A 72,089-nucleotide genomic window follows, 5' to 3' on the forward strand; every position below is an offset into this window, starting at 1 on the left:
CACTCTTCACATGAATATAGAGTATTCTGTGAATTAAACCCAACATGTTCACATTGTTCAGTTTGTTTTTCTCTTTTATTTTAGATTTCTGTTATCTGACTCTGGATCCCAACACGACACATCCTAACATCATTCTGTCTGAGAAGAACAGAGTGGTGAGATTCAGTGAGGGAAAGCAGCAGTACTCTGATCATCCAGAGAGATTTGACTCCTGGCCTCAGGTGTTGTGTAAGGAGAGTGTGTGTGGACGCTGTTACTGGGAGGTGGAGAGGAGCGGTGATGTTGTGTCCATATCAGTCTCATATAAAGACATCAGCAGGAAAGGACCAGGCTTTGATTGTGGGTTTGGACGCAACAATCAGTCCTGGAGTCTGTGGTGTTCTTCTTCTTTTCTCTCTTTCTATCACAACAACATTAAGACTGTTCTCAGAGTTCCATCATCCTCCAGAATAGGAGTTTATGTGGATCACAGTGCAGGAACTCTGTCCTTCTACAGCGTCTCTGACACCATGAAGCTCCTCCACAGAGTCCACACCACATTCACTCAGCCTCTATATGCTGGGTTCGGGTTTTGGCTTGGTTTACTGTCAGAAGTGAGGTTGTGTGATCCAGAATAAGATGTATCTGGTGTTTTGTGGTCAGTAACAAGTAGAAATTGTATCACAAATGATCTTATAGAAAAGTGTTTAATTTCAACAAGATTCCACATTATAGAGAGATTGTTCCTGAGCACCAAAGCACTAAAATGTAAATCTAAAACACACACACAGAATATTCATTCTTTGTAATGTGGTAATCATTTTATTATCCACAGACACAGAAGTCAGTTTTATAGGTTTTTCATGAAACATTTATAAAATTTACAATAGCCTGGTTGTGTATAATTGGGGGTGTGTCTGTGTTCAGAATAAACCAATCACATTCAATCTCATGTACAAAAGTAATTATCATCAGCTCCATCAATGAAATGATTCTGGTTAACTCCAAATAAAGAAAATTCTGTGGGATCTTCTTGTTTTTATCTGACCGACTAAAATAACAGAAGCAGATTTGATTTACTGATATATTTAACTTTATAAACTCCTGACACAAATATGATATGAAACAGAGAGCAAGAGAGAGAGAGAGAGAGAGGAAACAGCACACGTTTCAGACTCTGAAAGGATTTCAGTCAAAAGTTTTGGCGATCTGCAGGATGAACAGAATTATTCCTGAAAAGATGATAAACCAGAAGCTGACCACTGAAGATTATCATCACTAATCCTGAACCTGGAAATGAACAGGGTTGGAGCGCAGATTAGCCGCTAAATTCAGAGTGAATATGATGAACGTATCAATCAAATGAAACTTGTGGGGTGAGGGAAGTGAAATCTGTGCTGTGTACTCGGCTGGAACAGGAACCAGGGGTCAGTATAGGAGTCAGAACTCACCCTGAGCGATCCACCAGTGTAGGGGAAATCGGGCATGACTGAAACACACCAGGAAACAACACCCCACTTATTCCCATCCCTACATGTGAGATGAGTCAGAGCACTTTTTCCATTTATAGTTACAGTGTGATGTTGTGTGATTCTTCCTGACACAAGCCTCTCTTTTTTTTATATCTGTTGAATATAATAAGATTTCCTTACACTAGAGTCTCACTTATAGAAAACTAATCAACAGCTTCTGACCAATCAGAATCCAGAACTCATCAGTGCTGTGTGGTAAATGATACAGATAATGATTGACATTAAAACTTTTTTTGGTTATTGATCTTTCATGTTTAAAGTAATTTAAATAAAATGTTTAGAGGTTGTAGCATCTTTCAGAGGAACTGTGATAAAAACTTTACTCCTGATTGTAAAACAGAAATGTTTTCAGGTTTAGAAAATGCCAGGATGATAATGTGGGAAGGGATTTTGGCAGAGTAAAGCTTGGAGGGAGTGAGTGAGTGTGTGTGTGTGTTTGTGTGTGTGTGTGTGTGTGTGTATGTGCGTTATTTGACTTTATTACATTACACTCTGTATCAGTGACCGTGAGACTGATGTGTCACAGCATGACGGTGATGGCATAGTCCCGCACCCACTCCTCCACGATCCAGGTGAAAACCAGTCCTCCCACCATGTACATCACTTCCATCCAGATCACACTCACTGCACAGGAAACAGACACACAGTCACTGAAGTTTGATATTTTCTCATCAAGTTGTATTTATTAGCATTAAATAGCAGGATATGATCCTTTATCAGCACTCTCTGTGAGGGCACTGTCGCCCAATTATTCAAAAACGTCTTCTCTGTTTGCTCAATTTCCTGCTTTGATTGTGTTCACCTGTTTGTATTTCCCCAATTCTCCTGCTGTGTGTTTCCTCCTGAGTGGTAGTGCAGTATGTGTGTTTAGTTGTTATGGTTTCTGGTGTGTTGTGTTATATTATATTTTCACGGTGAGCAGGTATTTTTGTTTTAATATTGTGTTTGCTGAGCTTTGCCTGGCTTCAGTGACATGACAATCACAGGATGACCTTCAAGACTTGTGACAAGGTATTATTATTATTATTATTATTATTATTATTATTATTATTATTATTATTATTATTATTATTATTATTATTATTATTTAATGCCAAAGGTGACATGAAGAAAAAATAAATATTCACAATTCTGTGTAAATTAGGAACAGGTTATTCATTCAGTATTTATCATTTTGAGAGTTTTGAGTCTTTCCTAAATATTTTAGGTTGTTCCATGAAGGATGCATTTTGGTGCTGAAAGTTACTAATAAGCTATCCACCTCCTCTACCCTGATACAAATACACACTTACTGTACACTGATAATTTAACACTGTGATAAAACATCCTTCTAGATAAAATATGAATGCAGATGTGTTGAAGAAAGATCTTAAAGAAAAACTTTTTATAATAATGCACACACACACACTCGCATAGACACAGTGTATCTTATTTAGTAAGACTTACTTCAGCATGCCGATGCACAAACTGAGGGTGATGTAGTAAAGTGAGTAGAAACACACTATACACATTAACAGGTTCTGAAGAACCACCTGGAAAATGAATCTTCACAGATTAATACAGCATCATGCAAAAAACTGTTGACTTTTATACAAAGATCTGCATAATTAATGCCCCGTGAATGAGTACATCAGATCTGGGGTAAATTTCCTTCACATTTTATTCAGAAAAAGATTTTAAACTTAAAATCTGCTCATACTCCGTTCTGAAACATTGTGACCATGTAAACCGTTTTATCTTTAGTTATGGATTTCCAGAACCCAAGATAAAGAGCTCTACTCATGTGTCATTGAGCTTGCTGTTGATTGACAGCTTGCATTGTTTTTTGATCTGAGACATCCAACAACAAAGGCAGCAGTTATTCCACAACATGAAGAGCAGATGCTTTCCATTTTATCATCCAACCTTTCAACACACCAACCAATGCAAGCGGTGCAGTGGTGTGCTAACTGTTGTCACGTCACACCAGGAGGTCGAACACCAGAGGGAGCCCTCTCCCGAATTTTGAAACCTGCGCTTCCCGGTTTCTCCATGGACATAAAAAAGGCACGCACGAAGTATCGTTTCCATGTGAGCATACCGAGCCTTTATCTATTGTTATTCTTGATTATCCGTGTATGACCATTGCTTACTGCTTCTTCATTTTTTTAATCTAGTCTAGTGTAGAGTCTAGACTTGTCTGCTGTTTTTTGGTTTTCTGGTTTGGACTTTTTGCTACGTTTTCTGATTACGATTTTGCCTGTTGTGTTTGTTTCAATAAAATCTGCATATGGATTCTACTCCTTCTGCCTCCGGCGAGTCAATACAATCGTGTATCTATGAGGACAGGTCTTAACAGTATTAGCAACATGAATGAAGCTGAAATGTTTGCTTCAACCTAAGCCACAGTAAACCCACTCTGAAGGCCTGAGATGGCTGGAAATTCATCTTTTTCATGTATTGTTAGCTCTGTAGAAGCTGTACAATGTGCTAGCATGACTGAAACTTGTGTTTATTTAAATAAATATTATATTGTTCTCCCTTCACCTTTAACCTTTCTGAAGTTTGACAGCAAGTTAAACTCCATCTAGATGTAAGTTTCAAGCCCAACATTTATTGCAACTTGGATCAACTCTACAATGGACTAGAGTAAAACTAAAGGAAAACAAAAATACAATCTCTAATTAGTCACATGACTAAAATGTTTAAAAAAGACAAATGATAATATGCAGGTTACAAGAATGCTGTTAATTTTACACACTTTAGCCTTTTAAATAGATTTTAATACATTCAAAAGCCTTAAGATAACATAATATGTATATAAATGAAAACATCTTATCTACTTCAGGCAAATAGAAAAAGAAATGTGGAGCTATTGCCCTTCAAACTCTTCATAAACAAGGATTGATGAAGATTACCCAAAAAAAGCATCCCATCTAAACGACATACATCAGCCATTTGCTCAGCTGCTCACTTTCTGGTTTATACATTATCTGCAGTTCCTCAAAGAGTCCACTAGATGGCAGTTCCACAACAAAATGAACTTAAATAACAGGGAATGTTAAACAGGGAACAGAACATGCCCTGCCTGATGTCAGACATCACTAAAAATAATTACGTCAGTCCTTTTTTGAAAGAAGCAAAATGACCTGTGAGATTGGTCTACAGAACTTTTGTGGCTTGAGAAGTCGTCTTAACCTCTACTTTCCTTACACATCCATCGTTGCTTGCAATAATCAATAATGCTTGTGAAGGTGTACATGATTATGGCCATAGGCTAATCATTGCGAGAAAGGGTGTTGTCTTGCAAAACAACAAAAGAACAGTAATGCAATGCATAGATACAGCTGGATGTATCCATGAACTTCCATCCATTACTTCCATATGTACTGCTCTAGTGCTCATGCATGTAAAAAGGATTGCCCAGCGTTTTCTGTTTGTTGTGTCTCCTCTGGTGTGTCGATTTATATCAGTCCATGGGCCGAAAATGTCCAAACCTACATACAAAAAGGTGCTCTAGTGCTAGATCTGTCATCCTCTGCTGTGCAAATCTACCTCTTAGTTTTTGACAGGTAATACAGTGATACAAGATGGAGCTGATGAGCCTTTTGCCATTTACAATCCACAAGCCTCTAGTCCTTATCGCTCCTTCCATGAATTCATGACCTTGGTGTTTCAGTTCTTGATGGTAGTGTTTTACCAACAGAGCTGAGACATGGTTGTTCTTAGGAATGATAATTGGATTCTTATCATGCTGATCTAGAGGAGCATTTTTCACATGTCTACCTAGTACCTCTTAGGTCATCGTGAATCTGAGGATTCAGTTTCTTAAGTGCACTGCTTCTTGGGATTCCTTGGGGTTCCTGTGTTCCGCTAAGGCACTGAATTAATCTCTGTATGTTTCTTTCTGTACAGATTTGAGAATAACAGACTTGGCAGAGAAAAGCTCTTCAGCGGTTCTGGCCCTTTTATGTAGGTGCAAGCCTTTGCATTCAATTGGGTGAGTATTTGAGTTCAACTTGAATGAACAAATTATGTGCATAAGCAGTGCGATAGCTCTCAGAAGTGCTTATCATGAAGAGAAACATTTAAAGTGTTCTGCAGTATGGTGTCTTTCTGACATGAGGCCGGATTTCTTCATCTATTTCTGGCATTACTAACTCAAATGTCTTTTGAGTCTCTTGACAAGTTGAGAGAGGTTTGTGCAGAAAGTCTGGACCAGTAAACCATTGTGTGTTAGCAAGCAGTGATGGAGAAACTGACCTGGTGGCAATCGTTTCTTTGTTGGAAAAAAGTGCCACTGTTCTGGGATTGTACTTTGCCGGATTCGCTGCACTCTCTTGTGTACATACACAAAGACATGTCTAGTCTCATTTAATATGTAGTGCAAAACTACTTTACTGTCACCTTAAAACTGCATCAGGTTTGAAATCAATTACCTCAAGTATTTCCACAAGTCAAAGAATTCTGAATGAGCTAAGAAGCGATTACTTTGGTCATTAAGGATTGCATACATGCTGACTGCATGTTCTGGTTGTCCTTTCTTATATACTCTCACTAAGCAAATTTTTGAACAAGACTGAGCAGACTGGTTTGTGCCACATACCTCTGTGCACTGGGAATTTATAGCAGGTGAGTCACAAAGTTTCTCTTCCTTTTCACATTTTTGTTCTGTTTCTCTTGTCCTACAGGTTTTGAGGCCTGGAGGCCATAGCTGTGGAGTGGTGCTCACTTTCGCATTCTCTGCATTTCAGTCACATTCTGCAGTCTCTGCCTAAGTCAGACATTGATTCACAACATCTAAAATATACATTATTTTCTATGAGATTCTTGGGGTTTGGTATAGATAGAATAGATTTTGAACAGATCTCTGTTCTCTTATTTCTCAGTTTGAGATTCCACTGAAGTGGTTATGTCTGTCTTGTGTGCAGATATGAAACCTTTTAATGCTGTGTTCCTGGATGAGAGCTTTCATACCAGGGAGTGCTGGTGGTATTGTAAACAGTTTGAAGCTGTGGTCATTTTGTATCCTAGCTTTACAGCATACAAACTGTGCAAAGAAGGAAAATGAAGGAAATGATATGTTGTATTTGTTTTTGTACTGTTGTGAATTGACTGAAGCAGACCGGGGGACACGAAAGTAGTGTTCAGCAAGAATGTTTTATTGTAGATCAGAACACACTGCGGTGGTACTGTCCAATGAAAAGAAGCTTGCATTACAGTTTTAAAGGCCTTGAGTGGGCAGGCCTTGAAGATATGACAATGCAAAAGCCTTGTGGTGATACTCTTAAAGAAAACATTGAAATCCTTTCAGTCGACCACCAACTGTGAGCTGGTTCAAAGTTGATACCTGATACCAATTTGCTTTGATCCCCATTTGGTAGTGAAAGCTGGGATATGTAAATGATTATTCAAAGAGAAATGTGTGTTACAATAGATTCTAGAGTGACCTCAAAATATGTTTTTCTACAGTACCTTTATCCAATGTTAACCCACTTTGCCTGCAGATTATGTGGCAATTTATCTAAAATTGTGTTGAAATAATGGGAACTGTCTAGGTAGTTTAACCTTGGTAAGTAACCATCTTCTTTGGCAGACTGGAGCTCCAGAAGAAGATCTCCAAGCTCTCTTAACTTGTCTTTATTAGACATGCAAGGAAAGTTTGTTAAAAAAAAAAAAGTGCACTCTACAATCTCAGGGTCTGCATAGCACTGGAATATCCCAGACCATTTGCAGGGCTAATTTTGGCTTGGTGATGTGCACAGATCTGATTCTCTTCACATATTCTGACGACTTTTTACCAAGCCACTTTGCTAAGAGGTCCAGTTCCTCACCTGCTGTCAGATCCAGTCCATTGATGAAGGAAGCTTGTCATGCTCTATAATTTTTGGGATGGTCATTGAACTTTGTGAGCCCAGTGGTAACAAGTTATCTTCATGCTAATCTTCACTGACACCCTTGAGTAATTCCATATTTCTAACATGATGTGCCAAAGAAGACTTTAGCGTCCTGCCTCAGTGACTATCATCCTGTAGCAATTACCCATCTGGACAAAAAGGATACATATGTACAAATGCTGTTCATAGACTTAATCACAATCATTCCTTAGCATCTGATGTAAACATCACTAAGCCTGCTGGGCCTGACCAATTCCCTTTGCAACTTGATCCCAGACTTCCTTATTGGAGACCTCAATCAGTCTTGAGTGGGTGCAGCATCACCAACACCACACTGATCACTGGGGCCCCTCAGGGCTGTTTGCTTAGTCTACTGCTTTTCACTCTGTTAGTCACAACTGTGCATCAATGCACAGCTCAAACTACATCATCAAGTTTGCCAAAGATATGACTGTCAGGGTGTGCATGTGTGAGGACCCAAATGCAGTACGCAGGAGCAAGTTCAAAATAAGAGTCTTTAATAAGAGTCAACACATATACAGGAAATGGCAGAGTTCTCAGACAACAACCATCGAACAGCAAGGCAGGCAGAATCAGCAACAGAGGCAAGTCAGACAGGCAGGATCAGAGCAGAAGACAGCATCAGGAACAGGCAGAGTCAAAACCATGCAGACAGGAACTGACGAAATGGGGTGATGAAAAATCAGGAGTACAAGGCAGGCTGAACTAGCGAACAGGCTTGGACAAGCTTGAGTCTGGAGATATGGAAAGTCAGATGGATGCAAAGGGTCCAGTGAAACTTGAGTCAGATGGCTGCTGGGTTGAGAAATTCTGCTGCTGGGTTGAGAACTTCTGCTGCTGGGTTGAGAGATCGAGAATGGACCAACAAAGCGAGGAGTGAGCTCCCAACAGGTGATTTTCAGGGGCAGATCTCGAATGGACAACCAAACTCGTTGGCCATGTTGAAATTTTTTCTGAAAAATGTACTCATTTTCATGAACCTAATTCTAATCTACTTTAATTATTAAATCAAAAGATAATTTTTAATTCTTAAATTTACCCACTTAAGCTAAATCTAATCTATTCCAAAACCCAGAGTTAATTTTAGTTTTAATCTTTGCTTATTTTGATTTACATATTAATCTCACTTATCATAAACTGTGCTCAAGCAATATAATTCAGTTATCAGCTATGGCAAAAGTTAACCATATCCTTTGAGAAAGGAAAGCAGGTCAGAAAGGTCGGTCAGCACAACCTGCGTATATGTCCTCATTAACTAGATAGGGATCTAGGAACAGTGTGTGCCTTGAGCATAAGAGTGAAGAAGGCCATAACAGGCCACAGATATGACAACAATAACATATGAGACTCAAATGACAGTATGAGCGTGGATGTAAACTGGATGTAAATTAAATGTAAATTAAAACTAAAATGCATATACACTATACAAACATTATGCAGAAGCACAGTATAGGCAGACATCACAGAGTGATAAGAAGCAGAAGAGATATAATGCTTATGTAGGCCTGTAAGCTGTGTATAAAATAACCATTCTAGTGGCTGGTATTTACTAAAACAAGTGAGGAAAACACCAAAATACCATATTTAATGTATACAGATGTGGTGAAACTAGGGCCTGATACGTGCATTAAGTACAAACTTAATTTTAAGTTAAAGTTAATCAGGTTAAGGTAAACTGACAGAAAAGTACAGGCTAGTGTGAATGAGAGAGCCATATCTTAGTAATAAGGAGAGCAAATAAGTTCAAGCAACTTAGTCACAAGTAAGTATGATAAAGATAGCATCCTCCCTTGAGTCAAAGAAAATAACTAAAATGTCAGATACCACAAAGATCCCCACAACACAATTATACAAGTGTATGGGATATAAAAATAATAAATATATTCTTGGTACCATTAGTAGTAACTAATATTAATAAATTATACTAACTTAATTGTTATAATAAAGCAGAGCTCACTTGAACAAATATGATAAACAGCATTGAGTCCAACTTGAAGGTCAGTAATTGGTGTCCACAGGGTCATCAGTTAAAAATAAAAAGATAGACAGATGCCAGGAGGGACACTGGTTGCCAGGTGGCACTTATGGTTGGCCCATCAAGCATAGCTTTGGGATAAGTGGAGAAGCACTAAGTGGGTCCTCCTCCAGACCTGTCGACACAATTTAACCAGAGCGAGAGCAGAAGGAACTGAGGCTTCCACTTCTTGGTGGGAGATCAGAGGCAGTTGATAGCCATAAGCAGCCTGGAAAGGGGAGAGGCCTGTGGCAGCAGAGGGAAGAGAGTTGTGGGCATATTCCACCCCTAGGTTGGATGACCAGGATGCAGGGATTTCAGAGCAAAGGATTCTGAGCCCAGTCTTCAACTACTGGTTTAATCACTCTGTCTGGCTATTAGTTTGCATGTGGAAGACAGATGAGAGGCTAATAGAGGTACCCAGGAGTTGGCAGAACTACTTCCAGAACTTCAAGGTGAACTGTGGAGAGGGCATGAAATCAACCATTTTGGAGAACTGGTCAACCACAGTAAGGATGGTGATGTGGCCAGAGGACCGGTGACAAAATCCAGGGAGATATGAAACCAGGGTCATCTAGGAGATGGAATGGGGTGCAGAAGACTGGCTGGTGGGGTTCTGGATGATTTTTGCTGAGCCAGGTGGGACAAGCTGATACAAACCTCTGGAGGTGCTTGAGTGAAGGCCACCAGAAATGCTGCTGGAGGTTGGGCAAGGTGCAGTAAATCCCATGATGACAGAAGAAGTGACTGCTGTGGCACCACTGGAAAACCTGGGATAAAAGTTGGTTGGGGAAGAAGAGTCTGTTCTCTGGACAACCATCTGGAACTGTTACCCCAGAGGTTGCCTACCGTATTCTTCTCTCAATCCCCAGGTGGAGGGCATGGATGGTCACAGATGAAGGGAAGATGTGTTCAGAAGACATGCCATCTTCATCAGGGGCAAAGTGCCATGAAAGGTAGTTGAACTTCCCATTTTTCAAGCCAGGGTGGAATGAGAGGGTGAAGTTGAAATGCCCAAAGAACAGTCCCCAACGAGCCTGTCGAGGATTGAGTTACATGGCTGTCTGAATGTATTCTAGGATTCTGTGGTCTGTCCAAATCATAAAAGGCTGCTCTGCACCCTCCAACCAGTGGCAGCCACTCTTCCAGGGATAGTTTCACCGCCAGGAGATCCCATTCACTGATGGAAGACTTCTGTTTGGCTGGGGAGAGGCAAAGAGAAGAAGAAGGCACAGGGATGAAGGAGATTGTCCTCAGGGGCCCACTGGGATAGGACGGCCCCAACCCCAAGGTCTGATGTATCCACCTCCACCACAAACCTGCAGGGCAGGTCCAAAAGGGTCAGGAGTCGTCTTGAAGAGCATCTTAAGTTGGGCAAAAGGGGTGAAGCCAGGAAGTGAGTCAGTGCAGGAGCACCTCTGATGAACTTCCGGTAGAAGTTGGCAAACCCCAGGAAATATTGGAGGTGCTTCTGATTTTCAGGGCATGTCCAGTCCCTCACCACCTCGACCAGACTAGGAACCATCTGTATGCTACCGGCCGAGAGCATGAACCCCAAAAAGGTGATGCTGGAAGTGTGGAATTCACACTTCTCTGCTTTCACATGAAGACAGTTCAGGAGCAATCACCTTAGCACTGGCCAAACATGGTGGACATGCTCCTCCAGAGAGTGGGAGAAGATGAGGATGTCATCCAAGTAAATGAAGACAACCTGGTTGAGATAGTCTTGAAGGAGTTGTTAACCAGGGTTTGGAAAACTGCTGGGGCATAAGTAAGCCCAAATATTATGACCAAATACTCATAATGGCCTGTTGGGGTGTTAAAGGCAATCTTCTATTCATCTCCCTCCCGAATGCACACCACATGATAGGCATTGCGGAGATCATGCTTGGTGAAGACAGTGGGCCATGAGAGGTAAGGGGTATCGGTTCTTAATGGTAATGGCATTGAGCCCACGGTAGACGATGCACAGATGAAGGGACCCATCCTTCTTCCCTAAAAAGAAGAACCCAGCCCTGGTAGGTGAGGAGGATAGATTATTGATTATTGATACAATGGACTCTTGGATGTCCTGTCAGCTGTTAGAGATGACCACGAGGAGGGGTAGTGCCAAGCAGGAGTTATATGGCACAGTCATATTGGCAATGAGTAGGTAAGGAGGAGGCTCTGGCTTTGCTGAAAGCCATTGCAAGGTCATGATAGGTGGAGTGTACAGAGCTAAGGTAAGGGGGTGGTTCATCCACGTCGGCCAGCCAGGTCAGAGGTGCAGGGCCTAGGCAATGGGCTAGGCAGAAGGTGCCCCATTCCAGAATGCGGTGTCTAGTTCAGTCCAGGTGGGGATTGTGCTTCTGGAGCCATGGAAAACACAGCATGAGTGGGGCAAATGGTGACAGGATGAGAAGAAAAGACATCCATTCTTGGTGATTTTCAGTGATGGTGACAAGTAAGGGCTTGGTGCGATGGGAGGCATGATGTAGGACATGGCCATCCAGAGCCTGAACCTGGTGGGCAGGGGCACTGTTTTGTGGCCTAGTTGTTTGGCTAGTTCCTGGTCCACAAATTCACAATTGGCCCCAGAGTCCATAAAGGTGGACAGGTCATGGCCCTGCTGGGTGACAGAAATGCAGATCTTGAGAAGTGGCTTGGAAGGGACCATGGATCATAGACTCTCTGCTGGCCCTTCCTTCTTTGATGAGCCCAGCCTTTTGCTGGGCAGGAAGAAGCAAAGTGTCCAGCCTCTCCACAATACAGGCATAGTCCAGAGGCCTGGCACCTGTCCTTCTCAGTATACGATAAGTGATGGTGGCCAATCTCCCTGGCTTGGGCGAAATGAGAGCTCCTGGTTGTGGAGACATAAGGGGTAGGAGAAGGCGGGTAGCAAGAGGCAGTGGGACAGTAGTTGGGTCTCCCTTGGGTCTCGCCCTTTCTGTTTGGCGTTCCTGGTTGCGTCGATCAATGCAGGTAGCCAGGGTGACCAGGTTGTCAAGGTCAACTGGTAACCTTCAGGCAGGGACCTCATCCTTAATCTTGGAGGCCAGCCCACAATAAAAGGCATTGTAGAAGGCATCCTAGAGGGCATCGCACAGCATAGTCCTGGCTCCCCGAAAAAACGTTTGGGGTGAGGCAGGTGTGGCTCCCAAAGAGGAATTGCTGAGGACATAGGTGTCACTGTTGTCAAGGAATCTGAGGAGGGTGGAGCGGAAGAGGGTTGATTATGCACAGAGGCCTGAGACAAGGTCCCGAGAAGGTTCTGCACATTCTGTGGCTCTGCTGGGTTCATGGCTGGCTAGATGGTACTGTCAGGGTAAGCAGGTGTGAGGACCCAAATTCAGTACGCAGGAGCAAGTTCAAAATAAAAGTCTTTAATAAGAGTCAACACATATACAGGAAATGGCAGAGTTCTCAAATAACAACCATCGAACAGATGAAAATCAGGGTAAGCAGGGTTGGCAGAATCAGCAACAGAATACAGTCCAATAATCCAAAATCCAGTGAACAGGGAAAAAACAGGGCAGGCAGAATCAGCAACAGAACACAGTCCAATAATCCAAAATCCAGTGACCAAGGTAAATACAGGGCAGGCAGAATCAGTAAGAAATGCAAGGCAGAGACAAACCAGACAGGCAGGAACAGAGCAGAAGTCAGCGTCAGGAACAGGCAGAGTCAAAACCTGGCATACAGGAACCAAAGAAAAGGCGGGATGACTAATCTGGAGTGCAAGGAAGGCTGAAGAGACCATCTGGCAAGGAGCATGTGCCGCCCACTGGCTTATATAGGGCCGATAAGCATAAAATGGTGTAAACCGGAAGTTGTGTTGCTGACCTGGGAATGCACATCACGTAACCTGACAATGACAACTGTGGTCAAATAGAAAGGTCAATCCACTATTCTCTGGCTGCTAGCCATGGAATTTGACTTTTGAGAGCACTTCTGATGATTTAAACTACTAGAATGCTTGGTAATGTCAAGAACAGAGATTGACACTGAGCTTGTTCATCACAATGAATTAAGTGATTAAGAGAGTGCTTTTGTGTTGCAGCTGAAATTGCTGTTAGACTATGAACAGGTGTGCAATCAGTAAGAAAGTGACTGAGAGTATTACAGTGCAGGTGTGCAGTTAACGGAGGATTTAATACCACTCTGACTTTACCTCTTAGTCTGTCTGTCTCACAGAACCATGAAGTAACACCTCATTTTAGAGAAAACAAATCTGTTCTCTTTCGTTCTGTATGAGTTCAGGAAAATGAGGCCAGTATTTCAGTAGATCAGCTTTCAGTGGATCACTTCAGCTGTCCAGTGTGTCTGGATCTCCTGAAGAATCCGGTGGCTATTCCCCTGTGGTCACAGTTTCTGTAAGGAGTGTATTAATGGCTACTGGGATCAGGAGGATCAGAAGGGCATCTACAGCTGTCCTCAGTGCAGAGACACTTTCACTCCAATGCCTGTATGCAGAAACATGCTGGCTGAAGTGGTGTCTCCAGACAGAAGACTGGATTCCCTGTTATGCTGGATCTGGAGATGTGAAGTGTGATTTCTGCACCGGAAGAAAACACAAAGCCGTCAAGTCCTGTCTCACGTGTGTGGCAATTTTTGTGAAACTCATCTTAATCAAGTTTTGAACAAACACAAGGTAATTGAAGCCTTGACAAGACTATAAGAGAAGATCTGCTCTGAGCATGACAAGCTGATTGAGATCTACTGTCATACTGATAAAAGCTGCAACTGTTATTTGTGTATGATGGATAATCACAAAAGACACAACAGTTTTACAGCCGCAGAAGGATTTTGTAAAAGCTTATTACATTGTATGTGTTCTGGTTAACAGAGAGTTAAAGTTATCCTCGGGAATCATTGTAATCTGGTCAGAGCAGTTAGTAAACATTCCAGTGACGAGGCAAAGCAGGTGCACACACACACACACACACACACAGAAACACACACACACACACACACACAACATAACATAACGTGACTTAAAGGAGGAGCAGATGAAATTCCAGCAGAGTTGCAGTAAGAGAGGGAATGATAGATGGTCTTTAAACATCACATGAATGTGAATGTCTCTCTCTCTCTCTCTCTCTCTCTCTCTCTCATGAATATACAGTATTCTGCAAATTAAACCCAACATGTTCATATTGTTCAGTTTGTTTTTCTCTTTTATTTTAGATATCTGTTATCTGACTCTGGATCCCAACACAACACATCATTCACTCTTTCTGTCTGAGAAGAACAGATGAACAGTTGAGTGGTAATAAAGGTGTGTTCCTATCTTTGTAATGTGGTAATTATACTTTGGTAAACATTTTATGAACTCAATACACTCAATATCTCAATACACTCAGGATTCTATTGAATAGCCTGTGAGAGGATGTGTAGGATTGTGACATGTGCCTTCTGTTATCGGCCTCAGACCAAAGGGATATCTGAGTCGACATCTGAGGCCACAGAGGCAGGTAAGCACTTTGTACCTGTGAAACAATAAAGAAACAAACAAAATGAGTGTTGCTCCCTTTGCATGACAATTTATTTTTACTTTTATTAGATCAAAACAGTGAAGTCACCAGTGAAGTCTATCAACTGTGAACATTTCTCATGTTACATGACATCTGTACCTTGAATGACATGGTACATAGATAATATGTACATACAACATGTGTGAATACATATACATCAATTTACCTTGTCCCATTTTACAAAAAGGAGATATCTAAGTTATAAATATCACACAGAGTAGAACATGCACTCCATATTCCATATACAGAATTAAATGATAAACCAAAATACAAAATTCATCTAACAAATGTCCCTATTACTGAAATAAAAGATAAACAAACAAAAATGTGTGACAAACACATGACGAGAAATACATAAGCAACTGTTGCATTTAAAAACTTTAGAATGTAATTTGCATCGTGTCACACCTTAAGCATATTTATATAGAGCATTCAATATGACAACTGAACGATTAATACAACAGGAACACAGTTAGCTGTCCATTAAAACATCAACAAAACACAAACCAAAGTAATGAACACTTGTATAGCAAAAATGTTCAAACATTACCGTCTGCTGTACATTCTCAAATACACATAATACAGCATTAATCATTTGCATTTGCAATCTAAATTAAATATGGCACATCTTTTAGTATTTGGCTAAATTAAATAGTCGCTTAGGTCACTTCACACTCAATTTTAATTTTCCATAGTCATATTAACCAAATAAATTATATATAAAGTATGTATTACTTTACCTGTGAAGCAATAAATAGACATACAAAATGAGTGTTGTTTCCATGGGGTGTCAATGTACTTCTGAGTTTATACCTGGAAGAAAAGTAGTCTTTATTGTGCTTTACAGAAGGGCTCACATGCCGTATGTTGATTTGGTTTTCTGATACACTGATATTCATATGTATATAAATAACTCCATTGGTGATGTTCTTATTTAAAAAATAGGCGGCATCTGTTTTCCATTAAAAATTGAATTAGCCATTTCTTAACCCTTTACCCTTCATAGTTTCCTAAAAGTCAATTCCAGCATGCCATTATAAAATTTACATTCATACATAAATTTCCAGCTATAAAAGACAGTACATCTGATGTCACTCTATATGGACAGGTTTAAGTTAATCATATTCAGAACAGCCTGTTCTAAATCTTGCTTAATCTTAGAAACAACCACAGATTATCTGATAATCCTATTGGAATAGGCCAGAATTCCCATATATGGTATGAATTAATTTTCTTTCAGAAAGCTCAAAAAATAAAATGTAAAGGTAGCTTGAAAAAATGAACAAAAAAATTCAAATGATGTAGGTTGTGTTTGAATCATTTTTACACAGTCAAAAAAATTTATTCACTAAATGTGCTGTGCTATGCCTTTTTCTTAAGGGGTGGGTATTTAACATTTAAAACGCACATACTGTTTGTTGAATTATGCTAATTTAAATTATTTCGACTAATAAGATGAGCTTTCGAATGCTTCTTCCTACGCCAAAAATTAACTTCTGTATAATTATTCAAAGTTGACCTCAAATATTTCAAAAACCATTCAGTTTAAATAAGTGGCATATATGATTAAAAAATCTGCAAACTTTCCTTTTTTAAATGATAAAATTTTGTGCATTTTGATCGAGAAATGTTGATTGTATATGAATTCAATGGTCATGTGTTTTCCCCCACGTCAAGTGAGATTGGAGATCCTGCCATGTTTATTATTTGATAATAATCCGGTCACATTAAAATTCCCATACTCTAAGTGGAAACCAAGGTAAATATTGGTATTGATTGCAAAATAATAGCCTTTATTAACAAATCTGAATCTCTTATATTGTTAAATGTATTGCATTATGTCTAAAAAAAAAAAACAGTAAAAAATTAGGGGCTGCTGCGAGTACATGACCCAGTGAACTTTGACTTAAAGAAAACCATTTTTATACGAGTAAAACCATCATTTGACAGCTTTAAATGTTATATTTTCATATTATCATATTTAAGAGTCTAAAAAGTAGTTTTGTTTATTGTTCTGAAGTAAACAGCAAATAAGTAAGGTGTTAGCTATTTCTTTTAAATCTTGAAAATGTTCTGTAATGTAAAAGTGATGTGATATTTTTAAATGTTAAAAAATGCAACTTTAATACTGTTGGCTGTGTACATAATTCTTGTTGTTTGTTGTTTTAAAGCTATGCATATTACAAAAGCATCAAAATACCATAGAAAAATAAGTTAAAAACAAATTGTCTCTGGGTATTTTATTCAGCATCAGTTATATAGGCATATCTTAATTACATGCAGTCATACTTTAAAAGTAATAGCAGAAATGGAAGAAACATAAAAAAAATACACATACTATAAAATATAAAAATATACATAAGACTACAAAATTTCAAGTTTATATCTATAAAAATAAGATTTTTTTTAAAAGAAAGTCTATAAAAACCTCTGAAAACAGTTCTGTGATGTGGCAGTTGCTTATAAGCCTTTTATAATAGAAAATGTTCTGAAATTTTTAGCTTCACTAAGTGCATATTATAAACTTGGGTTAAACGTTTTCAGAACTAGACACTGACACTAGAAGCTAAGGAAGGATTTGTTGAAGCATCCTGTTCAGCAAAATGTTTCAGGTTGTTGGTGTAATCCAGTGCACTGAAGACGCTACGTCAAGACGTTATGCGATGGAAAAGCCTATATGAAACCAGTGTCTGATTCTCTGGACTGACAGAGGTCAGGTGACATAGCAGTGTTTCTCAGTAAGTGCATTACAGGGCTTCTACATCACCTAACTCCAGATTCTAATTGTCTGAAGGAAAACATCTGGTATCCCCATTGTGCAATGCACTGACTTGTTCCATTCTGGGGAAATCAGGTTCAATCCAGATCTTCAATAGCTCTCTCTCTCTCTTTCTCTCTCTCTCTCTCTCTCTCTCTCTCACTCTCTCTCTCCCCACCCCATCTTACTCTGCCACACAGAACCAGGAACTTACTCCGACTTATTTCATAGAAAATGAAACTGAGCTCTGAGTGACGCACACGCTCTCACTTTCTCTCTCTCAGACTCCCTCTCTCTCTCTCTCTGTGTGAGTTCAGGAAAATGGCCAATATTTCAGTAGATCAGCTTTCAGTGGATCAGTTCAGCTGTCCAGTGTGCCTGGATCTCCTGAAGGATCCAGTGGCTATCCCCTGTGGTCACAGTTACTGTAAGGTGTGTATTAATGGCTGCTGGGATCAGGAGGATCAGAAGGGTGTCTACAGCTGTCCTCAGTGCAGAGACACTTTCACTCCAAGGCCTGTTCTACGCAGAAACAACATGCTGGCTGAAGTGGTGGAGAAACTGAAGAAGACTGGAGTCCAAGCTGCTTCTCCTGCTCACTGTTACACTGGACCTGGAGATGTGGAGTGTGATTTCTGCACCGGGAGAAAACACAAAGCTGTCAAGTCCTGTCTGATGTGTCTGGCTTCTTACTGTGTCATTCACCTGAAACCTCATCTTGAACGTCCTGCTTTGAAATTACACACATTAACTGTAGCGTCTGGAAATCTACAAGAGAAGATCTGCTCTGAACATGATGAAGTGTTGAAGATCTACTGTCGTACTGATCAAAGATGTATTTGCTCTTTGTGCATGTTGGATAAACATAAAGGCCATGACGCTGTATCAGTTGCAGGAGGAAGAGCTGAGAAACAGGTGAGAACTCATCCCAATGATATTTCTCATTTAGATTTAGCAGCTTTGGTCAGTTACAAGATTGAACTTGTGATTGAAGAGTTAAGTAAAGTAAATGTATTAAGTAAATGTATCTTTACTCAGTCTTTGTCATAATCAGATCAGATGAGTGAACCTTCACTCGGCCAACACCCATTTGATAACTTAAACTAGTCCAAACAAGACAGAAAACAGGAGTGAAATTTAACTCTGTATCTGATATAAAAAAGTCTACACCCCTGTTAAAATGGTAGGTTTCTGTAATGTAAAAAAAAATTAAACTAAGACAAATCTTTAAGAAACGTTTCTACCTTTATTGTGAAATTGCAAGCTGTATATTAAAGTGAAAAACAAAAAAATAATGTAAGGGGGAAAGGATCAATCGAGAAATGTTCAATAAACTGGTGTATAAGTGTGCACATCCCTAAACTAATATTCAGTCCAAGCACCTTTAGATTTTATCACAGCATTAAGTCTTTTATATTTTTGGGTTAAAAATTGATCAGTTTAGCACATATTTACTTTTCAGTTCTTCCCTCCAAAAGCATGGTAACTCTGAACGTTTCCAAAACCTTTATCTTGTTTTAGTGAAGACATTCCTGGGTCATTGTCATGCTGGAAGGTGAAATTCCTCTTCATCTTAAGTGTTTTAGAAGAAGCCTTAAAGTTTTGCACCACAGTTGACTGGTATCTGGAGCTATTCATTATTCCCTCCACCCTGATTAAAGCTCCAGTTATCCTTGTGTTTTCATTAATTTTAGGGGGATGTCCTGTTCTTAGTAATCTCACTGTTGTGCCATATTTTCTCCAGGTGTTGATTATTGTCTTTACAGTGTTCCATGGTATATTCAATGTCCTGTATGTTTTTTGTAACTCTCTCCTAATTGATATTTTTCTACAATGAGATCCTGTACTGCTTTGTAAGATCTTTGTGGCTTTTCCAGTCAGATGTTACCAAGAAGATCTCACAAAAATCCTACAGGAACAGCTGTACTTTATTTGTGTTTAATCAGTGACTTTAATTGATAGAATGTTTATACTAATTAGTATTTAACATGAGTTTGAATGGGATTGGTTGATTCTGAACACTGACACATTTATAATTATAAAATGGAGTGCACAATTATGTAACCAGGTTTTTTATTTTTCATTTTTTTTTTCCATTAAAATGATTCTAATTTGTTTCCACTTTAATATATTGGTTGCAATTTCACACAAAATTTAGTAAAAACATGATATGACAAGATGTATCTTGGTTTAATTTTTTTACACATAAAAACCTGCTATTTTAACAGGGGTGTAGACTTTTTATATCCACTGTATAACCTTATGGATATAACTGATGTGTCCTCAGAGTGAGTTAAAGGAGCAGCAGATGAAATTCCAGCAGAGAATCCAGGAGAAGCAGAAGAAGGTGCAGGAGCTGAAACAGACTGTGAACACTATAAAGGTGAGCAGTGAGCAGAGACAGAGCTGCTCCTAGAAACACACACAACATGGACAACCAGTCATTTAGAGTCCCAGTAAGAGAGGGAATGATAGATGAAATTTAAATCTTCTGTGTGTGTGTGTGTGTGTGTGTGTGTGTGTCCTAACAGCTCAGTGCACAGACAGCTGTGGAGGACAATGAGATAATCTTTACTGAGATGATCAGCTCCATGGAGAAAAAGCGCTCGGAGGTGACGGAGCTGATCAGAGCTCAGGAGAAGGCTGAACTGAGTCGAGCTGAACGACTCCTGGAGCAACTGGAGCAGGAGATTGCTGATCTTCAGAGGAGAGTCACTGAGCTGGAGCAGCTTTCACACACACACGATCACATCCATTTCCTCCAGGTAACACTCACTGTCTGATCTACAGAGCCAGCTGTTCCTCACACACTCTCTAAAACACCTCTCATTAAAGCAGCAATAAATGTCCCTGTCTGACATCACAAGTGTGTCTTTCATTTCATTTCATTTCTTCTCTGTAGGCTTTAGCTTCTGGACGTCAGTCTCCTCCATTACGAAGACCAAATTTTGACACGTCCAGCATCACTGTCCCTCAACATCTGTCATTTGATGGAGTGAGGAATTCTCTCTCAGATCTGAAGAAGAGACTGGAGGAATTCTGTGAGGAGGAACTCAACAAAATCCCTCCACATGGTAAGAGGAGCTGCTCCTGCTGGAGAAACACAATGATGGACGTCTTTACTCGCTCTGTGAAAAGTGTTATTTCTTAGCCATGCTCCTGCTTACTTTTCTGCAGCCAGTTTGTTCACCTGACACTTTGAAGTAAAATACTGATTTCAAATGAATAAACTGACTGTATCACTTTCAACTGTTTCCATCTTTTACACAACCTGATGATGCTTTTTGTCTTCATTTCCATTTTTCTCTCCACAGCTGCAGCAATTCAGATCATTTCACCACTAGAGACACAGAGCAGAGGAGGGTTTCTGAAATGTACGTCTAACACACACACACACACACAATGCGAATTAATCCCAACATGTTCACATTGTTCAGTTTGTTTTTCTCTTTTATTTTAGATTTCTATTATCTGACTCTGGATCCCAACACGACACATCGTAACCTCATTCTGTCTGTGAAGAACAGAGTGGTGAACAGCAGTGAGAGAAAGCAGAAGTACTCTGATCATCCAGAGAGATTTGACACCTGGGAACAGGTGTTGTGTAAGGAGAGTGTGTGTGGACGCTGTTACTGGGAGGTGGAGTGGAGCGGTGAGTTTGGTGTGCTCATATCAGTCTCATATAAAGACATCAGCAGGAAAGGACCGGCTAATGAGAGTTGGTTTGGACGCAACAATCAGTCCTGGAGTTTGTCGTGTTCTTCTTCTTTTTCTCTCTCTTTCTGGCACAACAACATTCAGACTGATCTCAGAGGTCCATCACCCTCCAGAATAGGAGTTTATGTGGATCACAGTGTAGGAACTCTGTCCTTCTACAGCATCTCTGACACCATGAAGCTCCTCCACAGAGTCCACACCACATTCACTCAGCCTCTGTACGCTGGATTTGGGTTTAGGTCTGGCTTCTGGGTTGATTATCGATCAGAAGTGAAGTTGTGTGATCCAGAATAAGATGTATCTGTTGAATCAATGAATCAATGAAATGATTCTGATTAACTCCAAATAAAGAAGCTTCTGGGGGATTTTCTTCAAATCTTCTTGTCTTCATCTGATCGATGAAGTAAAAAAACAGAAGCAGCTTTGATTTACTGATATATTTAACTTTATAAACTCCTGACACAAATATGATATGAGAGAGAGAGAGGAAACAGCACACGGTTCAAACTGTGAAGGGATTTCAGTCAGAAGTTTTGGAGATCTGCAGGATACACAAAATTATTCCTGAAAAGATGATACACCAGAAGCTGACCACATGGTTTAAAATGTTAAAACTTTACTCCTGATTGTGAAACAGAAATGTTTTCAGGTCAGAATGTTAATGTGGGAAGGGATTTTGAGTTTAGTTTGGAGTGTTTATATCAGACAGTCTGTTTATATACAGTCTGTAAATCTTACCTTTCAGACGTCCTTCTCATCTCGGGACAGTTTGATATTTTCTTATCAAGTTGTATTTATTAGCGTTAAACAGCGGAATCTGATCCTTCATCAGCACTCTCTGTAACAGACATCACGGACATTTCCTCCTCACACCACCAGAGGGCACTGTTGCTCAATTATTTTAAAACATCTTTTGTGTTTATTTGTTAAGGTTTTCAATGTGTTGTGTTATATTCTATTTTCACAGAGAGCAGGATTTTGTTTTTAAGGTTCAAGGTTCTTTATTTGTCAACACCACCATATGTGCAGACCTACAGAGGAATGGAAATACTGTTTCTCTTCTCTCTCATCAAGTGTTTACATTATTGTGGCGTGGCAATGTAGCTTACAGCAGGTTATGATCACTGAACTGCTGGATGTCCAGGTGGTGCTCTGAAAACAGTGTGGGCTTCATAGACAATTGGAGCTCTTTTGAGGGCAAGGCTGGCCTGTTAGGACAGGACGGTGTCCATCCCACTCTGGAAGGTGCTGCTCTCATTTCTTGCAGCATAGCACATAGTTTTAGAGCAGATCTAGTTAATCAGTGACAATCCAGGGCCAGGGCCAGGGCCAGGGAGCAGACAAGCAGGTTAATCCGACTGTCTGCTAGCTGCAATAAGTCATCATTCAGGGTTCATAACATTGAGACTGTGTCTATTCCCCGAACCAAACAAAAATGTTTTAACAGAAATCAGAAAAAATTTTTTAGTAACCTGATTAACATAAAACTAGATGATAGTGAATGCACAGCCTGCACCTTTGATCTGAAGCTAGGACTGTTAAATATAAGATCTCTGTCAACTAAAGCACTTATTATTAATGAACTGATTACTGATCAGGAGTTCAGTGTTCTGTGTTTAACAGAGACATGGATTAAACAAAACGAGTATGTAGCATTAAATGAAGCTTGCTGCTATATACACCAACCGTGTCTAACAGGCAGGGGGGGAGGTGTCGCAGTTATTCATGATAATAAGCTAAGCTCCACACAAAAACCCAGACATCAATTCAACACATTTGAAGTTCTTTATACTAACCTAATGTATGCAGCTACAAATAATAAGTTCACAGTCAATTCCACTGATTGTTATTTACAGACCCCCAGGGCCATGCTCTGAATTCCTCAGTGAATTTGGAGATTTTACTTCAAACCTTGTTGTTTCTTTAGACAAAGCATTAATAGTAGGAGACTTCAACATTCATTTTGATGAGCCAGAAGATCCTCTGAGAACAGCAGTTGTGTCCATCTTAGATTCATTAAGGTCAATCAAAATGTAATAGGACCCACTCATAATGGAGGTCACACTCTGGATCTCATTTTTACATTCGGATTAAATATAGAAAACATAGTCACTCTTCCACAGTCGGAAGCTATCTCAGATCATTATCTAGTTTCATTTAGAATGAGTCTTAGACACGAGATGCGCAATGTGCCACGTTACCGTATCGAGTGCACATTTACATCTGCTACTGCAGAGAGATTTACCAATAGCTACCAAAATTATCACACATAATTGGTTCGCCATCTGACCCCACAGAACTTGATCAGGCAACTGTTTAACTTGATCAGGCGACTGATTACCAAAAATTCTCTTAGAGCTGCTAGATCAGCGTATCTCTCTGCCCTAATTGAAAATAACAAAACAATCCTAAATTTTTACTTAGTACTGTAGCAAAACTAACTAGGAGAAAACCCACTGTAGAAAAGCGCACACCATCTATATTTAGCAGCAATGACTTCATGAATTATTTCAATGAAAAAATTGTCTATCAGGCAAAAAATTCAGACAATTAATTTAAAACCAAATTATTTGATAGATAATTCTTTAGATTATATAACTTTTCTGATAAGAGCTTAGAGTGCTTCACTCCACTTCAAGAGCCTGATCTAATTTCACTAATTTCCTCTTCAAAACCTGCATTCTAGATCCTTTACTCACGTCTTTCCTTAAACAGATATTACCAGTAGCTACTGAACCCCTTGTAAAAATCATAAATTCTTCCCTTAGAACTGGCTATGTGCCTAAATCTTTTAAGCTAGCAGTAAAAAAAACGCACCTCGACCCCTGTCAGGTGTCTAACTATAGACCATATCAAATCTCCCTATATATGCTACCCCTTGGTGCAATTAGTCGTAAACATGGTATTAGCTTCCACTGTTATGCCTATGACACACAGCTATATGTTTCAGCCAAGTCAGATGAGAGACACCAGCTTATTAGATTAGAAGAATGTTTAAAGGACATTAGACACATGCAGCTAGAAGTAAGCTTTCTGATTAAAAAGTAACTGTGTATGGTCTTTCTGTTTCATCTTATCCAGAAGTAAAAGATCTTGGTGTGATAATTGACTCTGGTCTTTCGTTTGAAGCTCATGTTGATAATATCACTAGGGTAGCCTTCTTCCATCTCAGAAATATTGCCAAGATAAGAAATATGATGTCACTTCATGATGCAGAAAAACTAGTTCATGCTTTTGTTAGCTCTAGGTTGGATTATTGTAATGCCTTACTGTCTGGCTGTTCCACTAGGAGCATAAACAAGCACCAGTTAGTCCATTATGCAGCAGCTAGAGTCCTAACTAGAACCAGAAGATATTAACACATCACTCCTACTTTAGCCACACTACATTGGCTCCCAGTCAAATTTTGGATTGATTATAAAATTCTGTTAATGACCTATAAAGCATTAATGGTCTCACGCCGCAGTACTTGAGCGATCTTTTAGTCTTTAATGATCTGCCATGCCTACTCCAATCAAAGGGTACAAGTTATTTCGTAGTTCCTCAAAGGCTACAGCAGGGGGCAGAGCTTTTTCTTTCAAATCCTCAAAGTTATGGAACAGCCTTCCAATTAGTGTTCGGGATTCAGACACAGTCTCAATGTTTAAGTCTAGGCTGAAGACACATTTGTTTAGTCAAGCCTTTAATTTGTAGTTTTCTTAGGCAAAGGAGCAGATCTGGAAGACTCATGGGCATAGAGAGTTTGGTATACTGGGATGTTTGGATGCTCTCGCCTTACCACCCTCGCAAGTTGCTCAGGTTTGGGTTTTTCTCATTGTCACAGATCTGTCAGCTTGTGACAGCAAGGTATTAGTGCCTATAATGAACTACACAGACTTAATAGTTCCCCATAAGCCCTTAGTTGCTGTTGTAGAAAGGGCATTATTTAGTTACATTTACATTATTTGCTATTCAGTGTCACCCACGGGTCAATGCCTGGTTCCTCTCAAGGTTTCTTCCTTTCATCATCACAGCGAGTTTTTCCCTATGACTTGCAGGCTTGTTCATTAGGTGTAAAATAGGGATAAAATAGTAACTTTAATTTAAACTTTTAAAGTTTTACTAAAACTATTTAAACTTACATTAAACTATTTAAATTTCAACTTTATATATATTTTGTGACGGCGCCGCGCACACCGCCGCAAGCATGCAGGAGAGAGTCGCTCCTTGCCCGCTCCATCTCCCAGAAAAACACAAGCAGCAGAGGGTCAGCACCCTGGATAGCAGCGGCGCCGCCATAGAGTGGAAACGGAATCAGCACCATGGCTAGCGCTGCTAAATTAGAGTACAGGGCGGAGTGGGAGAGAGCATGCCAAAACCCCCTGGCCAAATCAGAAGTGCCGCTAAGCTCTTCACCCTCCAGAGCTACCTGTCTCTGTGTGTTGTTCTCTGTCCTCACTCAGCACTCTACAGTATATGTATATATATATTTCTCCCTTCTGTTTCTCTACTTTTGTAAAGCTGCTTTCAGACAATGTCCATTGTAGAAGGCGTTATGCAAATGAATTGAATTGAAAAATCTGACATTTTTTGCCATAATTTTTACTTTTGAGGAGATGAACAGTGATGATTTACTGAGATGAACAGGGATTATTTATAAAAAAGAAAGCTGAAATATTCAGTGTCATCTACAGGTAAACAAAAGAAGTCAGCAGAAATGGTCGATGTGTTCACTGGTGGTTTGGTGAGTTTACTATGAAAATGGTTATCTAAAGTACAGAAGAAGAAACTGTCAGCAAGTGTCAGCACATGTTCATCAATACAGAACAGAAAGAGTTTCTAGGACAAAACAAAGTATATCACAGTCATGAGATGAGGTCATAAACAAATAGTATCACATTCAGCTGAAGACCAGAGCATGCCAAGATATGTTCAGAATATATGCTTATAGTTGTAGTCGAGTACTTTTTTAGCCAAATATTTGCACTTCACTTGAGTATTGTCCTAATGTGATATTAGAATTATTACTCGTACTACTACTGTTACTACTACAAGTACATAGTAGTAATAATAATAACCTTGACAGTATTTACAGTATTACAATATTTTCATGTATTTTTTTTAGGCCTACCACCTAAAATCACCATAATTTCAACAAGGATGTGTAGGAAAACATATTTTGAGGTCACTCTAGAATCTGCTGTAACATACATTGTTCTTTTGAATAATCATTTTCATATCCCAGCTCTCATCACCAAATGGTGATCACATCAGGAACTGTGAACTAACTGACAGCTGGGGGGCCCACTCTGGGGATCTCACTCCCATCCAATGCTTTGTTTAAGAGTATCACCTCTAGGCTTTTGTATTGTCACACCTTCAAGGCCTGCCTACTCAAGGCCTTTAAAACTGCAATGTATGTTCCTTTTCACTGGACTCAATGACTGCAGTACCTCCAAAGCATGTTTATCTCCAATAAAACATTCCTGCTGAACACTACTTCTGAGTCCTCTGGTCTACTTTGGTGAATTCACAACAGATGGTACCATGACCTGGATAAAGCTGGTCATTTGAAACCAGTCTCGACTGAACTTCTTCAACTCAGATATGATTTGGTTAGTGTCACTCTATCAAAGAACCACTACAGACCAATATTTACATTATCCTTTGCTTTGCCAGGGAAGTGTTAAACACAGCTGTAAGTGAAACAGGTTTATCCTCTGTTTCGGCAGGGAAGGTTAACAACGGTTGTGTGTAGTTGATCCTTTGCTTCAGCAGGAAAGAATTTGGTTTATCCTGTGTTTCACCAGGAAAAAATTGGGTTTCTCCTCTGTTTTTCTCAGAGATTTTGGTTCATCCTCTGCTTTAGCAAGAAACATTTGGTTTATGGCTTCATCGGAAAAGAAGATGTTAATTTAAACTCTCCTTTACAATGGAAAAAAAAGAGGTGGACTCATGTCTCACATTGCAAAGTAGTTCTACCACCAATAGTGACAGACTAGGACACATGGACCAGTGAGGAGCCCAAGGAAGGCTGTGCTGGCCTTTTCTGTTTGATGCAAGGGCACTTTCTGATCACATATTCCTCAATCTCTCTCTTCATGAAAGGTCAATTAAAATGTTCTCTTGCTAGACTAGGACTGTCCCAAGGCCTCTCCGAGACACATCTGTGTGGAGTACAAAGGGGCGGGTGAAGTCTGCGTATGCTAATACTGGGGGTTTGGTCAGCATGTCCATCAGACATTCAAGAACCTGCTGATGTCCACAGCTCCATTGTACTGGGGCTCGGGAAGACAGTTGGTGATTTTTTGTTCTTCCTTGTGGCTGTTTGAGCTTGGTGGCTTTGGACTTGTTTTGAAGTAAGTCATAAAGGAGCTTGGCTAAGCATGAGAAATTCTGCACAAATGTCCAATAGTAGCTTAGGAATACAAACAACTGCCTGACATCTCCAGCTGTTTGTGATGTCTTGTTCTTTAGTGCCCATTAAACCAAGTCCTTTGGGTTAATCTTTACTCCTTCTGCAGACACCAACCGACCAACATATCGGATCTCCCTGCGGAACACCTACTTTACACCAGACATGTACTGCCATGGCTGTTTGCCTTCTGTTAAAACAAATCCCCCTTGGTTGCAAGTCTCCACTGGCTAAACGTTTGGTTTATTTTAGGAGAATGGTTATAATTTTTTATCATTTTTAAAGAAGCCGTGGAGGAGCTAAATTCAGTGTTGCTGGCTTTAATTACAACATATTCATATCTTTGGATACAGACGTGAAGTGTTTTATGTGTGGTAAAACAGGGCATCTTGTTCGGGCCTGCCCTGAGAGGCAGAGTGACCCTGGTGTTTCTGAGCAACCGGGGCAAGATGCAGCTGAGCCTGCCCTGGCCATTCCCCCTGCGTTTACAGTTCGGCAAGCTGTTGCTGCACAAGACCTGAGGGAGAGTGAGCCCCAAGCCCAGCCTGCAGTGAAGAAGCCCAATGGAGCTACAACCCCAGAAAAACCATGCTCGGTTGAACCGGCTATAGAAGAGCCATGCCTCAGCTCAACTGTAATGGGGGAAGCCAATGCTGAAATAAGAAAAGCTAAGTGGATTCTGGCACTGTGCCAGAGCTGCCAGAGCTGGCAGAGGCAGGCACAGAGGTGCAGAGCAATCACCTGGAAACACCAGACACTACACCAGTGCAGGGGGACGAGGAGATGTGGAGATGGTGGATGAGACTGTTTTTAAAGTTCCAAATAAAAGGAAAATACAAGGTAAGGGACAAGGAAAGAAACAGGCAAAAAAAAGATATAAAATTTTGATTGAGAGTAAATGTTAATGGATCAAGAGAAAGAACAAGACAGCTAAGTCATATGAACTTTTAAGGCAGAAACTTATTGATGTAATTATGCTGAAGGAAACCCGCAGAGAGATCAGCATTGCTGCTGATTGGGTCCAGGAGTGGGATGGGTTGGTGATTTAACATAACACATCACTCAGTGGTGGGTTTGCCTTGCTGTTTGCTCACAATTTTAATTTTTGTTCTTATTCAGTTGAAGAGATTTTAAATGGGAGGCTTTCAATGTTTTAGTTTTTATCTGTGTGTACACTCCCACCAATGCAGTGGAGAGGATGAGTTTTTTAGAAAACTGAACAATGTGATGGCTGACTGCAGCACTGCTGATATATTAATTTTGGGTGGAGATATTAACTGTACAACTGACAATCCAGGCCTTCTTGTAAGCGTTTGTGGGAGATGATGGAGGCCCACAAGTTAAGTAAAATATAGAGAAATTTTAAGAAGAAAAACAGACAGTCTACAGTATAGACAGTCTCTCTCTTTCTGGGCAGTTTTAGGGTAGGATGTGCTAGATGTCCTACATGAATGTTGGTCAGCTCCCATTGAGCTGCAGGAGGGCCATCCTGACCCTGCTGCTGAAAAAGGGAGACCTGACACACTTGAAGAACTGGTGACTGGTGTCACTACTGTGCACTGTGCATTTTTAATGGGAAATTGCAATGTATAAAAATGATCAATGATAATCATCAATGTATGTCACCAAAAAGACAGCATGCCCCTCAGCACATCATATATTAAGCACAGGAACATCAAGGTGGCACTAGAGAGCCCATATAGCCTGATGTAGTATTCGTAGTGACTGCTAGTGGTGCTGAAAGCGGTCGTCCACTCATCACCCTTACAGATTCCTATCAGGTTACAAGCACTGTGTTTTCAGAACATTTTAAAAATAATTTTAACAAAATAATAATAATTAAATAATACTAATTAATTAACCAGGCTGACAGTTTTGCTGGAGGAGTCAGTAGGCAAAAAAGTGCAGAAAATTAAGATCCATTCTGTATTTCATGAAATAAATCATAAGTGTAGCAGCTACATGGTTATATTTATAGACTGAAGGGAGATGAAATAGTTAACATAAAAGTGTTCATAACCTATCTGTGCTTGTGCTCCTCTCTCTCTCTCTCTCTCTCACACACACACACACACACAGAACCAGGAAATTTCAGAGAAAACAAATCTGATCTCTCTCTGTGTGTGAGTTTAGGAAAATGGCCAGTATTTCAGTAGATCAGGATCAGTTCAGCTGTCCAGTGTGTCTGGATCTCCTGAAGGATCCAGTGACTATCCCCTGTGGTCACAGTTTCTGTAAGGTGTGTATTAATGGCTGCTGGGATCAGGAGGATCAGAAGGGCGTCTACAGCTGTCCTCAGTGCAGAGACACTTTCACTCCAAGGCCTGTTCTACGCAGAAACAACATGCTGGCTGAAGTGGTGGAGAAACTGAAGAAGACTGAAGTCCAAGCTGCTTCTCCTGCTCACTGTTACACTGGACCTGGAGATGTGGAGTGTGATTTCTGCACCGGGAGAAAACACAAAGCTGTCAAGTCCTGTCTGATGTGTCTGGCTTCTTACTGTGTCATTCACCTGAAACCTCATCTTGAACGTCCTGCTTTGAAATTACACACATTAACTGTAGCGTCTGGAAATCTACAAGAGAAGATCTGCTCTGAACATGATGAAGTGTTGAAGATCTACTGTCGTACTGATCAAAGGTGTATTTGCTCTTTGTGCATGTTGGATAAACATAAAGGCCATGACGCTGTATCAGTTGCAGCAGGAAGAGCTGAGAAACAGGTGAGAACTCATCCCAATGATATTTCTCATTTAGATTTAGCAGCTTTGGTCAGTTACAAGATTGAATTTGTGATTGAAGAGTTAAGTAAAGTAAATGTATGAAGAAACCTATCTTCACTCAGCATTCATCATAATCAGATCAGATGAGTGAACCTTCACTCGGCCAACACCCATTTTACAACTTAAACTAGTCCAAACAAGATAGAAAACAGGAGTGAACTTTAACTCTTTATCTGTCTGATATAAAAAGTCTACATACCCCTGTTAAATTGGTAGGTTTCTGTAATGTAAAAAGATAAACCAAGATACATCCCAACAGGGGGTTGATCAGTTTGGCACATCTAGACTTCTCAATATTCTGCCATTCATCCCTCCAAAAGCATGTTAACTCTGGACATTAAGGTTTTGCACCACAACTGACTGGTATCTGGAGCTATTCATTATTCCCTCCGCCCTGATTAAAGCCCCAGTTCCAGCTGAAGAAAAGCAGCCTGAAAGCATGATGCTGCCACCTCCATGCGTCACTGTGGGGATGGTGTTCTTTTAATGATCTGCTGTGGTTTTATGGGCAACACCTTCAAATTTGTTTTCATCAGACCACAACACATTATTCCACATGGTTTTGAGAGATTGGATGGATTTTTTTTGCAAACTTTAGCCAGACTTGGCAGCCTCCCTGTCCAGTTTTCTCTTCGTCTTCTCATTAATTTTAGGGGGATGTCCTGTTCTTAGTTAACTTTTGTGCCATATTTTCTCCAGGTGTTGATTATTGTCTTTACAGTGTTCCATGATATATTCAATGTCCTGTATGTTTTTTGTAACTCTCTCCTAATTGATATTTTTCTGCAATGAGATCCTGTACTGCTTTGTAAGATCTTTGTGGCTTTTCCAGTCAGATGTTACCAAGAAGATATCAGAAAAATCCTACAGGAACAGCTGTACTTTATTTGTGTTTAATCAGTGACTTTAATTGATAGAATGTTTATACTAATTAGTATTTAACATGAGTTTGAATGGGATTGGTTGATTCTGAACACTGACACATTCCTAATTATAAAATGGAGTCCACAGTTATGTAACCAGATTTTTTTCCACTAATATTCTAATTCTAATTTGTTTCCACTTTAATGTATTAGTTGCAATTTCACATAAAAGTTGGAAAAGACTCTGACAGGATTTAGTTTGGTTTAATTTTTCCACTGCTCTTCATATAGCTCTCACCCACCTGGACAATTACAATACATTCTTTAGGATGTTGTTCATTAACTTCAGCCCTGCATTTAATATGGTCGTCCCTGATCGTGAACAGGAGCAGAAATATGCAACATGTGTGGTTTATGTTTTTGTACTTTGGTCCTGCAGTGTGTAAATGTGTTCAGTGTACAGAGTGTTTGTGGTGTGTTCCAACACATGTGTGAAGAAAACATAGTTGAGTCCTATGTGGAGTTCTGGTTGAGAAGCCGTATAGCCTATGGGAAGAAGCTTCTCCTCAGTTTCTCTGTGTTGGCCTTCAGGGAGTGGAAGCGCATTCCTGACCTTAACAGAGAGAAAAGTCCATTGTTGGGGTGGCTGAGGTCCTTCACAATCTTTCTGGCCTTGATCCAGTACCGCTTGTTGTAGATTGAGTGCAGGTGAGGGAGCTTGGTACGGATGATGCACTCAGCTGATCGCACCACCCTCTGAAGAGCTCATCTGTCCTGCATGGTGCTGTTCCTGAACCAGGTTGCGATGTTTCCCATCAGGATGCTCTCTATGGTGCAGGAGTAAAAGTTCCTTAGCACCTTAGAGGGCAGTCTAAAGTCTCTCAAGCATCTGAGGTGGTAGAGATGCTGCCATGTCTTTTTCACCTCTGTGTTGATATGACAGAACCATGACAGGTCCTGCGTGATGTGAAAACCAAGGTATCTTAAGCTGTCCACTCTCTCCACTGGGCTCTCATTGATCACAGGGGTCTGGTAGTTACTCTCCTGCTTTGTACTGAAGTCCACTGTCAGCTTCTTTGTCTTGCTGATGAGGAGGAGGTTGTTCCTCTGGCACCAGTTCTCCAGATAACTAATCTCCTCCAGGTACGCTGTCTCATTGTTGTCGGAGATCAGTCTGAACACAACGGTGTCATCGGCAAACTTGATGATGGTGGTGAAGTTGGTAGTGGCCATGCAGGCATACAAGTACAAAGAGTACAGCAGGGGGCTCAGAACACAACCCTGGGGGGCTCCAGTGCTGAGGGTGAGGGAGGTTGTCCTTTGTTCTCCCTCAGGATCTCATTTGGCCAGCTTGTATCCGGTGTTAAAAACATCGAATTGTGAGTATGTTGTGTACCAATTGAAATAAGAGTATCTCTATCATACATAATGCACTCCATTGTGGGGAATTTACTGGTTCTATTGTACTTTAAGTTAACTTAAAAAACAAAAACAAAGAAAAAGGGGTCGGAACAGTCGTGACGACTGCTGACCTCACCGATAACATCTTGAATCCTGAGTTTTTTCCCCATTACTATAAATCTTCTAAAATCTACACTACACTGCTAGGATACTCATGTCTCACTACACTAAACTACCTTGCAGTTCTACTTCACCCTGTACATTCTGCTACATTTTCTCTGTGTAATATAATTATAATGTACATATTTTAATTCACAGATTGTACTAAATATCTAAATATCTGTTACTGTTGGGGTCACCACAGTGAATCATCTCTCTCCACTTATCCCTATCTTCTGCATCCTCAACACTTGCACCCACTAGCTTCATATCCTCATTTATTACATCCATATCCCTCCTCTTTGGCCTTCCTCTTTTCCTCCTGCCTGGCAGCTCCATGTCCAACATTCTCCTACCAATATACTCACTCTCCCTCCTCTGGACATGTCCAAACCATCTTAATCTGTCCTCCCTAACTTTGTCCCCCAAATGTCTATCATGAGCTGTCCCTCTGATGTACTCATTCCTAATCCTGTCCAACCTTGTCACTCCCAAAAAGAACCTCAGCATCTTCAGCTCTCCTACCTCCAGCTCTGACTCCTGACTCTTCCTCAGTGACACTGCCTCTAAACCATACAGCATGGCCAGTCTCACCACTGTCTTTTAATACTGTTGTACATACAATGTACATAATAGACACATTTTGCACAAATATATGATTACTTTTTTCTTAACACTTTACATGCTGTAAATACAACATACTGTACTTCTCTATGCACAGACTGACATTGCCTTATTTATTAATGTACATGTTTACATATTTATCACTTGTTCTTTTGCACAATTTTGTTGCTATATATCTGTACCTTGCAATGCCAATAAAGTTCTATCTATCTATCTATCTATCTATCTATCTATCTATCTATCTATCTATCTATCTATCTATCTATCTGTCTGTCTGTCTGTCTGTCTGTCTGTCTGTCTGTCTGTCTGTCTATCTATCTATCTATCTATCTATCTATCTTTGTAGACAACAATAACCTTCCATTTTATCCACTTTATAACCTTATGGATATAACTTATTTGTCCTCAGAGTGAGTTAAAGGAGGAGCAGATGAAATTCCAGCAGAGAATCCAGGAGAAGCAGAAGAAGGTGCAGGAGCTGAAACAGACTGTGAACACTATAAAGGTGAGCAGTGAGCAGAGACAGAGCTGCTCCTAGAAACACACACAACATGGACAACCAGTCATTTAGAGTCCCAGTAAGAGAGGGAATGATAGATGAGATTTAAATCTTCTGTGTGTGTGTGTGTGTGTGTGTGTGTGTGTTCTAACAGCTCAGTGCACAGACAGCAGTAGATGACAGTGAGTGTATCTTTACTGAGATGATCAGCTCCATGGGGAAAAAGCGCTCGGAGGTGACGGAGCTGATCAGAGCTCAGGAGAAGGCTGAACTGAGTTGAGCTGAACGACTCCTGGAGCAACTGGAGCAGGAGATTGCTGATCTTCAGAGGAGAGTCACTGAGCTGGAGCAGCTTTCACACACACATGATCACATCCATTTCCTCCAGGTAACACTCACTGTCTGATCTACAGAGCCAGCTGTTCCTCACACACTCTCTAAAACACCTCATTAAAGCAGCAATAAATGTCCCTGTCTGACATCACAAGTGTGTCTTTCATTTCATTTGTTCTCTGTAGGCTTTAGCTTCTGGACGTCAGTCTCCTCAATATCTTAGACCAGAGTTTGACATGTCCAGCATCACTGTTCAGGATCTGTCATTTGATGGAGTGAGGAATTCTCTCTCAGATCTGAAGAAGAGACTGGAGGAATTCTGTGAGGAGGAATTCAACAAAATCCCTCCACATGGTAAGAGGAGCTGCTCCTGCTGGAGAAACACAATGATGGACGTCTTTACTCGCTCTGTGAAGTGTTATTTCTTAGCCATGCTCCTGCTTACTTTTCTGCAGCCAGTTTGTTCACCTGACACTTTGAAGTAAAATACTGATTTCAAATGAATAAACTGACTGTATCACTTTCAACTGTTTCCTGTCACATCCCAGCAGGAGTCTGCACTTCAAAGAGAACCCTCCCCTGATTTCTAATTAGTCATGTGACTTACTTCCAGTTCCCACAGACATTTAAACCGCACACACACCATGGTCTGACATGAAGTATCATCCTCCCACGACATACTGAGCATTCGTTATTGCCATTGTTAATTTGGTGTATGATTCTTGACTGTTTCTGACCTCTGATCTTGGCTTACATGTGCTAGCTATTTCGTGTATCAACTTGCCTTTTTTCTCAACTCCGCTTCTTGGTTTTGCACTTTGGTTTTGTTTACCTCGGTCTTTTGACCACGTTTCTGCCTATCGTTGTTTCCAATAAACCGCTTATGGATTCCACACCTGATGCCTCCAGCAATTCATTACAGAATACTTTGCCTGATGAGAATCCAGCGGATTTGCGCACAACCTTTGTTCACCAAGGCAACATGATTTGCACTGTTCAAGACTTTTCAAGCAGCCAATGCTCAGTTGCAACAACAACAACCTTCACCCCTAGGTACAGGACTCTGCTTCCACTGTTTCTGACCCTCCTGTTTCCACTCTGCGCAGTTTAAATCCCCAGATGGAGCTGCCAGAGAAATTCGATGGATCAGCTGATAGCTGCCGAGGTTTTGTTTGCCAGTTTGGGAATTTTTTCGCGCATCAGCCCAAACTGTACCACAATGATTCTACCAAGTGCATGTTTATGCTTTCTCTTCTCATGGGAAGAGCACTGGACTGGGCATTGGCCATGTGGGATTCGGATAAAAACTTCAGCGGATTACTTCGCGGGGCAAATTCTCGAGGTCTTTGGGTATGCTGCGGGGGGCAAGGATATATCAGTCCAGCTAATGGAATTACGCCAGGGCACTGACTGCACAGCAGATTACGCTATCAAGTTTTGCACGCTAGTGGCTCAATCTGGTGGAACAATGCTGCTCTGTTGGCCGTATTTTGAGAGGGCTTAAATGCAGCACTAAAAGAATGGCATGCCGCGAAACCAACACCATGCTGTCACTCTACATCAGGACGGCCATTCATCTAGACAACCTAAGACGCCAACACTATGCTAATGCACCATCTCATCTCCAGCCTCGCCGCTATGCCAAGTTTCAAGCCTCCACAGAGGACACGCCCGAACCTATGCAACTGGAACTAGCCCGCGTGTTGGAGAGGGAGCACCAACACTGCACAGACATGTGGTTGTGCTATTACTGCTGCCAACCCAGCCACCAAGTGTACTGCTGTCCCAGGAAGCCATCGTCATCTCAGGTGGGATGAGTTAAACTGTCTTCCAAAGTCTCCTTGCCTGCCATGTTACATTATGCTGACCAATCTGTTTCCGTCTCAGCACTGATTCTGCAGCAGCAGTCATTGACAGCAGTCTTTTAAAGGAACTACACCTCCCCATGAACCCATGCATACTTCCTCTGCAAGTGACAGCTATCAATAATCAGCCGATTGGGGAGGGATAACTTTACCACCAGACTAAATCTCTAGATCTTCAAATCAGACTGTTTCACCATGAGAAAGCTACACTGTTTGTTATCACATCTCCTGCAAACCCCATCGTTTTGGGCCTGCCCTGGCTTCAGCTGCATGAATCTCACATCTCCTGGAGGGAGGGGGATCTCACACACTGGTCTTGTTACTGGCAGCACCACTGCTTCACCCACGCCAAGCCTCGTTCCTGCCTCATCACATCAGTGGAAAGTCCCAAGCTCTGCCACGCTGTCAAGCTACCCAAGGACTACAAGAACCTGCTAGACGTGTTCAGCAAGGAGAAAGCTTCTCATCTTCCACCACATTGTCCTTGGGACTGCGTCATTGAGCTAATACCTAATGTAATGCCACCAAAGAGCCGTGTCTACCCTCTTTCACTGCCTGAGAACAAGGCCATGGATGAATACATTGAGGAGGCCCTCTGGATTTATACGCCCCTCAACATGCCCTGCTGCGGCCTTTTTTTTCTTTGTAGAGAAGAAGGATGGGAGCCTTCGTCCTTGCATCAACTACAGAGGCATGCATGCTATCACCGCCCGCTACCCATACCCTCTACCTCTGGTGCCCGCAGCATTAGAACAACTCCAGGGAGCCATGATCTTCACCAAGCTGGAATTTTGGAGCGCGTACAATCTCATTAGGATTAAAGATGGGGATGAATGGAAGACAGCATTCCACACAACCCGAGGACACTATGAGTATCTAGTCATGCCCTATGGTCTCACCAATGCACCAGCTGTTTTTCAATCACTCGTTAATCAGATTTTCAAGGACATTTTAAATCAGTTTGTCATAGCTTATACTGATGACATCTTTATCTACTCTGCCTCCCTCGAAGACCACATCGCCCATGTCCGCATTGTGCTAACCCGCCTGCTACAAAACCACCTCAATGTCAAACTTAAGAAGTGTGAGTTCCACGGTACCACTCTCAAGTTTCTGGGTTATGTACTCTCACTGGGGAGAGTAGAGGTAGATCAGTCAAAGGTTCAGGCCATCACCAACTGGCCTGAACCGGCCTCAGTAAAGAACTTACAATGTTTCTTATGATTTGCTAATTTCTAACACTGTTTCATTAGGAAATACAGCATAATTGCTGGTCTTTTAATCTCTCTCTTGAGGGGAAAGCCCAATAGATTATCCTGGATGGATCAGGCATGGGAGGCATTCGTCAAGCTAAAAAACAGCTTTACCACAGCTTTTATCGTCAAAGTTGATGCCTCCAGCTGTGGTATTGGGGCAGTCCTGTCCCAACACCAGCATGACTCAGGGAAAATGCATCCATGCGCTTCTTTCTATAAAGGCAGCCTAAGAGGAATGGCATCACTGGCTGGAGCGCATCACCCATTACTGGTTCTCACCGACCACTGAAACCTTGAGTATCTGTGGGGAGCTAGGCATCTCAACTCTCGTCAAGCTCGCTGGGCCGGCTTCTTCACACGGTTTCATTTCTCTGTTACCTAGCGTCCAGGTTCCAAGAATGGAAAGGCTGATACGTTGTCTCACCAAATGGAGTCCTAGAGTCCTCCACCCCAACCAGATCCCATTCTGCCATCCTCTCTTATCTTAGCTCCCATCCAGTGGAACTTGATGGATGAGATCCAGAGAGCCCATGCCATGGAAACTCTGCCAGCCTCCTGCCCACCTGCCAAGCTTTATGTGCCCGTTGCTCTCTGCCTGTGAGTATTACAGTGGGTTCATGAATCGCCCAGTAGTGGCCACCTCGGGATTCATCACACCACCAAACTGACACAGCAAAGTTCCTGGTGGCCCTCGCTGTGTAACGACGTGGTGGATTTTGTCAGGTCTTGTACCATTTGTGACCAGTCACACACCATGCTGATGTAAATTGTTTCGAATGGACTGACATGACACTTGGGTGCCTCTCACCTCCCTTAAATGTGCCTGGAGTTGAGTGGCATTCATCATCCGGTTCCGCAGGGCACTGTTCACAATGAAGCGGTCATCCACGTGGGATGTGGCCAAAGGACATCCACTTCTATGCCTTTCTGTGATTCTTCCAGTCTCTCTGTATCTGCAACCTGCTGATGACACTCTGTGACACTCTAAGCTCAGTGGTCACTTCCCTCTGAGAACAAGCCTCACAATGGCGAGGTACTGTTGATCAATTGTTAGGTGTGGTCTTGGTCTCATGATGTCAAAATGTGAATAGCATAAAGAGGACTATTTAAATAACAATTCTAATTGAACCATAAAATTTATTGGTTGATTCATGGATCAAACACCAGTTGTGAATTTTGCCGTTAAGAACAGCAAGTTATGAAAAAAGTACTGAAACACTGAACAGTTAGACATGTGCATTCAAAAGTGTAGAGAAGTTCAAATTAATTTCATCTGTAAAGGTTATAGTGCATTTTAGGTGCATCCTGAAATTTCACCCAAAAGCCAAATATGCTTAACTTTTTGTGAGTAGTGTACTTCCGGTTCCCACAGACATTTAAACCGCACACACACCATGGTCCAACGTGAAGTATCATCCTCCCATGACATACCGAGGGTTCGTTACTGCCATTGTTGATTTGGTGTATGATTCTTGCCTGTTTCTGACCTCTGATCTTGCCTTACGTGTGCTAGCTATTTGCTGGATGACCTTGCCTTTTTTATCGACTCGGCTTCTTGCTTTTGCTTGTTTACTTCGGTCTAGTGTTTTTCCGGTTATGACTCACATTTGTTTTTTGACCACATTTCTGCCTATTGTTGTTTCCAATAAATCGCTTGTGGATTACACACCTGACACCTCCGGCGATTCATTACATTTCCATCGTTTACACAACCTGATGATGCTTTTTGTCTTCATTTCCATTTTTCTCTCCACAGCTGCAGCAGTTCAGATCATTTCACCACCAGAGCCACAGAGCAGAGAAGAGTTTCTGAAATGTACGTCTAACACACACACACACACACACACACAAACACACACTCACTTCACATGAAAATACAGTATTCTGTAAATTAAATGCAACATATATACATTGTTCAGTTTGTTTTTCTCTTTTATTTTAGATTTCTGTTATCTGACTCTGGATCCCAACACGACACATCCTAACCTCATTCTGTCTGAGAAGAACAGAGTGGTGAGATACAGTGAGAGAAAGCAGCAGTACTCTGATCATCCAGAGAGATTTGACTACTGGTGGCAGGTGTTGTGTAAGGAGAGTGTGTGTGGACGCTGTTACTGGGAGGTGGAGTGGAGTGGTGTTGGTGTGTACATATCAGTCTCATATAAAGACATCAGCAGGAAAGGACGGGGTGATGAGTGTTGGTTTGGACGCAACAGTCAGTCCTGGAGTCTGTGGTGTTCTTCTTCTTCTCTCTCTTTCTATCACAACAACATTCAGACTGATCTCAGAGTTCCATCACCCTCCAGAATAGGAGTTTATGTGGATCACAGTGCAGGAACTCTGTCCTTCTACAGCGTCTCTGACACCATGAAGCTCCTCCACAGAGTCCACACCACATTCACTCAACCTCTATATGCTGGGTTCTTTGTTGGTTATCGATCAGAAGTGAGGTTGTGTGGTCCAGAATAAGATGTATCTGGTGTTTTGTGGTCAGTAACAAGTAGAAATTGTATCACAAATGATCTTATAGAAAAGTGTTTAATTTCAACAAGATTCCACATTATAGAGAGATCATAGACACTTACATAGACACTCACATAGACACAGACACTTACAGAAATGAGTTTTATAGGTTTTTAACAATTAAGAACCTTATTTTAATGAAACATTTATAAAAGTTTACAATAGCCTGGTTGTGTGAGTATGAACAGCTTTATAATTGGGGGTGTGTCTGTGTTCAGAATAAACCAGTCACATTCAGTCTCATCTACAAAAGTAATTATCATCAGTTGCATCAATGAAATGATTCTGATTAACTCCAAATAAAGAAGCTTCTGTGGGATTTTCTTCAAATCTTCTTGTCTTAATTTAGTCTTGACCGATTAAAATAACAGAAGCAGCTTTGATATACTGATATATTTTACTTCATAAACTCCTGACACACAGCAAGGTCATTTGGCGTAAAACCTGTGCCAAATAGAAACATGCGGCCCAAATGATCCACTGTGGCAACCCTGACACAAATATGATATGAAAGCTGTGTGTGAGTGTGTGTGTTATTTGACTGGCTACATTACGCTCCATATCAGTGACCGTGAGTCTGACTTGTAGCAGCATGATGGTGAAGTCCCACACCCACTCCTCCACAATCCAGGTCAAAACCAGTCCTCCCACCATGTACATCACCTCCATGGAGATCACGCTCACTGCACAGGAAACAGACAGACAGTCGCTAAACTGAGGATCACAGATTTTAAAAAATCCTCAGCCTAAGTGAGAGACTGTGTTTATATCAGACAAATCCTGCAGCTTTAATCAACAGTTTTCTGACTTTTAGTCTTTAAATCTACCCTTTCAGACATCCTTCTCATCTAGGGACAGTTTGATATTTTCTCATCACATTGTATTTATTAGTGTTAGACAGTGGGATTTGATCCTTCATTAGCACTTGCTGCTTGTCTCATCACATTGTATTTATTAGTGTTAGACAGTGGGATTTGATCCTTCATTAGCACTTGCTGTAACGAACATCACAGACATTTCCTTCTCACACCACCAGAGGGCACTGTCACTCAATTATTCTAAAACATCTTTTGTGTTTGCTCCATTTCCTGCTTTGATTGTGTTTACCTGTTTGTATTTCCCCAATTCCCCTGCTGTGTTTTTCCTCCTGAGTGGTAGTGCAGTGTATGTTTGTGTTTAGGTGGTATGGTTAACAATGTGTTGTGTTATATAAAATTTTCACCTTGAGCAGATTTTTGTTTTTAAAGGAGAATTCCACTTCCAGAACAACAATTTACAAATAATTTACTCACCCTCTTGTCATCCAAGTTTTTTTGTCTTTGTTTCTAAATGATGTTTTTTTAGGAACACATTTCAGGATTTTTCTCCATATAATGGACTTCAACAGTGACCTCAAGTTTAAACTTCTTAAATGCAGCTTCAGAGGTCTTCATTCTTATATAGTGAAATGATTGATGATTTTCTTGAAAAAACCCTTTTGAGCCAGAATACACAGAAGACAAGCTCAGATAGAGAGAGGAGACACAAGCCTCTCAAGCTGCGGGCAAGCTACATTCAAATGAGACGTGGTGGTGCACATGTGGAAAATGCCAACCATTGCCAATGGAGCAGGAATCTCAATGTTGTCATGAGTGGGGCATATCTATTCCATCGTTGGAAAGAATATCAGATCACAACACGGTGAGGAAAACACCACCACCAAGGAACGACCAGTCCTCTACCCCAAATGCCCAGGCACTCCTAAGAAAAAGAAGATACACGTCAACAGATAGAACAATGAAATAACCTTTAGCTCAAATGCTCTATGAAAACCTGAGCATAAAACAAAATAAAAATAATTAAAAAAACAAAAAACAAAAGGTTTCCAACCTCAAAAACAATTCAATAAATCAAAATATGTTCACCACCCAGAAACACATCACCATGTACCCAAATCAGAAGCCTTGGATGAACAAAGAGGTTCGCCTCTTACTGAAGGCCCACAACACTGCCTTTAGATCTGGTGATGCACAGGCCTACAGTACAGCCAGGGCCAATCTGAAACAGGACATTAAGATGGCCAAGTACTGCTACAAGCTGAGTATTGAAAAACACTTCTCCAACTCCAATCCCCAGCAGATGTGGCAGGGCATTCAGGCCATTAGCAACTACAGGCCCATCAACCCTTCACCCCCGTCTACTGATATCTCCTTTCTCAATGAGCTAAACAACTTCTATGCTCACTTTGAAAGGGATAATCTGGAGCCAGCAATCAAAATCGAGCTCCCAGCAGACTTCCAGCCACTCACATTCTCCACTAACGACGTCAGTGCAGTACTAAGCAGGATCAATGCAAGGAAAGCAGCAGGGCCTAATGGTATCCCCGGGCGCGTCCTCAGAGCATGTGCTGGGGAGCTGGAGGGGGTCCTAACAGACTTCTTCAACCTGTCTCTAGCCCAAGCTATTGTGCCCACCTGCCTTAAGACCACCTCCATTGTGCCTGTACCAAAAAACTCCACTGCATCCTGCCTTAATGACTACCACCCAGTAGCTCTCACCCCCATCATCACTAAGTGCTTTGAGCAGCTGGTCCTAGCACACCTCAAAACCTGTCTTCCTGCCACCCTTGACCCTCATCAATTTGCTTACCGTCAGAACAGGAGCACTGAGGACGCAGTTTCCACAGCGCTGCACTCAGTCCTCTCTCACAAAGACACCTATGCCAGAATGCTTTTCCTGGACTTTAGTTCAGCATTTAATACTGTCATCCCTTCCAAGTTAGTCACCAAACTTGGAGACATGGGCATCAACGCATCACTATGCAACTGGCTTCTGGACTTTCTGACCAACAGGCCCCAGCATGTTCGGATAGATCGCCAATGCTCTTCCACCCTCATCCTTGGCACCGGAGTACCACAAGGCTGTGTGCTGAGTCCCTTCCTCTACTCTCTCTTCACCTATGACTGCAAGCCTGTACATAGTTCCAATACAATTATCAAGTTTGCAGATGACACCACGGTGATTGGACTCATCAAAGACAACAATGAGTCAGCTTATAGAGAGGAGGTGGACCATCTAGCTGTGTGGTGTGCTGGCAACAACCTGCTGCTCAACACTGTGAAGACCAAGGAGCTCAAAGTGGACTTCAGGAAGGAGAAAGGTGACACACACACACCTATTCATCTCCATGGAGAGGTGGTGGACCGTGTCACTAGCTTCAAATTCCTGGGTATCCACATCTCCGAGGATGTCTCCTGGATTACCAACAGCTCCAGTCTGGTCAAGAAGGCTCACCAGCGCCTCTTCTTCCTGAGGGCTCTGAGGAAGAACCATCTCTCTTCAGACATCCTGGTGAACTCCTACCGTTGCACCATCGAGAGCATCCTGACCAGCTGTATCACTGTCTGGTATGGGAACTGCACTGTGTCAGCCCGGAAAGCGCTGGAGAGGGTGGTGAAAACTGCACATATCAGTTCCAAAACGCATCGTAGGAGTTCCACTTCCTAAGATCGAGGACATTTACAGGAAGCGTTGTCTCACCAGAGCACGCAAAATCATAAAGGACTTTTATCACCCTGCCAATAAACTCTTTACCAATACCAATGTTGTATTCTGTATTTCCCTAAATATCACTAAAATAGTAAAACTGTAACAAAAAGTAAAATTAAAATTAATATATAATATTTTACATTTCGCTCTTGGTAATTTTAAAGTAAATTATTTTACAAATCTTGATAAGCACTTTGAAATGGCCTTGTGCTTGTCAGGCCTTAGTTGTAGGGCAATGTTCTGTGACAATGGTGGATGGGTCACATGAGAGGAACTGTCCATGAAAACCACACCAGGGTCCAGGCGCTGCTGCAGAACTTTCTCAACCAGAGTGTCTTAAAGGCTTAAATGTAAATGAGGTAGTTGTAGTACCAACAACCTCCAGTCAAGTTCAATGTAGATAAAGCTAAAGATAAAGCTAAAAACCAACCTTGAATTTCCGACTATGCCACTTGGGCACCACCCAAGAAAATGAACTGAGCCCAACAAGGCTCGCACAGATTCACTTGTCACACAGGGTCAGAAGCAGTAGGGTTTCATAGAAAATTATATTTTATTTAAGTTGAGAAAATACAATGTTAAAAAAAAAATAAAACCAAGTTCATTCATTCATTCACACCCAAACATCTAAGAATCCATCTTGCTCTCAAGTAGACTAGAACAATTCACTTTCTATTATTAATACACACACACCCAGTGCACTCACAACCACCTCCCAAGGAGCACGACACCCGTGTAGGAAGCATATATAAAGAAATAAACTAACTACAATATGGGATTTGTCTACAGAGAGACAAAGCCCAAAAAAAGAGAAACACAGAAACTTAAATACAAACAGAATGTAACTAAAAAGAAAAATAATTAACTAATCTCAACAATAAAAATAACCAAAGAAAGGAAAACAAAATGTAGAGCAGCAACACTAATGTCGGAAATAGAAGCTCATTAAAAAGAATGTTACAACTCAGCTACTGGTTATGAAGGTTTTGCACAAACAGAATGAGTTTGCTTTTTAAAGCCAATGTGCGCAATAGCATCATGTTAAATTTGAGGATCAGACTCAATCCACATGTTAAATAAGTAGCAGGACATGTACTAAAGCAGCATGTCGGCTAGACGATGATACCGTCCCATGCGGCATACTTCCAAACACTTGGATGCTGGTATAAAATCCAGTGCGGGTGTAGAACGTGGAGCACCCAGGTATGTGGAACTCAACCTTTGCACCCTTTAATAAACAAATTAAGAGGTTAGTTTCACTGAAGTGTTATAACATTTTTTAGAGATATCGACAAATTATACATACCGTTGTGCACTTCCGGGATATACACTAAAGGGACAGACAGGAGGCTCCTCTAGCACGAGACAAAAGACAACCCATCACCTGAACATACAAGCCCCCTACAAAACTAAAACGAGCATGCAGTAAGCATGCTGATTGTCTTCATTTAAACAGAAACCACTGCACAGTGCCATACCATCTCTCGTGTCCACCAGCAATTCCTAGCACTAATAACAATAGCACGTCGATGACATCACGGTCCACCACTGATGATGCATATGAAGCCACATACCCTCTCAGTTTATACCCTCGTCTTCTGCTTGGCTAAAACTTAAAGAGAGTAGTGACCTCTCCTGCCACACAAGCAGACATAATCTTTTATTCAAGATCCAAAGAATTTATTAATCCCAGGGGGAAACTGCTTAAATGTTTAAGGTTCAATACAAAGTAGCATCTACAATGACGTTCGGATGCAATGCTATCAACTTATCTCTGGTGTAAACAAAATAGCCGGTACTGTGTTGCTGATTAAATTAAAGTAAATTAAAAGAGAGCAACTGAAACAGGCTGCTGCATGCTCACACATGCGCACAATAGGTTTAAAACGATTTCCACATCAAGGGTACACACACCAACAGAGTATTTTAAACAAAAAAACAGACACAAAGACATATAAGTTTGTGTCATTCCACACCTAACAACTTCAGAGTGGTCTTCCTTCTCCACACTAGTAAACACTGGGTCTTAATGATGAAAACTGCTTTTAATAGCATACATGGAATCAGGAACTACCTGGATGATATTATTGTGTATGGTACTACTCATGAGCATCTTGATACAATATTGTGCTCTGTCATGCAACGCTTGTCTGATGCAGAAGTACAATGGAACTGAAATGTACATTCAGCCAGTCATCCCTAAATTCCTTGGACATGTCATTTCCAAGCACAGAATTTACCCATATAATGAACACGTCTGCAATTGCTGATGCCCCTGCACCGCATGACCCTGCTTCTTTGTGCTCTTTTTTGGGACTGATTTTGTGGTACAGCAAATGTCTGCCTAACTTCCTGCCTCTGCTTCTGTTTCTGAGCCATTGCATGCACTGCTGAGAGATGTATCAGATGCTAATTTTGAATGGACTACTTCTGCTGATTGCAGTTTTAAAGCATTCAAAGAACTGCTTTTGAGAAGTCTAGTGCAGGCAGTGTTTGACCCTTCTCTACCCATAATAGTATCGACGGATGCATCCGGCTATGTACTGGGAGGTGTCTTGACACAACTACACTCAGACAATGTTGAGAGAATTGTAGCATTCGCTTATAGGACCCTTACAGCAGCCGACAGGCAATACTCTACAGAAGCCTTCAAGAAGGAAGCGTTGACTTGTGTCTGGGCCATAGAAAAGTGGCGTATTTGTGGGGTCAACACTTTACACTCAGGACTGATCATTGTGCACTCACTACACTACTAACAACCAAGGGCATTGACTGGGCTCGTATGCTTGTTGCCCAGTGGTCAGCACGCTTGCTTTGCTAGCAACTGTGCTGCAGATTGTTTATCCAGGCTGCCATTGCCAAAAGAATCAGATGGTGCTGTGGAACCAGACATGGCTGCTTTTGTTACTTGATGGCCTACTTTGTCTGTGGATGATTTCATTTCTGCTTTGGAATCCTGGCCAGAGTTAGCCATGCTGCGTTTACGAATCTGGCAGGGCTGGGTGAAAAATGCCCGTGAGCTGGATCCTGTTCTGGTACCTTTCTTTCGCATCTGTGATGAACTGTGTGTTGATGGTGTGCTGGTGATGAGAGGTGAACATCCTGTTATTGTTCCTTCTGTGTTACGCAGTCAGCTGGTAAAGCTTGCACATGAGATATACCAAGGAATTGTTCAAACCAAATGGAGGCTGCATGAATTATTTTGGTGGCCTCAGATGGATGCTCAAGTGCAGTCCACAGTTTCTTCTTGCTTGACCTGCCAAATGAATGATAAATCCGCATAAACAGCACCTGCCCCACTTCAGCCTATCAGCCTGCCATCTGACCCATGGCAGAAACTAGGGATCAACATAGTTGGACTATTTGAGAGTGGACCATTTAACTGCCGTTTTGCCATCTCCCTAGTGGATTATCACAGTAAGTGGCCTGAAGTGTTACTGCACCAAATGTTACTGCAGAGGTGGTCACATTCAATCAGTCTTCAGTAGGGAGGGAAATTCAAGAACAGAATTCCTGAAGGAATGCATTCTATCTGCAGAACAAATGGGGAAATCATGTAAACATGCTGTGTTCTGGCAAAATTATAGACCTTCTCCACAGAGTACTACAGGTGTTTCTCCTTCTGACCTTCTACACCATCACAAAATGTGTACAAAGTTGAACATCTTTCCTGTGGACCCCAAAAACGACAAATGTGCTCAGGTTAAGGACACTGTGGGTAACACACCGCGTAAGAGTAAAATGTACACTGACAAAAGATGTGGAGCCAGGTGCCACACTTTCAATCCAGGAGACCAGGTGAAAGTGAGAAGACTTGTTCATGTGAGAAAGGGAGCTTCCAGATTCAATTCAATTCAATTCAATTTTATTTGTATAGTGCTTTTAACAAAGAGCATTGTCTCAAAGCAGCTTTACATGAGAAACAATATAAGAAAACAACAAACATATAAACAGACAAACAGACAGACAGTCCTAGATGTTATCCCAAGTGAGCAAGCCTGAGGTGACTGAGGCGACTGTGGCAAGGAAAAACTCCCTTAGATGGTAAGAGGAAGAAACCTTGAGAGGAACCAGACTCAAAAGGGAACCCATCCTCATGTTTCCAACCTTATTATTATTATTATTATTATTATTATTATTATTATTTAATGCCACAGGTGACATGAAGGAAAAATAAATATTCACAGTTCTGTGTAAATTAGGAACAGGTTATTCATTCAGTATTTATCATTTTGAGAGTTTTGAGTCTTTCCTAAATATTTTAGGTTGTTCCATGAAGGATGAATTTTGTTGCTGAAAGTTACTAATAAGCTATCCACCTCCTCTACCCTGATACAAATACACACTTACACTGACAATTTATCACTGTGATAAAGCATCCTTCTAGATAAAATATGAATGCAGATGAGTTGAAGAAAGATCTTAAAGAAAAACTCCGACAAAAAATGGACATTTTCACTTTGTTCACTCTAGCCAAAATGTCAGCCAATATATGTTCACTGTCTGGAGTTTTTTTTTTTTTAATGAATACACAAATTAAAATCATTTAACTCTTTTTCACATAAATAATGCTTTTAATAATAATGCACACACACACACTTGCATAGACTCAGTGTATCTTATTTAGTAAGACTTACTTCAGGATGCCGATGCACAAACTGAGGGTGATGTAGTAAAGTGAGTAGAAACACACTATACACATGAACAGGTTCTGAAGATCCACCTGGAAAATGAATCTTCACAGATTAATACAGCATCATGCACAACAACTGTTGACCTTTCTACAAAGACGTAATTAATGCCCTGTGAATCAGATTTTGGGTAAATTTCCTTCCTGTTTTATTCAGAAAAATATTTTAAACTTAACATTAGTCATGGGAATTGTGACTCATTTCAGTGAGTCAAATCAGTGAGTCGATTCTTTTGGATGACTTTTTTTTAATTCTTTTCTAAACATCTAGGGTAATGGTTCTTCTTTGTTTAACTCTTACTGAAATGGGTTTCTATGCTGCTTTCTAATTCACAAAACAATAAATTCCTGGGATTTTAACTGCATTTGAGGCTAAAAAAGTTTTGCGACTTATCTCAGTGATCCACTCAGAGTCAACAGGTTTACGAATGACACATCACTTTTTAACATACAAAGCTTTTGTGTCACAGGAAGTCAGTGATTCCTGGTTTCTCCTTCTCTTTTATTTGCCCTGGTTTTGTTAAATGAGCTGCAAGTTTTAAACACAATAAATAAATACAGAAATAACTAGATCTTTATCATCATTCATCCACCCAAACACTCCATCCACCCAAACACTCCATCCAACCAAAACATGACTGAATCTTCTCATAATCCACTCTGAAACATTGTGACCATGTAATGAAACTATTTTATCTTTAGTTATGGATTTCCAGAACCCAAGATAAAGAGCTTTACTCATGTGTCATTGAGCTTGCTGTTGATTGACAGCTTGCATTGTTTTTTGATCTGAGACATCCAACAACAAAGGCAGCAGTTATTCCACAACATGAAGAGCAGATGCTTTCCATTTTATCATCCAACCTTTCAACACACCAACCAATGCAAGTGGAGCAGTGCTGTGCTAACTGTTGTCACGTCACACCCTGAGGTCGAACACCAGAGGGAGCCTCTCACGAATTTTGAAACCTGCGCTTCTGTGTTTCTCCATGAACATAAAAGAGGCACACACACCACACTCGGCATGAAGTATCATTTCAGTGTGAGCATTTCGAGCCTTTATCTATTGTTATTCTTGATTATCCGTGTATGACCATTGCTTACTGCTTCTTTGTTTTTTTTAATCTAGTCTAGTGTTGAGTCTATATTTATCTGCTGTTTTTTGGTTTTCTGGTTTGGACTTTTTGCTACGTTTTCTGATTACGATTTTGCCTGTTGTGTTTGTTTCAATAAAATCTGCATATGGATTCTACTCCTTCTGCCTCCGGCGAGTCAATAGAATTGTGTATCTATGAGGACAGGTCTTAACAGGATTAGCAACATGCTGAAATGTTTTCTTCAACCTAAGCCACAATAAACCCGCTCTGAAGGCCTGAGATGGCTGGAAAGTCATCTTTTTCATGTGCTAGCATGACAGCAGTGTGCTAGCTGAAACTTGTGTTTATTTAAATAAATATTATATTGTTCTCCTTTCACCTTTAACCTTTCTAAATTTTGACAGCAAGTTAAACTCTATCTAGATGTAAGTTTCAAGCCCAGCATTTATTGAAATTTGGATCAACTCTACAATGGACTAGAATGAAACTAAAGGAAAACAATAATACAATCTGTAACTAGTCACATGACTAAAATATTTAAAAAAGACAAATGATAATATGCAGGTTACACGAATGCTGTTAATTGTACACACGTCTGCCTATTAAATAGATTTTAATACATTTCCAAAAACATTTATGATTTTGCATTCAAAAGGCTTTAGATAACATATGTATATAAATAAAAAAACATCTTATCTACTTCAGGCAAATAGAAAAAGAAATGTGGAGCTATTGCCCTTCAAACTCTTCATAAACAAAGATTGATGAAGATTACCCAAAAAAAGCATCCTATCTAAACGACATACATCAGCCATTTGCTCAGCTGCTCACTTTCTGGTTTATACATTATCTGCAGTTCCTCAAAGAGTCCACTAGATAGCAGCTGAACAAAAAATGAACTTAAATAATGTTAAACAGGGAACAGAACATGCCCTGCCTGATGTCAGACATCACTAAAAATAATTACGTCAGTCCTTTTTTGAAAGAAGCAAAATGACCTGTGAGATTGGTCTACAGAAGTTTTTGGCTTGAGAAGTCGTCTTAACCTCTACTTTCCTTACACGTCCATCATTGCTTGTAATAATCAATAATGCTTGTGAAGGTGTTCATGATTATGGCCATAGGCTAATCATTGCGAGAAAGCATGTCGTCTTTCAAGAGAACAATATCTTTGTCAGAACTCAGAGCCCCCTCCAAGTGGACATATCACCGGGTGGAGCTTTCATGATCTTACCCAATGAACTCAATAAACTATCCAAAAAAAGGAGATCTCAGTCAGCAGATGAGAAGAAGCAGGTTTCTTTATTTAGCCATGCAGTCAATCACATGCATTTCTGAAGAGAGCAGCTGGTCTGAAAACCCCAAGAAATTCCCTTCTACTTATACCTAGAGAGCCCCATGGCGGCTACTTCTTTAATTTACATATGTTGAGCAGTTTGCCCATTATTTTCATGCCCCTCCTTACTTAATTTACATACTTTCACCATTTCCCATTATTTTCTTATTTGTCCCGATACCGCCCCTAAATTGGGATCATCCTCCCCTTGATGATGTCACTTTTTCCCTCTCAAGTTCCCCTTATTTTTAGGCTAATTTGGAAAATTTTAAGAAAAATAGCTCTTGCATATAAGTGCCCACTTCCTTATCAACTTCATTTGACCATGACCTTTCAAGCTGCCCACACAGATCATCTTGACCTCACACGCTGTTTTCTTCAATGATGTGTAAGTACTCTGACCTTTTCTCTATGTCATTTTGACATTGACATTTCATTAAGTGATTGATCTAAGTCAGATGCACTTCTATTTTTAATGTAAGTAAATCTTACTATTATACTCTTTTACATGCTCCGCACTTCATTGCCACTAAACACCAATGCTGTTGATTACCATAGACCGGGTCACAATACCCTAACAGCCTGCTACTGCTGTGTCACAGTAACCTAACTTACTGCCCACACAGTCATTCACTGACATTCTCCCACCTTCTCCTGGCTTTGTGCCTTTGCCTTACAGTACTCCTTCTTCCCCTGTGTATTCACCTCCAGTTCCCCCCAATGATTACTCTCCCACTTCTCCCCAGAAACCTGAAGTCACTTTTTCTACTACTGACCCTCCGGTCCCACTGATCCCATTGGATAGGCTGACCGATCTGTAACTTCTAATGTCTTCCAGTCTCAGTGTGGTTATTACACTAGCACTCTAATATTAATGGTTATGCATGAATATTATAAATTTGCATTAATCAAAGCCAGCTACTAATCAATAGATAAGTAATTTTGATAGATAAACACTACTTTTTAGGCAGATTATTGCTAATTTAAAGCAAAGCATAAAAATTTTCTCCGTTATTGCTAATTTAAAGCAAAGCATAAAATTTTCTCTGACAGTATCCATGGACTTCCATCCATCACTTCCATATGTACTGCTCTAGTACTCATGCATGTAAAAAGGAGTTATAACAGTCCATGGCCCAATATGTCCAAACCTACATACAAGAAAGTGTAGACATGTCGAGGCACTCTGGTGGTAGATCTGCCATCCGCTGCTGTGCAAATATACCTTTTAGTTTTTGACAGGTAACACAGTGATACAAGATGGAGCTGATGAGCCTTTTGCCATTTACAATCCACAAGACTCTAGTCCTTATCACTCCTTCCATGAATTCATGATCTTGGTGTTTCACTTCTTGATGGTGGTGTTTCACCAACAGGGCTGAGACATGGTTGTTCTTAGGAATGATAATCGGATTCTTCTCATGCTGATCTAGAGGAGAATTTTTCATGTCTACCTACTCTTAGTAGGTCATTGTGAATCTGAGGATTCAGTTTCTTAAGTGCACTGCTTCTTGGAGTGTTCTTGTGTTCCGCTAAGGCACTGAATTCATCTCTGTATTTTTTTTCTGTACAGATTTGAGAATATCAGAATTGGCTGAGATATGCTCTTCAGGGGTTCTGGCTCTTCTACATAGGTGCCAGCCTTTGCATTCAATTGGGTGAGTATTTCAGTTAAACTTGAATGAACTATGTGCATAAGCAGTGGAATAGTTCTCAGAAGTGCTCTCCATGAAGAGAAACATTTAAAGCATTCTGCAGTATGGTGTCTTTCTTCTGTGAGAGTTGCAAAGCTTGTGACATGAGGCCGGATTTCTTCATCCATTTCTGGCATTACTATCTCAAATGTCTTTTGAGTCTCTTGACAAGTTGAGAGAGGTTTGTGCAGAAAGTCTTGACCAGTAAACCATTGTGTGTTAGCAAGCTGTGATTCAGAAACCGACCTGGTGGCAATATTGACTGAGTTCTAGTTTGTTGGTACAAAGTGCCACTGTTCTGGGATTGTACTTTGCCGGATTCGCTGCACTCTGTTGTGTACATACACAAAGACACATCTGGTCTCATTTAATATGTAGCGCAAAACTACTTTACTGTCACCATAAAACTGCATCAGGTTTGAAATCAATTACCTCAAGTATTTCCACAAGTCAAAGAATTCTGAACGAGCTAAGAAGCGATTACTTTGGTTGTCAAGTATTGCATACATGCTGACTGCATGTTCTGGTTGTCTTTCCTTATAAACTTTCACTAAGCAAGTTTTGAACAAGACTGAGCAGACTGGTTTGTGCCACATACCTCTGTGCACTGGGAATTTACAGCATCTGAGTCACAAAGTTTCTCTTCCTTTTCACATTTTTGTTCTGTTTCTCTTGTCCTACAGGTTTTGAGGCCTGGAGGCCATAGCTGTGGAGTGGTGCTCCAGTGGTTTTTTTCCCTGTTTTATGTATTGTTATTTAAAAACAAAAAAAGTCTGTGACCTATTGAACCACTGTTAATGTATTCACTGATCACTCTGGATAAGAGCATCTGCCAAATGCCAGAAATGTAAATGTGATGTAAAAAGTTTACACACCCCTGTTAAAATGCAGGTTTTTGGGATATAAAAATGCAACCAAGAAAAATCAGCTTTAATGTGAAATTACAACGTATAAAATGATCATTTATAAACTTTACAATATCCTGGTTGTGTAAGTATGTACAGCTTTATAATTGGGGGTGTGTCTGTGTTCAGAATAAACCAATCACATTCAATCTCATGTACAAAAGTAATTATCATCAGCTGCATCAATGAAATGATTCTGATTAACTCCAAATAAAGAAGCTTCTGTGGGATTTTCTTCAAATCTTCTTGTCTTCATCTGACCGACTAAAATAACAGAAGCAGCTTTGATTTACTGATATATTTAACTTTATAAACTCCTGACACAAATATGATATGAAACAGAGAGAGAGAGAGAGAGAGAGACAGAGACAGAGACAGAGAGAGGAAACAGCACATGGTTCAAACTGTGAAGGGATTTCAGTCAGAAGTTTTGGAGATCTGCAGGATGGACAAAATTATTCCTGAAAAGATGATACACCAGAAGCTGACCACATGGTATAAAATGTTAAAACCTTACTCCTGATTGTGAAACAGAAATGTTTTCAGGTCAGAATGTTAATGTGGGAAGGGATTTTGAGTTTAGTTTGGAGTGTTTATATCAGACAGTCTATATATATACAGTCTGTAAATCTACCCTTTCAGACATCCTTCTTATCTAGGGACAGTTTGATATTTTCTTATCAAGTTGTATTTATTATCATTAAACAGCGGGATCTGATCCTTCATCAGCACTCTCTGTAACGGACATCACAGACATTTCCAGAGAGTTCAGCATCCTGAGAGCCTGATGGACGATGCTGTTGGAAAGCCTCCTGGAATGAGCCTGGAGGCTCTAGTACCTTCTCCCTGAAGACAGGAGGCTGAAGTAGAGGTTTGACGAGTGTGAACCATCTGTAGCAATGCTGATGGCTCTGCTAGTGAGGGAGGTGTAGAAGATGTCCACAAGGGAGGGCAGAGAGACACCAATGATCTTGCTGGCTGCACATGATAGGAGGTGGGACTTGTGCTTTCCTCACTTTGTGACGTAAGTAGAGGCGTGACTGAGCTTTCTTGGCCAGCAGTGTGGTGTTCTTCATCCAGGAGAGGTCCTCAGAGATATGCACCCCTAGGAACCTGGTGCTGTTCACCCTCCAGTTAGTGGGGGGTGCGGTGGAGGTCCTCTTCTGAAGTCAATGACAATTTATTTGGTCTTCCCCACGTTGAGGAAGAGATTGTTGTCTTTACACCCCTGGACCAGTCAGCTCACCTCGTTCCTGTAGTCGGCCTCGTTGTTGTTGGTGATGAGGCCCACTACAGTCATGTCATCTGCATACTTGATGATGTGGTTGGTACTGTAACTGGGTACACAATCATGGGTCAACAGGGTGAAGATCAGCAGGCTGAGCATGCACCCATATGGTGACCCTGTGCTTAGTGTGATGGTCTTAGATGTTTTTCTGCCGACCCATACATTTTATGGTCTCTCTGATAAGACGTCCTGCACCCAGTTACAGAAAGGTGAGTTGAATCACAGGGGGGTGATCATGTTAAAGGCTGAGCTAAAATCCAGGAAAACCATTCGCACATAGTAGTCTTTGGAGTCCAGGTGTGTAAGGGCTGGATGGAGAGTGTCTGAGATGTTCCATGGGCAAGTTGGTTCTGTATGCAATCTGGAACTGGTCATGGGAGGGAGGAAGAATGGATTTGATCTGCTGCATGACCAGTCACTTGAAGCACTTCCTAATGATGGGGGTCAGTGCAACGGGCCTGCAGTCGTTGTGGCTGGATGGGTGCGGCTTCTTTAGGACTGGAATTATTGTGGCAGCCTTGAAACACTTGGGGACTATGGCTTGACTTAGCAAGATGTTAAAGATGTCAGTTAGTACATCCTTGAGTTCTTCAGCACAGTTCTTTAGAACCAGACCAGGTATGTTGTCTTGTCTGGCTGCCTTTTGTGGGTTAATCCTCAGGAGGTTCTTTTTCACACTGACTGGGGTCAGACACACAGCCTGCACCAGGTGGTGCCTGGAACACCATCCTGAAAATCGCCCATTGTTCCAGGAGATCCTGAACCACAAGTGGTTTACAGGAGAACTTCAGGACATGGACCAGGTGAGACAGGTGGAATAAACCAGAGCCAATGACACAGAGCTGGAAGTGTGTAAATAGTCTAGAGCTCAGCACACGTACTGAGTCACTACTGACTTCTGGAAAACAGATGAGTTTACTGATAGAATGATATAAAATACATGAAGAAAAAAAAAAGTCTCACATGATGAAATACTGCTTCTGTGTCTGCTTTAATGTCCTGCTGTGTCTCTCTTTTACACACACCTGAAAAGTCAGGGTCCGAAAACTAGTCAGTATCTGGTGTGACCACCATTTGCCTCATGCAGTGCAGCACATCTCCTTCGCAGAGAGTTGATCAGGTTGTTGATTGTGGCCTGTGGAATGTTGGTCCACTCCTCTTCAATGGCTGTGCAAAGTTGCTGGATATTGGCAGGAACTGGAACACGCTGTCGTATACGCCGATCCAGAGCATCCCAAACATGCTCAATGGGTGACATGTCCGGTGAGTATGCTGGCCATGCAAGAACTGGGATGTTTTCAGCTTCCAGGAATTGTGTACAGATCCTTGCAACATGGGGCCGTGCATTATCATGCTGCAACATGAGGTGATGGTCGTGGATGAATGGCACAACAATGGGCCTCAGGATCTCATCACGGTATCTCTGTGCATTCAAAATGCCATGAATAAAATGCACCTGTGTTCGTGGTCCATAACATACGCCTGCCTATACCATAACCCCACCATCACCATGGGCCACTCGATCCACAACGTTGACATCAGCAAACTGCTCACCCACACGACGCCATACACACTGTCTTCCATTGTTCCTGTCCCCAAGAAACCCCAGCCCGCCTGCCTGAATGACTACCGCCCAGTGGCCCTGACCTCAGTGGTGATGAAGTGCTTGGAAAGACTCATCAGAGACTTCATCACTTCTTCTCTACCTGACACCTTGGACCCACTACAGTTTGCGTACTGTCCCAACCGGTCTACTAAGGACGCCATCTCACACCTCCATCCTGTAGCCCTGAGCCATCTGGACAGCAGAAGGGGGAATTATGTCAAAATGCTGTTTGTTGACTACAGTTCAGCGTTTAACACCATAATTCCCTCCATACTCACCACTAAGTTGGAGATCCTGGGATTCAGCCCATCCCTGTGTCGATGGATCTCCAACTTCCTGCGAGACAGACCTCAGGCAGTACAGGTGGGCAACCATGTCTCATCCTCACTCACCCTCAGCACTGGAGCCCCCCAGGGTTGTGTTCTGAGCCCCCTGCTGTACTCACTGTACACTTTTGACTGTGTGGCCACTTCCAGCTCCACCAACATCGTGAAGTTTGCGGACGATACTGTGGTGGTGGGCCTGATCTCCAATAACGATGAGACAGCCTACCTAGAGGAGATTAAAAACCTGGAGACATGGTGCCAGGTCAACAATCTCCTCCTGAACGTCAGCAAGACTAAGGAGCTGATAGTGGACTTCAGCACAAAGCAGGAGAGGAATTACCAGCCCCTGACTATCGACAGGACGCCGGTGGAGAGAGTGGACAGTTTCCGGTACTTGGACCTGACATGGACCGTGACAGGACCTGACATGGTCCTGCCACGTTAACACCTTGGTGAAGAAGGCCCGGCAGCGTCTTTATCATCTCAGATGCCTGAAGGAGTTTAAACTGCCCTCAAAGGTGCTAAAGACATTCTACACCTGCACCACTGAGAGCATCCTGATGGGAAGTATCACAGCCTGGTCTGGGAACAGCACCAAACAGGACAGGCAAGTTCTCCAGAGGGTGGTGCAATCAGCCGAGTGTACCATCCGCACCGAGCATCCTGACCTGGATACCATATACAGCAAGTGGTGCTGGACCAGGGCCAGGAAGATAATGAAGGACCTCAGCCATCCCAACAATGGACTCTTCTCTCTGTTGCGGTCAGGGAAACGTTTTCGTTCCTTGAAGGCGAACACAGAGAGAATGAGGAGGAGCTTCTTCCCGCAGGCCATTAGGGCCCTCAACCAGTACACCTAGAGTCTGGACTTTCTGGACATACTCCCACATGACATAACATTCTACCTCAGCTGATTGTTGCACATGCAATAATTGCACTACTTTGTACTCTGCACTATTCTGTACACACAATACACTCTCACTGTACATCTTTCCTGTACATCTTTGTGTGCACACTGCACCGTCACTTTACTCCCTGTTAAATTGGACATTTATACTTGCCTATCGACATCTACATATATATTTATATACTTATCTACATATGCACACTGTACATACTGTATTCTTTTGCGACACCATATCAAAGTTAACCATTGTACTGTATTATATTAGTGTATTATATTTTTGTTTTATATTTGTTTTTTATATTTAGTTTTTATAAAGCAGTTTTATATTTGTATACATATATATTATACTACAATTTTTTTGTTAATATTTTTATTATATTATTTTTATTTTATTTTATTTTTCATATTTGTATTCACTGCTATTGATACTACATATATATTTATATTATGTACATATCTATCTATCTATCTATCTATCTATCTATCTATCTATCTATCTATCTATATATATATATATATATATATATATATATATATACATAGACATATATTTGCATATGCATATCTGATCTGACACTGACTTTCCACACTGTCCACACTTTAAATTTTAAATTTTTCTTTTTTTTTTACTCTTTCTTTTTGTGTAAGATAGTGGTAAAAAGCATTTCACTACATGTCGTACTGTGTATGATTTCATATGTGACCAATAAAATGTGAATTTGAATTTGAATTTGATTTGTCCCCCGAACCAAACAAAAATGTTTTAACAGTCAGAAAATTTGCTTTAGTAACATGATTAACATAAAACTAGATAATAATGAGTGCACAGCTAGCACCTTGATCTGAAGCTAGGACTTTTAAATATAAGATCTCTGTCAACTAAAGCACTTATTATTAATGAACTGATTACTGATCAGGAGTTCAGTGTTCTGTGTTTAACAGAAACATGGATTAAACAAAATGATTACATAGCATTAAATGAAGCTTGTCCACCTGGTTTTAGCTATATACATCAACCGTATCTAACAGGCAGGGGAGGAGCAATTTCAGAGAGATTTACCAATAGTCTCCCCAGAATTATCACACATGATTGGTTCGCTGTCTGACCCCACAGAACTTGACCAAGCGACTGATTACCTGGAGTCAATGTTTCGCAACACCCTAGACACTGTAGCTCCACTTAAAAGGAAAATAATTAAAGAGAAGAAACTAGCACCCTGGTACAACAACCACACACGAGCTTTAAAACAATCAGCTAGGAAACTAGAGCGTAAATGGCGTCAAACTAAATTAGCAGTATTTCAGTTAGCGTGGAAGGAAAGAGATACAAAAATTTGTATTTGCCTTCTGAGATACAAAAATTCTCTTAGAGCTGCTAGATCAGCGTATCTCTCTGCCCTAACTGAAGATAACAAAAACAATCCTAAATTTTTATTTAGTACTGTAACAAAACTAACTAGGAGTAAAACCACTGTAGAAAAGTGCACACCATCTATATTTAGCAGCAATGACTTCATGAATTTTTTCAAAGAAAAAAATTCACAATATCAGGCAAAAAATTCAGACAATTAATTTAAAACCAAATTATTTGGTAGATAATTCTTAAGATAATATTTTTCTGATCAGAGCTTAGAGTGCTTCACTCCACTTCCAGAGCCTGATCTAATTTCACTAATTTCATTTTCAAACCCTGCATCCTAGATCCTTTACCCAGGTCTTTCCTTAAACAGATATTACCAGTAGCTACCAAACCCCTTCTAAAAATCATAAATTCTTCCCTAAGCACTGGCTATGTCCCTAAATCTTTTAAGCTAGCAGTTATCAAACCCTTGATTAAAAAACCGGACCTCGACCCCTGTCAGCTGTCTACCTATAGACCAATATCAAACCTGCCCTTCATCTCCAAGATCCTAGAAAAGGCTGTAGCACAGCAGTTATGTTCAGACCTGCATAGAAATAACATTTATGAAATGTATCAGTCAGGATTTAGGCCTCATCATAGCACAGAGACAGCACTGGTTAAAGTGGTAAATGACCTGTTACTGGCTTCTGATCAGGGTTGTGACGTCGCTCGATCCCATGTTTGGGGGGCATACCCCTTTTTATCGGACCCCGTAGGGAGCGTGGGACATTGCCCCACGATGCAGGTTTCCATGGAGGGGGTCGCTCGGCACCATGGGTGGAAGACGCTTCCTTTCTGTATCTGCCAGGACCAGATGTTAACTTACCACTGGGACTGGGGGCATCCCCATAGACTGCATTCAGGAATTACATCTAGCCTTGCGTCGAACCCAGGACCTTCTTGCTGTGAGGCAACAGTGCTAACCACTAAGCCACCCTGCTGCCCTTAGTCAAGTTCATGTTTAGTTAAGACTTGATTTTGTTTTGGCCAACCATGCTATGTCGCGAGTTAAGTTTTGTCATTCCCATGTCTTGTGTTCGTGTTTAAATAAAAGCAGCGCTTTGCTGTATCCTGCGTATGGGTCTGTCTGTCTAGAAAATAATAGAGATGAATGAACTTTAACAAGGGCTGAAAATATATATAAATATAACATTATTACAAATGACTTTCCAGTGCATCAGTCAGTGAATATTAGTAAACTTGGTTTCTTAAACATTCTCAGAACTAGACACTGAGATTAGAAGACTGAGGAAAGGATCTGCTGAAGTGTCGTTTTCAGTAAAGCTGCACTATTTAAAGCTTTAATCACTGTGTACAAAAGCGACACCTGCTGGTGAGGACGATGTCCTGCATGCATCTTTTCAATAAATGATGCACCATAAATAAACCACTGATTTACAGCATGAACAGCTAAAAGAATAATAATGATTAACTATTTGTGTATAAAAATAAATTATTCATCCAATTTAGTAACAGCATTGTTTTTGACTGTTTTAAATACAATGTGACTCGCTCATTAGTTACATTCATGCGAAATATAAATAGCAGAGCAGTTTCAGTATGAAAGGTTTGTTCCAGGACACTGCAGGACAGGATGGTCATGAGGAATCTGATAAACATTGTGATACACTCAGGATTCTAATGCTTCTTGTGTGAGAGACTGGAGAGGTAGGTGTTACACTCTGGACTGTTTTAGTGTGACACACTGCTAACTATCCTTTGGATTTGTGTGTGTGTGTGTGTAAAAAAAGTTTTTTATGATGTAGATATTCATAAACAACAGTTATATACAGTTGATATAAAATATTTACACATCCCTGTTAAAATGCAGGTTTTTGTGAAAAATGCAACCAAGATAAATCGTCATAATTTTTCAAGCTTTATTGTGAAATTTTAAAGTATAAAAATGATCAATGATAATCATCAATGTATGCCACCGGAAAGACAGCATGTCCCTCAGTATGTAATTTATTAAAGTTACATCGAGGTGGAACTAGAGAGCCCTTATGGCATGATGCAGTACTCGTAGTGACTGCTAGAGGTGCTGAAAGCGGTCTTCCACTCATCACCCTTACAGATTCCTATCAGGTTACAAGCACTGCAGTTTTCAGAACATTTTAAAAAATGATTTTAAAGAAGTCAGTAAAGGAGTAAAGTGTTAAATTGTGACAATTTGGAATTCATTAAGCAGGCTGAAAGTTCTGCTGGAGGAGTCAGTAGGCAAAAAAGAACAGAAAATTAAGACCCATTCTGTATTTCATGAAATGAATCCTAATAAGTGTACCAGTTATATGGTTATACTGAAGGGAGATTAGTTACCAGAGGAGTGTTCATAACCTGTTTGTGTTTGTGCTCCTCCTCCCTCTCTCTTTCTCTCTCTCTCTCTCTCTCTCTCTCTCTCTCTCACACACACACACACACACACACACACACACACAAAACCAGGAAGTTTGATCGAAAACAAAATCAGAAAACTGATCTCTCTTTCTCCGTGTGTGACTTAAAAAAAATGGCTGAGGCCAGTATTTCAGTAGATCAGGATCAGTTCATCTGTCCAGTGTGTCTGGATCTCCTGAAGGATCCGGTGACTATCCCCTGTGGTCACAGTTTCTGTAAGGTGTGTATTAATGGCTGCTGGGATCAGGAGGATCAGAAGGGCGTCTACAGCTGTCCTCAGTGCAGAGACACTTTCACTCCAAGGCCTGTTCTACGCAGAAACAACATGCTGGCTGAAGTGGTGGAGAAACTGAAGAAGACTGAAGTCCAAGCTGCTTCTCCTGCTCACTGTTACACTGGACCTGGAGATGTGGAGTGTGATTTCTGCACCGGGAGAAAACTCAAAGCCGTCAAGTCCTGTCTGATCTGTGTGGCTTCGCTTTGTGAAACTCATCTGAAACCTCACTATGAAGTTCCTGCTTTGAAAAAACACACATTAACTGAAGCCTCTAGAAATCTACAAGAGAAGATCTGCTCTGAACATGATGAAGTGTTGAAGATCTACTGTCGTACTGACCAAAGGTGTATTTGCTCTTTGTGTATGTTGGATGAACATAAAGGCCATGACGCTGTATTAGTTGCAGCAGGAAGAGCTGAGAAACAGGTGAGAACTCATCCCAATGATATTTCTCATTTAGATTTAGCAGCTTTGGTCAGTTACAAGATTGAACTTGTGATTGAAGAGTTAAGTAAAGTAAATGTATTAAGTAAACGTATCTTTAATCATAATCAGATTGCCAACAGCCATTTTACAACAGTGAAACTACGTGAAATGAAACACAACTAGTCCAAACAAGACAGGAAACAGGAGGGAACTTTAACTCTTTACCTGTCTGATATAAAAAGTCTACAGACCCCTGTTAAAATGGTAGGTTTCTGTGATGTTAAAAAAATTAAATTAAGACAAATCCTGACAGAAACTTTTCCACATATATTGTGAAATTGCCAGCTGTGTTGTTATTCTTTTGACTACTCCCTGTTTTTGGGGTCACCACAGTGGATCACTTGGTCCACATGTTTGGATTTGGTACAGGTTTTATGCCGCAACCCTCCCATTTAATACAGGCTTAGGACTGGCACAGAGAGTTAGCTCTTCAGTGGCTGTGTTAGTACCCTGCCCAGGAATCGAACCCGGGCCGTGGCAATAGGAGCTAGGGATCCTGCCGCTGGACCACCAGGAGGCAAATTGCAAGCTATATATTAAAGTAAATAACAATAAGAATAATTTTAGGGTGAAAAGGATAATAAGAAAAATGTACAATAAACTGGTGCATAAGTGTGCACACCAGTGGTAATGGTTATTAGCAAGCTAGGGGTAAAAATTATTTCAGGGGTGCAAACAAACTTAAAATCAAACTGTTAGTAATGCAGGACTATAAATAGCCATTTATCAGGTGATTATGTATCATTACTGCTAAGATAAAATATTGAAAATGTTACTGTCAAAGTCAACTGTTAAAGCATGCAATAAATCTACTATGAATCAGCCCCACACACACACACACATATAAAAACGAAATACAGTCTTAATATTTTTATTTCAAATAAATAATATGGATAACAGTGGAATAGAACAACTAAATGAATTTATTTAATAAATTATTAAAAAAATATAATTATTGTTAATGTGTTAAAGTGGCAAACTTCAAGGGGGCGGTGCCCCAAGTGCCCCCTATTGTGCACACCCCTAAACTTGGCACATCTTGACTAATCAATATTTTGCAGTTCTTCCCTCCAAAAGCATGTTATCTCTGGACCTTTCCAAAACTTTGATCTTGTTTTGCTGAAGACATTCCTGGGTCATTGTCATGCTGGAAGGTGAAATTCCTCTTCATCTTAAGTGTTTTAGCAGAAGCCTTAAGGTTTTGTACCACAACTGACTGGTATCTGGAGCTATTCATTATTCCCTCCATCCTGATTAAAGCCCCAGTTCCAAATGAAGAAAAGCAGCCTGAAAGCATGATGCTGCCACCTCCATGCTTCACTGTGGGGATGGTGTTCTTTTAATGATCTGCTGTGGTTTTATGGCCAAAACCTTCAACTTTGGTTTCATCAGACCACAAAATATTATTCCACATGGTTTTGGGAGATTGAATGGATATTTTATTTTGGCAAACTTTAGCCAGACTTGTCAGCCTCCATGTCCAGATTTCTCCTGGTCTGAAAAACAAAAAGAGTAATTTTAGGGGGGAAATGATTAAAATAAAATAAAAAGTTACAATAAACTGGTTGCTGTTGTTGTCTTTACAGTCTTCCATGGTATATTCAATGTCCTTCATGTTTTTTGTAACTAATTGATATTTTTCTACAATGAGATCCCGTACTGCTTTGTAAGCTTTTTGTGGCTTTTCCAGTCAGATGTTACCAAAAAGATCTCAGAAAAATCCTACAGGAACAGCTGTACATTATTTGTGTTTAATCAGTGACTTTAATTAATAGAATGTTTATACTAATTAGTATTTAACATGAGTTTGAATGGGATTGGTTGATTCTGAACACTGACACATTCCTAATTATAAAATGGAGTCCACAGTTATGCAACCATTTTTTTTCTCCTAAAATAAATCTAATTCCATTTTAATATATTAATTGTAATTTCTCATAAAATGTAAAAAAGACTCTGACAGGATATATCTTAGTTTGATTTTTTTACACAAGAAAAACCGGCCATTTTAACAGGGGTGTAGACTTTTTATATCCACTGTATAACCTTATGGATATAACTGATGTGTCCTCAGAGTGAGTTAAAGGAGGAGCAGATGAAATTCCAGCAGAGAATCCAGGAGAAGCAGAAGAAGGTGCAGGAGCTGAAACAGACTGTGAACACTATAAAGGTGAGCAGTGAGCAGAGACAGAGCTGCTCCTAGAAACACACACAACATGGACAACCAGTCATTTAGAGTCCCAGTAAGAGAGGGAATGATAGATGAGATTTAAATCTTCTGTGTGTGTGTGCGTGTCTGTGTGTGTGTGTGTGCGTGTCTGTGTGTGTGTGTGTGTGTGTCTGTGTCTGTGTGTGTGTGTGTGTGTGTATGTGTCTGTGTGTGTGTGTGTGTGTGTGTGTGTGTGTCCTAACAGCTCAGTGCACAGACAGCAGTAGATGACAGTGAGAGGATCTTTACTGAGATGATCAGCTCCATGGAGAAAAAGCGCTCGGAGGTGATGGAGCTGATCAGAGCTCAGGAGAAGGCTGAACTGAGTCCAGCTGAACGACTCCTGGAGCAACTGGAGCAGGAGATTGCTGATCTTCAGAGGAGAGTCACTGAGCTGGACCAGCTTTCACACACACATGATCACATCCATTTCCTCCAGGTAACACTCACTGTCTGATCTACAGAGCCAGCTGTTCCTCACACACTCTCTAAAACACCTCTCATTAAAGCAGCAATAAATGTCCCTGTCTGACATCACAAGTGTGTCTTTCATTTCATTTCTTCTCTGTAGGCTTTAGCTTCTGGATGTCGATCTCCTCCATTTAAAAGTCCAAATTTTGACACATCCAGCATCACTGTCCCTCAACATCTGTCATTTGATGGAGTGAGGAATTCTCTCTCAGATCTGAAGAAGAGACTGGAGGAATTCTGTGAGGAGGAATTCAACAAAATCCCTCCACATGGTAAGAGGAGCTGCTCCTGCTGGAGAAACACAATGATGGACGTCTTTACTCGCTCTGTGAAGTGTTATTTCTTAGCCATGCTCCTGCTTACTTTTCTGCAGCCAGTTTGCTCACCTGACACTTTGAAGTAAAATACTGATTTCAAATGAATAAACTGACTGTATCACTTTCAACTGTTTCCATCTTTTACACAACCTGATGATGCTTTTTGTCTTCATTTCCATTTTTCTCTCCACAGCTGCAGCAGTTCAGATCATTTCACCACCAGAGCCACAGAGCAGAGAAGAGTTTCTGAAATGTACGTCTAACACACACACACACACACACAGACACACACACACACAGACACACACACAAACACCCACAAACCAGTAGAAGTCTAAATCACACACACACACACACACAAAGCAGAATTGTAAATTACACACACACACACACACTCTTCACATGAATATAGAGTATTCTGTGAATTAAACCCAACATGTTCACATTGTTCAGTTTGTTTTTCTCTTTTATTTTAGATTTCTGTTATCTGACTCTGGATCCCAACACGACACATCCTAACCTCATTCTGTCTGAGAAGAACAGAGTGCTGAGATACAGTGAGAGAAAGCAGCAGTACTCTGATCATCCAGAGAGATTTGACTCCTGGCCTCAGGTGTTGTGTAAGGAGAGTGTGTGTGGACGCTGTTACTGGGAGGTGGAGTGGAGCGGTGGAGTGTTCATATCAGTCTCATATAAAGACATCAGCAGGAAAGGACCAGGCTTTGATTGTGGGTTTGGACGCAATGATCAGTCCTGGAGTCTGGAGTGTTCTTCTTCTTTTCTCTCTTTCTATCACAACAACATTAAGACTGATCTCGGAGTTCCATCATCCTCCAGAATAGGAGTTTATGTGGATCACAGTGCAGGAACTCTGTCCTTCTACAGCGTCTCTGACACCATGAAGCTCCTCCACAGAGTCCACACCACATTCACTCAGCCTCTATATGCTGGGTTCGGGTTTTGGCTTGGTTTACGATCAGAAGTGAGGTTGTGTGATCCAGAATAAGATGTATCTGGTGTTTTATGGTCAGTAACAAGTAGAAATTGTATCACAAATGATCTTATAGAAAAGTGTTTCATTTCAACAAGATTCCACATTATAGAGAGATCGTTCCTGAGCACCAAAGCACTAAAATGTAAATCTAAAACACACACACAGAATATTCATTCTTTGTAATGTGGTAATCATTTTATTATCCACAGACACTTACAGAAGTGAGGTTTATAGGTTTTTAACAATTAAGAACCTTATTTTAATGAAACATTTATAAAATTTACAATAGCCTGGTTGTGTAAGTATGTACAGCTTTATAATTGGGGGTGTGTCTGTGTTCAGAATAAACCAATCACATGTGGGGTGAGCTGTAAATTTATAGAGTTCAGGAGTAGGTGGGAGAGGGGGGAGATAATGGGCAGAGTTCAGCATCCCGACATCCTGATGGATGAAGCTGTTGGAAAGTCTTGTAGAACGAGCCTGGAGGCTCCAGTACTTTCTCCCTAAAGGCAGGAGGATGAAGTGGAGGTTTGATAAGTGTGAACCATCTGTAGCGATGCTGATTGCTCTGCTAGTGAGGCAGGCATGGAAAATGTCCACAAGGGATGTCAGAGAGACGCCGATGATCTTGCTGGCTGCATTCACTGTGTTGCAGAGTCTTTCGACAGGAGGCAGTGCAGCCACCATACCACACAGTGATGCAGCTGTTGAGAATGCTCTCAATGGTGCCCTGGTAGAAGGAGCACATGACAGGAGGTGGGACTCGAGCTTTCCTCAGTTTGGAAAGGAAGTAGCAGAAAAGGAAGTAGAGGCATGACTGAGCTTTCTTGGCCAGTGATGTGTTTTTTGTCTTACAGGAGAGGTCCTCAGAGATATGCACCCCTAGGAACTTGGTGCTGTTTTCCCTCTCCACTGCCACACCATTGTGAAGGTCCTCTTCTGAAGTTGATGACAATTTCTTTGGTCTTTCCCACGTTGAGGAAGAGATTGTTGTCGTTACACCACTGGACCAGTCGGCTCACCTCGCTCCTGTAGTTGGCCTCGTTGTTGTTGGTGATGAGGCCCACTACAGCCGTGTCATCTGCAAACTTGACGATGTGGTTGGTACTGTAACTGGGTACACAATCATGGGTCAACAGGGTAAACAGCAGTGGGCTGAGCATGCACCCTTATGGTAACCCTGTGCCAACCCTTACATTTTGTGGTGTCTCTGATAAGAAGACCAGCACCCAGTTACAGAAAGGGGAGTTGAGTCTCAGGTGTCTTAGTTTGTTTATTTGCTGCTGGGGGATGATCATGTTAATGTCTGAGCTAAAATCCAACAAAACCATTCGCACATACGAGTCTTTGGAGTCCAGGTGTGTAAGGGCTGGATGGAGAGTGGCTGAGATGGCATCTTCTGTGGACCTGTTGGTTTTATATGCAAACTGGAATGGGCTGTGTGAGGGAGGAAGAATGGATTTTATGTGCTGCATGACCAGTCACTCAAAGTATATGTATATATGTCTACATATATATGTTACAATCATATATGTTATTAGTTACCCGGTTTCTCTACAGTTTCTCAAAGTTGTACATCAATTCATTTCACATTTTTATTGCACATCTTTTTGTACTCATGGTTTTTGCACTTGTCTTTGCTCCGTTTGCACCTAGTTGCACACTTTGCCCTTCATGTGGCTAGGACAAACTTCTGTCTTAGCTCTATGTTGTTGTTTTTTTGTGTTTAAACTTTATATTGTATGTTTATGTAGCACCAGGGTCCTGGAGAAACATTTCACTATGTACTGCGTCAACTATATGTGGTTGAAATGACAATAAAGTCTTCTTGAATCTTGAATATTGTTTGTGTATGCTATGTCCAGTGTATTAAAGGGAAGTCTCATCTTTTCTGTTTCCTGTGGAATGTGTGAAGGAAACATGGTACTGAGGAGAAACACTTCTGTCTGTTTGTCTGTCTCAGGGTTTCAAGGTGCTTTATGCCTTCGAGCAATTCGAGCTTGGACATTCTGCTCAGTCACTGCAGTACAGCAAGACCATAAATGCAGAAGTCTTCTGATGTCCTTTACATGCTGATTCCAACTTGATAAGCATGCTCAGGACGGTAAATAAAACCAGGCTTATTTGTGAAATTTGTGCAGCTTTTAGGAGTAAAGTCTTCATCAGCAATTTCCTTTCCCTGTGTGTGCTGCAGCTTACCGATACCCTGTGCATGGAGATGACATGATGAACTGGAGTGGCTGAAAAAACTTCGGCAGCTGGGTGAGTCTCGGGATTTTGCTCTGCTCAAGTTCCACCTTTCACAACACAGTAGGTTACAGTCCACACAGACTCCCCATTGGTGGTTAACATTGGTGGTCACTGTTGGTGGACTATAACATAAGCTCAGCTTTCAGCACATCCTCTTCACACACAGGCGTGCTGTGATGTCATTGCTCTCAAACACACGCCTCATTCACAGAAGACACCATGAGGCCTTTTTCACGTATTTCTACTGAACTGAACTACTGTGTGTGTGTGTGTGTGTGTGTGTAACAGGTGAATTTGATTCATGTTACACGACGAAAGAGCTGCTAAGGGAAGGTGGATATGGCGCCTTCTATGCTGGAGTCCATTAAGAAAATGGAAAACAGGTAGATTGTGTGTGTGTGTGTGTGTAACAGGTGAATTTGATTCATGTTACACTATGAAAGAGCTGCTAGGGGAAGATGGATATGGCGCCTTCTATGCTGGAGTCCATAAAGAAAATGGAAAACTGGTAGATTGTGTGTGTTTGTGTGTGTGTGTGTGTAGCTACCCTCTGGAGGTGGTTTTATTGGTAATAATGTCCAAGCCTTGGTTTAAAACGTCCAAGCTCTTCATCCTGGTGATGGGGCGACCTGACCCCAGCAAGGACCATTATAATTTCTGTAAACTGTCCTACGATCAACTATCTGAAGACATGTTTCAGACCATCATGGAGCAGGTGGTTCAGGCTGCTCATCACTGCTGCGATCATGGAGTTCCTTACGGTGACATCAAGCCTGAGAACATTCTCATCAATCAGCAGACTCTGTTGATGGTTATTGGGGGTGCTGTGGATGTCCACTTCTGAAGTCAATGACAATTTCTTTGGTCTTCCTAATGGTTAGTAAGAAATTGTTGTTGTTACACCACTGGACCAGTCAGTTTACCTCACTCCTGTAGTTGTTGGTGGTGATTAGGCCCAACACAGTCATGTCATCTGCAAATGTGAAGGTGAGGCTGATACTGTAACTGGGAACACAAACATGGGTCAACAGGGTGAAGAGCAGCAGGCTGAGTATGCACCATTGTGGTGACCCTTTGCTTAGTGTGACAGTCTTAGACGTTTTTTCGCTCAACCATACATTTTGTGGTCTCTCTGATAAGAAGTCCACCATCATGGAGCAGGTGGTTCAGGCTGCTCATCACTGAGGTGATCATGGAGTACTTAACTGTGACATCAAACCTGAGAACATTCTCATCAATCAGCAGACTCTGGTGGTGAAGCTGATCGACTTTGGCTAAGGCAACCTTTTTACAGACAAGGTCAACACCCAACACAGAGGTCAGTTCACGGCAGATACAGAGACCTTCCGGTTCAGGATCTGCTGGAGAACAGTTTTCTGTGATGCGTTCTGCTATTTCTTGTTTTTCTCATTTAGGCTCTCCGTGTTACAATCCTCCTGAGTGGATTCTCTACCAGGAGTATTTTGGAGTTTGTGCTACAGTCTGGAGTCTGGGGGTACTCCTGTATGACCTGGTCTGTGGGCGCCTGCCCTTTAATACTAGAGAGAAGATTGTCCAGGGGACGCTGAAATTCCCTGGTCATCTATCTGATGGTGACATGAGCATGCTTGTTTCCTGGATTTCCTCTTGTTGATGACCTCTGGAAATCTGTCTCATAGCTCTGCTCACACAGATTGCTGCATGCTGATCACATGGTGCCTGGAACACCACCCTGAAAAGCGACCAACATTCCAGGAGATCCTGAACAACAAGTGGTTTACAGGGGAGCTTCAGGACATGGAACAGGTGAGAGGTGGAATACAACAGAACCAATGACACAGATCTGGAAGTGTGTAAATAGTCTAGAGCTCAGCACATGTACTGAATCACTACTGACTTCTGGAAAGCAGATGAGTTTACTGATAGAATGATATAAAATACATAAAGAACAAATAGTTTTGATAAAATAGTTTGGTATAATTACAGGTGAAAAATAAAAGAAAAATAGTTTCTCCTTTTAACAAAAACACCATAAGGGCAAGAACCCTTCTGTAAACCTGCTAATAAAATCATTACATGGATATTTTCTGTGCATTATTTTAAAATGACTTTATTGGGAATGGCATATTTATTCATATCTGACCATGGATTCTAAAAAAAAATAAGTGAAAGATAATCGTGTCTCTACATCATCATCTCCTTGGGAAGAACACTTTTTTCTTTGGTTATATTTCTCTAATATAAAAGTTATTGAATCTTTTTATCCCTGATAGAAATACCCCTAACAGGAAAACCTGGAAGAGGAGCAGTTACAGGCTAATTAATCTTTTCATTTTTAATAAGGTAAAGTACTTTTTTGGAAAGTTTTACATATTCACTTGAAGATACATTTAGTCCAGAATAATTAACAAATCATGCCCCTCCCTGAACCCCCACCTTATCGGGGTGGGGGGTTTGAGTACCCAAATGAGCCTAGGAGCCATGTTGTTGGGGGCCAAGTGCTCCTGGTAGGGTCTCCCAAAGCAAACGGGTCCTAGGCGGGTGCTATGTGATTTGGGTAGCAGTCATGAGCGGGGGCCCCAATACCCCAAACCCTGGTTGAAGTATCTCGCTCTTGGGACATGGAATGTCACCTCACTGGGGGGGAAGGAGCCTGAGCTGGTGGGGGAGGCTGAACGGTACCGGCTAGAGATAATCGGGCTTGCCTCCACGCACAGCCTTGGAACCCAACTCCTTGAGAGAGGTTGGACCCTCTAATACTCTGGAGTGCCTCATGGTGAGAGGTGGCAGGCTGGGGTGGGCTTGCTTATAGCCCCCCAGCATAGTCGCCATGTGTTGGAGTTTTCCCCAGGTAAACGAGAGGGTGGTTTCCCGGTGCCTTCAGGTTGGGGATAGGTGTTTCACTGATGTTTCGGCATATGGGCCAAACAGCAGTGTGGAGTACCAAACCTTCTTGGAGACCCTGTGAGGGGTGCTGGAAGGTGCCCCAACTGGGGACTCCATAGTTGTACAGGGGGACTTCAATGTCCATGTGGGCAACAATAGTGTTACCTGGGGGTGCATCATTGGGAGGAACCCCCCCGATCTGAACTTGAGTGGTGTTCTGTTATTGGACTTCTGTGCTAGCCACAGTTTGTCCATAACACACACCATGTTCAAGCATAAGGGTGCCCATCAGTACACGTGGTACCAGGACACCCTAGGCCGGAGGTCAATGACCTTGTGGTCCATGTGGTCATGTCATCTGACCTTCGGCCATATGTCTTGGACACTGAGGTGAAGAGAGGGGCTGAACTGTCAACTGATCACCACCTGGTGGTGAGTTGGATCCGCTTGCGGAGAAGGATGCTGAACAGACTTGGCAGACCCAAACATATTGTGGGGGTCTGTTGGGAATGTCTTTTGGAACCCTCTGTTAGGGAGGTCTTCAACTCCCAACTCCGGAAGAGTTTCAACAAGATTCCGTGGGAGGTTGGGAACATTGAGTCTTTGTGGACCATGTCCTCCTCCTCTATTGTTGATGCAGCTATCCAGAGCTGTGGCTGTAAGGTCTCTGGTGCCTGTCGTGGCGGCAATCCCCGAACCCAGTGGTGGACACTGGAAGTAAGGGATGCAGTCAAACTGAAGAAAGAGTCCTAGCAAGCCAGCTGATGTGTACCGGCAGGCCAAGCAAGCTGCAGCCCGGGTGGTTGGGGAAGCAAAAACACGGTGCTGGGAGGAGTTCAGTGAGGCCAGTCGGTCACGGGGAAATTCTGGCAGACCGTCTGGCACCTCAGAAGGAGTAAGCAGCTCTCTGCCAACACTCTTTACAGCGGAGGTGG

General features: G+C 41.3%; 3 protein-coding genes and 1 pseudogene across 3 annotated transcripts in view; all 4 read left to right on the forward strand.

The window, feature by feature from the left end:
- The window catches only part of LOC131354198 (E3 ubiquitin/ISG15 ligase TRIM25-like), a 4,585-nt gene extending 3,557 nt beyond the window's left edge, over positions 1–1,028 (forward strand). Inside the window, exon 6 of the mRNA XM_058391566.1 lies at positions 85–1,028. Within this exon, the coding sequence (XP_058247549.1) occupies positions 85–617 (533 nt within the window). The 3' untranslated portion in view covers positions 618–1,028. The remainder of the gene's footprint in view (positions 1–84) is intronic.
- Positions 1,029–17,915: 16,887 nt separating this feature from the next.
- Positions 17,916–26,875, forward strand: LOC131354197 (E3 ubiquitin/ISG15 ligase TRIM25-like). Its single transcript, XM_058391565.1, has 6 exons — positions 17,916–18,608; positions 19,981–20,076; positions 20,225–20,458; positions 20,596–20,767; positions 21,008–21,067; positions 21,154–26,875. Exons 1-6 carry the CDS (start codon positions 18,015–18,017, stop codon positions 21,702–21,704), a joined length of 1,707 nt encoding a protein of 568 aa, XP_058247548.1. The 5' UTR covers positions 17,916–18,014; the 3' UTR covers positions 21,705–26,875.
- Positions 26,876–29,941: 3,066 nt separating this feature from the next.
- LOC131354199 (tripartite motif-containing protein 16-like) lies at positions 29,942–40,364 on the forward strand (annotated as a pseudogene).
- A 20,973-nt stretch (positions 40,365–61,337) lies between these two features.
- Positions 61,338–67,845, forward strand: LOC131354203 (tripartite motif-containing protein 16-like). The gene is made up of 6 exons (XM_058391571.1): positions 61,338–61,988; positions 64,123–64,218; positions 64,463–64,708; positions 64,829–65,000; positions 65,239–65,298; positions 65,522–67,845. The coding sequence occupies exons 1-6, from the start codon at positions 61,398–61,400 to the stop codon at positions 66,049–66,051; spliced, it is 1,695 nt and encodes a 564-aa protein (XP_058247554.1). The 5' UTR covers positions 61,338–61,397; the 3' UTR covers positions 66,052–67,845.
- Positions 67,846–72,089: the final 4,244 nt, after the last annotated feature.

The sequence above is a fragment of the Hemibagrus wyckioides genome, linkage group LG06, assembly GCF_019097595.1.
Source record: "Hemibagrus wyckioides isolate EC202008001 linkage group LG06, SWU_Hwy_1.0, whole genome shotgun sequence".
NCBI lineage: Eukaryota > Metazoa > Chordata > Actinopteri > Siluriformes > Bagridae > Hemibagrus > Hemibagrus wyckioides.

What these genes read in the sequence shown, in the direction of transcription:
- LOC131354197 (XM_058391565.1), top strand. Translation starts at nt 18,015, where the DNA reads ATGGCCAATATTTCAGTAGATCAGCTTTCAGTGGATCAGTTCAGCTGT. An exon ending in AGACTGTGAACACTATAAAG is followed by an intron (nt 20,077 to 20,224) that starts GTGAGCAGTGAG and finishes GTGTCCTAACAG; the next exon opens with CTCAGTGCACAGACAGCTGT. An exon ending in CAGAGGAGGGTTTCTGAAAT is followed by an intron (nt 21,068 to 21,153) that starts GTACGTCTAACA and finishes CTTTTATTTTAG; the next exon opens with ATTTCTATTATCTGACTCTG.
- LOC131354203 (XM_058391571.1), top strand. Translation starts at nt 61,398, where the DNA reads ATGGCTGAGGCCAGTATTTCAGTAGATCAGGATCAGTTCATCTGTCCA. An exon ending in CAGGAAGAGCTGAGAAACAG is followed by an intron (nt 61,989 to 64,122) that starts GTGAGAACTCAT and finishes ATGTGTCCTCAG; the next exon opens with AGTGAGTTAAAGGAGGAGCA. An exon ending in TCCTCCAGGTAACACTCACT is followed by an intron (nt 64,709 to 64,828) that starts GTCTGATCTACA and finishes TCTTCTCTGTAG; the next exon opens with GCTTTAGCTTCTGGATGTCG.